General features: G+C 39.4%; 1 protein-coding gene across 1 annotated transcript; it reads left to right on the top strand.

Moving 5' to 3' along the window:
* Positions 1 to 33,050: 33,050 nt before the first annotated feature.
* LOC148776428 (potassium channel, subfamily K, member 16-like) lies at positions 33,051 to 57,771 on the top strand. The gene is made up of 6 exons (XM_088840185.1): positions 33,051 to 33,113; positions 34,818 to 35,015; positions 46,693 to 46,807; positions 48,463 to 48,629; positions 51,284 to 51,452; positions 57,608 to 57,771. Exons 1-6 carry the CDS (start codon positions 33,051 to 33,053, stop codon positions 57,769 to 57,771), a joined length of 876 nt encoding a protein of 291 aa, XP_088696311.1.
* The last annotated feature ends 14,318 nt before the right edge of the window (positions 57,772 to 72,089 follow it).

Raw genomic sequence — 72,089 nt, 5'->3', positions numbered from 1 at the left:
GCTTAAAAGAATGTTAAAGGCAGATTGTATGACGTGCCCAAAGAATTAAAATTCATTGATACAGAGGTAGAATAATGATTTCCAGGGGTTGGAGGGAAAAAGAAATTGAGAGTTATTATTTAATGGATAGAAGTTTGGAAAGAAGAAAAAGTCCTGGAGATGGACGGTGGCGGTAGCATAACAACGAGGATGTACCTAATGCCATTGAACTGTACAGCTAAAAATGGTTAAAATGGTAAAAATTTATGGTATGAATACTTTACCACAATTTTTTAAAAAGAAAGCTAAATGCTATGTAGAAAAATCTATTTGCCTCTAGGTGTATAAGTATCCTTCTGGTCTTTTAATTCATATAAAACGTAATCTTTTCTTTTCATACAGAATACTTGCTTGGTAATTCTTTTACTCCCAAAAGAGAATTTGATGGGAGAGTTAGGAGGTGAGCATCGTTTGGACTTTTCAAATGTCTGAAATGTGCCCAGCAGTGGGGGAACACATTGGACGAGTGGCTGGTTCATACCCAGGAAGGGGCAGAAAGGCTGAGAACAGGAGGTAACAAGGCTCCCACCATGAACTGGGCCAGGAGGGTGCTCCCCCTGGAGTAACTGTGGATCCAGTAAGAGAGAGCTGACCTGGAGTTTCATAAAATAGGGGGCTCCAACAGTAGAAGTCTGTGAGGAATGGCCCATTATTTGTAACTGCTTTGAGATAATGAACTATTCTCTCAAGTACATCTTTTTCATTTTTAAAAGTTCCAGTTTGTGAGGTAGGTTTTTATCTGTCTTTAGTTTCTGTTCCTCTCCTCCACTTATATCTAATATCTGTGTACCAGTGTTAGCACTTTTTGATTCATGCTTATCTTTGAGAAGTACTAATTTCCTATCAGAGAGTAATGTGAGGAAGAAGCAGGAGACATGGGACAGACAGACCAGAGCTTTGCTGGAGGTTTATCTTATGTGCCATCTCGTCGATGTGTTTTCTTTGCCCAGGGGGTATGTCTCTCTCAGCTTTTGGTATTCAAAAGCAAAGATCTCTGGCCACCATTTTTCTGTACTATGATCTGCCAATCACCACCTTCTCTTCTTCTCTTACCCAATTTCACAACCTCTAGTTCCATAGCCTAAAAGTTAGGTTTTAGGCATGTGGAAACAGAATATGAGTACATCTTCCTCTTTAGCTGCAACCAGCTCCCTTGCTAGTCTTCCTTCAAGAACTGGAATATATACCTTTCAGGATTATGACACCAGCTTTTAGAGAAATCTATTTTTAGCTCAAGATTTGCATCGGTATGGGCTAGCACTGAACTTCCTTTCTATAGTCTTTGGCTAACTTCCACCATATTTCATATGTAATGCTTCACAGTTGGCCATGCAGGAGGCTGCAGGAGGCCATGGGAGTATCTCCTTATTTCAGTATCAGTCAAGTTTCATCTCCGTTGTTTTCATTTTTAGACAAAAGTTCCAGAATAACAAAAATGTAGGTTGCTATTTGAAGAAATTTCTGGAACTGTACACTAAATCCAATCCTGAAGATGCCACAGAAGGGAGAGAAAAAATGATTATTATTTTTTTTAATCCTGAAAAGACTGAGACGTCTCTAGAGAGACAAAAGTTGGCTGGGTTTCAGGTTTCCTCTGAAATGAGATCCTAGATGGAAAGAGGCAAGGAGCCACAGATGGAAGGTAGCATGGGTGTGAAGGGGAGCCCTGAATGGATCTTGCTCTCTGTTGCAACTTGAGGCGTGAAAAGAGAAGCCCAGATTAGTAACACAGCCATAATCTTTGAGCCCAGGAAAAGATAGGGCGGAATAAAATAAATGTAGGCAAGTGAGTAGGCTCTGGGCTTTGCCACCTCCCCAACCTCTCTCCCACTGCACATCCCAAAATCTATTAGTTGTAACTGAGCAAGAGAGTTTTCAGAAAAGGAGAACAGCAGAGTACAGGGATGGGCAGGTGGCAGTGAGGGGATTGGTGGAAAATTGGGAAGCCAGATGGCAAAGTGTCATCTTTCTCATTTCATGCTTTCACTTCAACACTGGGTTAAGAATAGACTTTCTCTAACATTGATTCTGTTTAATATAGCGCTTTGCTTGATCAGCAAAATATGGCAATAAAATAAATAACCGGGTAAATGTTGGAAGGGGAAAAACTAACAATCATCATTGGAAATAAGATAATCTATATTTTTTAAAAAGCTGAATCAACTGAGAAATTAAGAACTAATAAGAGACTGTAGTAAGTTTCCTTCACTTAAACTATACCAGCACAACCAACTAGAAAACACATTCTAGAAATCCAGGCATCATTCACAAAAGAATTAAAAAACCTGTAAAATATATATTTATACTTAATAAGCAATTTCATTATTTTATTCTGCCAGTCCCTTTCTATTTTATAGTGGTAATGTAATGTGGTTATAATGGTTAACATTAAAGTGTAGTCCATAATTTCCTGGATATCAAAACTGGATTGTTACTGAACTAGAGGAGAGATGAATATCCCCCAGAAGTGGAAATAATCAAACAAAAAAATTGCATAACTTTTTTGGAGAAATTTTTAAAATACTATTGTAGGATATAAAATAAGGAAATACTAGAAAGCTACACCATGTTCACCAATGGATAACAATGTTATAATTATATTAGTTATCTCAGACTTATTCTATAAACTCAGTTTTGTTTTAATAAAAATCCTAGAGTATTTTTGAGCCTCTCATAAAATCGATTCCAGAATGTATATAGAAAAATAAAAGTCCACAGAAAAAATCCTGTGTGACCTATCTTATAATAGGAACCAGATTGTCACTGTTTTCAGACTTAATCTATGTGAATCCTAAATTCTCATTTTATTCCTTGAGAGTTTACAACCACTTATGGTACCAGTTGGGCTTCCCTGGTGGCTCAGACAATAAAGAATCCGCCTGCAGTGAGAGAGACCTGGGTGCAATTCCTGGGTTGGGCAGATCATCTGATGAAGGACATGGCAACCCATTCCAGTATTCTTGCCTGGAGTATCCCATGGACAGAAGAACCTAGCGGGCTACAGTCCATGGGGTCACAAAGAGTTGGACATGACTAAGTGACTAAGCACAGGACATGGTACCAATTACTACAAAGACCAGCCTTCTTGGTTGCCAGCAACAGAATATTCTCTGTTTTCAGCAGAAAAGGATTTTATTAAATGTATGTATAGTTCATGAATCATTGGCAGGGCTGACAAAACAGACTAAGCTGAGCATTTATGTCTGCCACCAGTACCCGCTTCAGCTTGGCATCCGTTCACATTCTCATTCCCATTCTCAAATTCTGAACTGCATGTTCCTACCTAGTATAACTACCCTCATACAAACAAAACGTACTCAACCTGCCCCCCAAGGATATGCCAATATCTCAACGTTGTTAAAGTAACAAGGTATTTGATAGCCATTAAATTATCAAAAATTAGAAAGAAATCAACAAATTTTGGTGAGATTGCAGAGAGACAAAGGTTCCATTTCTGTAGATGGAAGAGTAAACTGGCCTGGCTGCCCTAGAGAACTCGAGTATGTCCTAGTTAAGTTTAGTCACTCAGTCGTGTCCGACTCTGCGACCCCATGGACTGCAGCACACCAGGCTTCCCTGTCCATCACCAACTCCCGGTGCTTGCTCAAACTCATGTCCATCGACTTGGTGATGCCATCCAACCATCCTATCCTCTGTCTTCCCCTTCTCCTCCTGCCTTAAATCTTTCCCAACATCAGGATCTTTTCCATTGAGTCAGTTCTTCACATCAGGTGGCCAAAGTATTGGAGTTTCAGCTTCAGCATCAGTCCTTCCAATGAATAGTGCTTAGTAAAGTTTGGTATGCATGTATGACCATGAAATCTTACTCCTAGTTTCATACCCTAGGCAAACACTCTTACAGATCCATGAAGGACAGTAAAAGAATATTTATTATAGTGTTGCTTGTTGGGTTGGGGAGTTATAGGTCACTTAAGTGTCTATATTGGGGAATGATAAAAAGAAAGTGACAAATGCACACTCCAGACTCTGCAGTAGTCAGAAACGATGTATTTGATATCCATGTAGCAAGAGGAGTCGATCTTAAAAGCATAGTATTGTCCCAAAGGTAAGAAACAAAACAGTATCTGTACCACAATACCATCACATGAGTTAACACACACACACACAATGTATATTTATAAGTATTTATTCATACATATGGACATATATGAGGTCCATCGACTTGGTGATGCCATCCAACCACGGAGAAGGGGCTGTAGTGTAAAGAATGTGAGTGGGAATAAGAAATCAAGTAGAGAAAAATAACAAAAAAAATGATGAACATTGCATGGATGCATAATGATGTGCCCTGCTTAAACAAATAGGGTTAGTTCAACTCTGAATCTGAGACATTTGTTCGTTTGTTTTGAATAGGGAGATGTTCTGTGATTATGGCGTCCCATTCCCCCCAGTTAATTATAATAATTAAAAATTCAAAAATTGCTCTAAAGGCGCCAATGCATTTCACTTTCAAACATAAAGCTGACTCGTTTATGTCTCTAAGGAAACTTCCACCAAATGCCTCATCTCCAAGCTCCTCATTTTCTTGATTCCATCTAATCTTGGCAAACGAAGGGGAGAGGTTAGAATAATCTTTCAAAACTTTGAGAATGGTTTTAATTGTTCTCCATTTAGACAAAGTTACTGGTTGCTTAATAGCTATTTAGAGCTCTTTCGGGAAAGCAGGCAGCCATTCCAGGCTGTAAAGGTTGTTTTATGGAAATGTTCCTTTTGACAGAAAGAAGACATTGGAGAATTCGTATGCTATTTTAGCTGATTCTGTGATTGCAATCACACAAATCACTACATTCCAGAGAGATCCCATGAACAGAAGGTTTTTCCATTTCAGTCGTTCAAGGTAAAGCATTATCTTTTCATTTTTGATGTACTCCAGAGTGTCAAGAAATGATGAAATGTAAGTCACAATTACAATAGCATTTCTAAGTCTGAGTAAGATAATTCTTTTGTTCTCAGTGACATTAAAATGCCCTTTCAGATAAGAAAAAAATATATTGGACTGGCTTCCGTTTGTTCAACTGTTGTAACCTCCTGCAATCTCACTGCCTATTCACCCCATTGTGAGTTAGTGTCACGGAGCAAAATAATGACTGTCTTCCGTAAGTCTGTAGTGCTATAGAGCTGGAATTGGTTGGTGCAAAGAACTGGAATGAAATTAGAAGGTGAATGGACTGTAGATTTGTCATATAGTTTTTCAGCTGTTCAACTTGGCCTTCTGTTCCTTTCTTTGGTACTTTTATTTATGCATATAAGGAAGCAGATAATATAAATAGCAAATATCTCTTGGACCATTCGATTTTGGCTTTATATTTTCAACTATGCTGATAACTGCTGGTCACATTTCGATTCCGTTTGGGTGGTCTCATTTAAACCTATGTAGAATATCATATGAGGGAGAGACAGAATGAGTACCTCAAGTGAAAGCTACATTCAATAATGCAGTTTTAACTACTCTGAAAACCTCAGCCTGGGAAACCCAGCTTATCCAGGCTTCCTGAGGACTGATCTACACTCTAACATCTGCTAAGTTCTGATATGTGTGACCTCTATTCATTCCTGAGGGAAGATTGTCTTTTAGGGAGCAGAGCAGTGTTTAGTAGTTGCAAATAGAAGTCTGTCTTTTTGGAAATGAAGATTGCAAAATACAGCCCAATGGCTATTAAAAACATCTCTCCATGTGATGAAGAAGATAATCCAAAATGACTTTATTTTCCAGGATCATTTCTTCAGACATGAGTACTGTAGAGATAAAAGAAAAGGGGCAATAAGCTGAAATTCATAAATGCAGTTGAACTATAACTTATGAAATCTTTCTGAACATTCCCTCACTCAAAGCTCCTTTTCTCTTTATCACTTTGCCTGCTTTGTGTCTCGACATGGCCATGAGCAGCTAATATCACCGGCAGATCTGGACAATATTTGCTAAAAACATGTTGGCACACAGATTCCACTGTTACTGACTAAACAGGAGGCTAAAAATAAATGAGAGATGCTACAGATATGAGTAAATCCACAGTTTCATGGTAAATGGCAAAAGACTCTTTCAACTATGGTCTGCTTGTTGCAGGAAGATAAAACCCAATATCAACATTGTTTGGGTGATAATCTTCTGCTGTTTCTCTTCCAGTCAGCAAATAACCTACTCTCTTCAAATCCCTAAATATTTCTGTGTTTACATTTTCCAAATACTTAAGGCCGCTATCCTGAGATAGTGGGAACAACCCAATATGTCATCTTATCTCTCTTGAATAATGAAACCCAGATTGCCACAATCAGCTAAAACTGGGATTCAGAGGTAGCCATTCAAGAATGTGGGATGTTGCTAATGGGAGCAGTACAACTTCATAACCAATGCTTCAAAGTCACAGCCAATGTGTTAATGACCCTGGATATCTGAGACCGTTGTAAATACAAAGGAACATATGTGAGCCCAAAGGTTGAGGAGTCCTTAAACATTGAAGTTACTCTATGTTTAGTTAAATGACTTTTCTTTCCTAAAGTAAAAGAATATTTTAAAAAATTGAAAGGAGTCCTCTCTAAACTCTGTGTGTTTTTCAAAGCCAAGTTGATTTTACTAACATTGACTTTAAGAGAGTAAATCAACTTGGCTTTGAAAAGCCTAAGTGGTCATTTTACTTCCAGTACCAATGTGAATAAGGTAAAAATGTAAGAAATTATAAAAGTTTAAAAAATTTTTATTTGAAAAAATTTTCTGTTGAAGTATAATTTCCCCGTAACACTGTGTTAATTCCAAGTGTATGACATAGCGATTTGATCTTTTTATACATTACAAAAATGAACACCACAAAAAATCTAGTTATCCTCTGTCACCATACAAAGTTATCACAATATAATTGACTGTATTTTCTGCACTGTACATTCATCCCCATTTCTCATTTATTTTGTAGCTGGGAGTTTATACCTATTAATTTCTTTCCTATTTCACTCCTCCCCTTGTAACCCCTTCCTGGCCTGTTTGTTGTTGGTATCTATGAATCTGTTTCTGTTTTGTTATGTTAGTTCATTTGATTTTTTTTTTTTTAGATTCCACGTATAAGCAAGCTGATCACTGAAGAATTGATGCTTTTGAACTGTGGTGCTGGAGAAGACTCTTGAGAGTCCCTTGGACTGCAAGGAGATCCAACTAGTCCATTCTAAAGGAGATCAATCCTGGGTGTTCATTGGAAGGACTGATGCTAAAGCTGAAACTGCAATACTTTGGCCACCTCATGCGACGAGTTGACTCACTGGAAAAGACTCTGATGCTGGGAAAGGTTGGGGGCGGGAGGAGAAGGGGACGACAGAGAATGAGATGGCTGGATGGCATCACCGACTCGATGGACATGAGTTTGAGTGAACTCTAGGAGTTGGTGATGGACAGGGAGGCCTGGCGTGCTGTGATTCATGGGGTCGCGAAGAGTCAGACACGACTGAGCGACTGAACTGAACTGAACTGATAAGCAAAATCATGTGGTATTTGTGTTTCTCTGTCTGATTTATTTCATTTAGCGTAATACCCTCCAGGTCCATCCATGTTGTCACAAATGGCAAGATTTCATTATTTTATGGCTGAGTAATGTTCCATTCTTCTTTATCCATTCATCTATCTGTGGACACTTTGACTGCTTCTATGTCTTGGTTATTGTAAACAATGCTACAATAAACATAGCGGTCCATTAATCTTTTTGAATTTGTAAGAAATCATGAAGTTTAGCGTACATTCAGCAAAATTCTGCCATCTGATTAACATGTGTTACTTTACTTTGCCTTCTTCCTTAGTGCTGAGGGTTGGCTCAATGAATCTGATGCCTGGAACATTCCTGCAGGGCGCAGATATGTTAAGTAGGTGCACTCTCTAGGGGGAATGAATCTTAGGTCAGGTCAAGCTGACAGGGTTGGTTACGTGTGGATTGCAAGGACAGAAGCAATAGGTAGGAGCTGAGGCCATAACTAGAAGATTGAAGGACATACATTAAAACTGAGAAGTGACTTAGAATTAATAGCATTATTATCCAAAAATGCTCATCCCAGAAAGCACGACAGGATGCAGGATGTTAATAAAGTTAGTTGATTTAGGTGCTAGTGTGTTAATTAAGGATGCAGTGAGGCTTGCTTTGATGTGAAGCCTGGAGCGCTATGAGTGTGATTGTTTAAAAGAAAGCATATTAGTATGGAAATGATGCAGCAACTCAAATTTAAGGGTGGGGCAGCAATAGTAGGAGTGAAAGATATTCACACACTGTCATAGCAAATTCCTGGAAGCCTACTTGCTAAAATATTTAATAGAGGTATCTGTCTATACAGACATTTTTGGATAATTTACGTTCTATTAATTACATTTTCTGATATCCCTCCATTAAACATATAGTACTTGAGTAATAAGAAAGTTCAGAAAAATATTTGAAATACTCAAGTGAAAGAAAGAAAGCCAACCATCATAGTTTAAGATTCATAGTCTAAAATTCTAGTGCACGAACAAAACCCATTGTCACATACACATACATGCACACACACACTGCATCTGAAGCCAAAAGGAACATTTAGTTCTGCTGGAGACTGTTACAACTAAGACAGTGTCTAGGGAAAGACGTGATTTTTGTTCTCATACGTGTAGTGAAGGGTCAGCAGTGCCTCAGGCGGCTTTATGCCTTATAGTTCTATAGGGAAGGAATACAGGAAATACAGGAAAAGGAAAGGTCCGTCTAGTCAAAGCTATGGTTTTTCCAGTAGTCATGTATGGATGTGAGAGTTGGACTATAAAGAAAATGGAGTGCCGAAGAATTGATGCTTTTGAACCATAGTGTTGGAGAAGACTCTTGAGAGTCCCTTGGACAGCAATGAGATCCAACTGCTGCTGCTGCTAAGTCACTTCAGTCGTGTCCGACTCTGTGTGACCCCACAGACGGAAACCCACCAGGCTCCCCCTTCCCTGGAATTCTCCAGGCAAGAACACTGGAGTGGGTTGCCATTTCCTTCTCCAATGTGTGAAAGTGAAGTTGCTCAGTCGTGTCCGACCCTTAGCGACCCCACGGACTGCAGCCTACCAGGCTCCTCCATCCATGGGATTTTCTAGGCAAGAGTACTGGAGTGGCTTGCCATTGCCTTCTCCTGAGATCCAACTAGTCCACCCTAAAGGAAATCAGTCCTGAATATTCATTGGAAGGACTGATGCTGAAGCTGAAACTCCAATACTTCGGCCACCTGATGTGAAGAACTGACTCATCTGAAAAGAGCCTGATGCTGGGAAATTTTGAAGGTAGGAGAAGGGGACGACAGAGGATGAGATGGTTGGATGGCATCACCGACTCAATGGACATGAGTTTGGGTAAACTCCACGAGTTGGTGATGGACAGGGAGGCCTGACATGCTGCAGTCCATGGGGTGGCAAAGAGTTGGACTTGACTGAGCAACTGAACTGAACCGCCCTAAAGCTTGCTGAAGACAAGAATCATGTCTGCCTTATTCACTAATGGATTTCCATGGTTCAGCACAGGGCCTGTTTATTCATCAGCAACATGAAGTTAATTATATCTACCTTTCAGTGATTATGAAGATTGAATAAAATAATAATATTTGCTTGCTGGTTGTTGTCTATTGCTACATAACAAACAACCCCAAACCTTGTGGCCTAAAGTAACCACAATTATTTTGCTTACTCATGTACAGTTCAGGCAGGTCATGGTGGGAAGAATTATTCCTGTTCCACACAGCTTCATTCAGGGTGGCTTGAAGGTGGAGCCTGAAATGATCTTGCTTGCTTATTCATAGATCTGGTGGGGATGCTGCTGACAGTTGAGATTTTTGCTGAAGACTAGAATACCTTTATGTGGCCTGTCCATGTGACCTGAGCTTCCTCATGACATCATCTTTGGAGAGAAAGCTGGGTGGAACTCCAATGACCTTGCATTGGAAGTATGCAGTTTTGTTTCCACCATATTCTATTTGTTTATGCAGCTACTCACAAAGTTCAACTCAATGTCAAGGGGAGAAAAAAATACTGCTTGATGAAGAGTGACATGGGACCAAAAGCATTGCAGCCATATGAGCACATGACGGGATACTGAAAATGTGACAATTTTTATTTTAAGAGTAGATGTTGACTAGGCATCATTAACCATTCTATTTCTAGTTATGCCATCTCTTCTCAAATACACCATTATTTGATGAGTGTGGCCTTTTGTAGCAAAAAATAAGTTCTTTCTGTTGTGAAAAGGTCCTTGATTTCTGGAGAGTAATCTGAAATTCAAGTAGAAATTTGAGAGTTTGATCATAATCACAGCCCTTCATTCTGGAAAATTTATTTGAAATGAGAATTAAAATGAACAATGTTATTGATACTTTTCAGTTTATTAATTGGAGGGTAATTGCTTTACAATATTGTGTTGGCTTCTGCCATACAACAATGTGAATCAGCCATAGTTGTACATATATGCCCTTCCTCTTGAACCTCCCCCTGACCTCTCACCCCACCCCATGCCTCTAGATTGTCACAGAGCACTGGATTGAGCTCCCTGCGTCAGACAGCAAATTCCCACTGGCTATTTATTTTGCATATGGTAATGTATATGTTTCAACGCTTCTCTCTCAATTTGTCCTAACCTCTCCTTCCCCTGCTGTGTCCATAGTCTGTTCTCTATGTCTGCATGTCTATTCCTGACCTGCAAATAGGTTCATCAGTACCATTTTTCTGGATTCCATAATATGTGTTAATATACAAAATTTGTTTTTCTCTTTCTGACTTGCTTCACTCTGTGTAACAGGCTCTACGTTCCCCCACCTCATTAGAACAGACTCACATGCATTCCTTTTATGGCTGAGTAATATTCCATTGTATATATGTACCACAGCTTCTTTACCCATTCATTTGTTAATGGACATCTAGGTTGCTTCCATGTCCTAGCTACTGTAAATGGTGCTGCAATGGATGATGGGATATATGTGTCTTTTTGAGTCATGGTTTTCTCAGGGTATATGCCCAGTACTGGGATAGCTGGGTCATATGTATTTTTATTCCTATTTTTTTAAGGAATCTCCATACTGTTCTCCATAGTAAAATGCAAGAAGTTTCCTTTTTTCCACACCCTCTCCAGCATTTTTTGTTTGTAGATATTTTGATGACTGCCATTGAACCCGGTGTGAGCTGACACCTCATTATAGTTTTGTTTGCGTTTCTCTGTTAATGAGCATCTTTTCCTGTGTTTGTTGGTCATCTCTGTGTCTTCTTTGGAGAAATGTCTGTTTAGATCTTCCTCCCAAGCAAAGGCAAAAGTAAGGTGGATATAGGTTGCTGAGCTGTGACCGAGGAGTATTTTGTCAGAGTGTTTGAGTGAACAGTATAATGACTGTAACTACAGAAATTTCCAGAAGCTGATTTTTTTTTAATCTTGTTTTGTATTCATATTGAACTTCTAGACGTCTGAGCAGAGTAAAGAGAAATTCTTCTAGTTCTTGAGATAAAGGAGAGGTCTCTGCCTCCACTGTTTGGACAGCTGGAATCTTCTTTCCTTAATCTCCCAGAAGAGAAGGGGTGACAACTTCCAGTCCCTAAATCTTGCATCTCCTCCCACTCCAAGATTAAGAAACATGTGAGGAGAGCCTTCTATTTGAGTTTTTTAAAAGTTAGGATGACCACAAGGAGCAAAGGTGGTGAATTTGGAGACTAATGAAATAACCTAGGATTTTTTTAAAAATCGGTTGTGTTTCTGAATTGAGAAGAAATTCTTCAGGTGTCTGTTTAATCAGTAGAATAGGCTGTATTTCAAGGCTTGCACGCATTTACTCATTCATTCACTTGCTAAATAGTTATTAAAAACAAACTCTATGCCGAGTACCAAGCTTGATGCTCAAAACAGAAAGATGAACAAAAGAAACAAGGTTCTTGAGGGATGGAAACTGCACCCCAATGGTTGAATCTTCTCTCTCCCTACTGGCCCTTTCTTATCCAAAGTGGAGTACTATGCTCCTATAGTCCCCACGCTTACGATGTAATACCAAAGCTACTTAAATCTTCTTTTGGCTTCTGTTTCTCTCAGTGAAGAATGGGCTTCAGAGTGGATCACATAGAACGAATAGAGCTTTCACTGAGTCTCCAGATAGATGAAGTGATCCCAAAATTTTTTTCCAAAATTCATTATTTTTTTATTGTATCACTAAATGAATGGACCATGGGAATGTCAAAAATGTTTATAAGACAATAAAAATGTCAAAAAGGCACCAAAAATGTACTGACTTCATCAAGGTATTTGACAAATTTTGTCATGACATCCATGTAAATAAGCCCAAAAAGTTGGATAATTAAGTGGCAAAAATGCATCTCAAGAATACTGATAAATTAATCAGTGCTAATCTGGACTTTGCCAACAAAGGTCTGTCTAGTCAAGGCTATGGTTTTTCCCATGGTCATGTATGGATGTGAGAGTTGGACTGTGAAGAAAGCTGATGGCCGAAGAATTGATGCTTTTGAACTGTGGTGCTGGAGAAGACTCTTGAGAGTCCCTTGGACTGCAAGGAGATCCAATCAGTCCATTCTAAAGGAGATCAATCCTGGGTGTTCATTGGAAGGACTGATGCTAAAGCTGAAACTGCAATACTTTGGCCACCTCATGCGACGAGTTGACTCACTGGAAAAGACTCTGATGCTGGGAAAGGTTGGGGGTGGGAGGAGAAGGGGACGACAGAGAATGAGATGGCTGGATGGCATCACCGACTCTGTGGACATGAGTTTGAGTGAACTCTGGGAGTTGGTGATGGACAAGGAGGCCTGGCGTGCTGTGATTCATGGGGTCGCAGAGAGTCGGACACGACTGAGTGACTGAAATGAACTGAACTGAACTGAACTGAATCTGGACCAGCATTTCTCAGACTTGAGTAACACATAGATCCCTTTTAAGGGAAATATATGCTCATAGACCTCCACAACATGGATTTAAAATTTTATTATAATATTATTCAAACATATAAACCTGAATCTAGAAATAAGTTGTTCACACTTGTAGGCCTTATTCAATCATAAATATTTAAAACTCAAGACGAACACACAAATCAAATAAAAACACAGTGTAAGTTAACAGTATTCATTTAACATGACAGATAATGTCATTTGCCAACAGTAAATCATTGATGTTGAATTTAAATTAACACAATGAGCCTTCATGTCAGCCTCCACAACTTTCAGCATTTTGGCTTCACTGTTTCCAATGCAGAAGAGATTTACTTGCATAAATATGCTATACAAGATGAAATTTAAATTTTAAATGAAAATTAAAATCCAAGGATTTGTTTGATAGTTCAGGTTAGCCAGACCTCATAATTTATCAAAATTTTTCCAGCAAGAAATTCTTACATGCCAGTCTTAATTAATTGCTAAAGATTAGCACTAAGGTTAATATTTTTAGGGAATTAAAATCTTCAATAAATGGGAATTTGATCCATTTATTTCTGGAAGTGGAAACAATTTCTTATTATAACATCTCTTGCAAAATTGGTATTCTGGAAGAAAAGTTAAATATTATTTTCAAAACTAAGTATTTAGTCAACAACAAGAATTTATTGAGCAGATTTCTCAAACTACTATGAGCCCTATGAACACAGATCTGTCATTTCATTTCTCTATTTGAACTGCCAGAAACTTCTCTCACTGTGGGATGCCACGGAATTATTTGGCTTTCACAACGGCAGGCATTAATGCAAGCTTGAACACTAAAATGAAGTAGCAGTACTCAGTGTTAGGACAATCACCAGATGATGAAGAATATGTTCATATTATTTTTAAAAAATCATCATTCAGAGTAAATTCACATTTAAAATTCTGGTTTGAAATTCATGGTTCAAAGTGAATGTGTTTTTCTTTTTTAGCAAATTTTAGCTTAATGCTTAGAACTGGTAAACAAATAATAAGCATTTTACTATTGGTGTTGCTGATTATTTGTTTAAACCATTGGCTGGCAATGTAGCTGAAAGAAAAGGGACTGACACCAGAACAGTGATTCTGAGTCTTTTTCATTCCCATGCTGACTAGCCAACTCATCATGGGTATCTCTGTATTTGAAGTTTCCTATCCATTAATGAAGTTGAAACTTTCTAGAATTGTTGGGAAGATCACATGAGTTTTAAATTTTAATTCAACGGATATATATTATGCAAAAGCCCCAAGGTAAGTCATATGGCATAATATGCCAGTGCTCTGAAAATCAAACAGTGTTGAATGCATCTTGGATATTCTTTTAATAGAAATGAGCCAATTTGGAGAAAATAAATTTCTCAACAGAAAAAGAGAAACGACTAAAGAAGAGGGCAACGAATCATTGCCCCGGACTACTTTTTGGTTCTTCTTGTTGTGAGGGCCAAGTTGTGTTCAACTCTTTGCGATCCAAAAGGCTATAGAAAGCCAGGCATCCCTGTCCTTCATTATCTCCCACAGTTTGCTCAAACTCACGTTCATTGAGACAGTGATGCCATCCAACAATCTCATCCTCTGTAGCCTGCTTGTCCTCTTGCCCTCAATCTTTCCCCACATCAGGGTCTTTTCCAATGAGTTAGCCCTTCACATCAGGTGGCCAAATTATTGGAGCTTCAGCCTCAGCATCAGTCCTTCCAATGATTATTCAGGACTGATTTCCTTTAGAATGGACTGGTTTGATCTCCATGCTGTCCATGGACTCTCAAGAGTCTTCTCCAGTAACATATTTTGAAAGCATCAATTCTTCAGTGCTCAGCCATTTTTATGGACCAACTCTCACATTCATACATGACTACTAGAAAAACCGTAGCCTTGACCATACAGACCTTTGTCAGCAAAGTGATCTCTCCGCTTTTAAATACACTGTCTATGTTGGTTATACCTTTTCTTCCAAAGAGCAAAGTCTTTTAATTTCATGCCTGTGGTCACCATCCGCAGTGATTTTGGAGCTCATGAAAATAAAGTCTCTCACTCTTTCCATTGTTTTCCCAAATATTTGCCTTGAAGAGATGGGACTGGATGCTATCTTAGATTTTTGAATGTTGAGTTTTAAGTCAGCTTTTTCACTCTTCTCTTTCACCTTCATCAAGAGACTCTTTAATTCCTCTTTGCTTTCTGCCATTCGAGTGCTATCATATGCATATCTGAGGTTGTTGATATTTCTCTCAGCATCCTTGATTTCAGGTTGTGCTTCATCCAGCCTAGCATTTCGCATGGTTCACTCTGCATGTAAGTTGAATAAACAGGGTGACAATATACAGCCTTGATGTACTTCTTTCCCAATTTTGAGCCAGTCCGTTGTTCCGTGTCCGGTTCTAACTGTTGCTTCTTGTCCTGCAAACAGGTTTCTCATGAGACAGGTAGGTGGTCTGGTATTCCCATCTCTTTAAGAATTTTCCACAGTTTGTTGTGATCCACACAGTCAAAGGATTTATAGCATTGTCAATGAAGCAAAAGTAGATGTTTTTCTGGAAATCTCTTGCTTTCTCTATGATCCAACAGATGTTGGCAATTTGATCTCTGGTTCTTCTGCCTTTTCTAAATCCAGCTTGTATATCAATGGACATGAGTTTGAGCAAACTTCGGGAGATAGTGAATGATAGGGAAGCCTGGCATGATGCAGTCCATGGAGTCACAAAGAGTTGGACACAACTGAGCTACTGAACAACAACAACATCTGGAAGTTCTCAGTTCACATACTGTTGAAGACTAGTTTGAAGGATTTTGAGCATTACCTTGCTAGCATGCGAAATGAGTGCAATTGTATAGTAGTTTGAACTTTCTTTGGCATTGTCTTTCTTTGGGATTCGGGATGAAGACTGACCTTTTCCAGTCCTGTGGCCATTGCTGAGTTTCCAAAATTTGCTGGTGTATGGATTGCAGCACTTTCACAGCATCGTGGTTTTTTTTTTTTTTTTTTTTTTTAGGATTTGAAATAGTTCAAATTCATCAAATTCCATCACCTCCACCAGCTTTGTTCATAGTGATGCTTCCTAAGGTCCACTTGACTTCACATTCTAAGATGTCTGGCCTTAGGTGAGTGACCACACCATCATGGTTATCCAAGTCATTAAGAACTTTTTTGTATAGTTCTTTTGTGTATTCTTTACACCTCTTTCTTATCTCTTCTGCTTCTATTAAGTCCTTGCCATTTCTGTCCCTTTGTTGTGCCCATCATTGTATGATATATTCCCTTGATATCTCCAATTTTCTTGAATAGATCTCTAGTCTTTCCCATTCTATTATTTTCCTCTATTTCTTTTCATTGTTCACTTAAGAAGGCTTTCTTATCTCTCCTTGCTTTTCTCTGAAACTCAGTTTCAGGGAATAACATTTGATTTCTCCTAAGGGATACTGCAAGGAGATCCAACCAGTCCATTCTAAAGGAGATCAATCCTGGATGTTCATTGGAGGGACTGATGCTAAAGCTGAAACTGCAATACTTTGGCCACCTCATGCGACGAGTTGACTCACTGGAAAAGACTCTGATGCTAGGAAAGGTTGGGGGCGGGAGGAGAAGGGGACGACGGAGAATGAGATGGCTGGATGGCATCACCGACTCTGTGGACATGAGTTTGAGTGTACTCCGGGAGTTGGTGATGGACAGGGAGGCCTGGCGTGCTGTGATTCATGGGGTCGCGGAGAGTCGGACACGACTGAGCGACTGAACTGAACTGAAGGGATTCTTGTCCACAGTAGTAGGTATAATGGTCATCTGAATTAAATTTGCCCGTTCTCATCCATTTTAGTTCTTTGATTTCTAAAATATCAATGTTAACTCTTGGCATCTCCTGCTTGACCACATCCATTTTACCTTGATTCTTGAACCTAACATTCCAGGCTCCTGTGCAATAAGGTTCTTTACAGCACTGGACTTCATGTTCATCACCAGACACATCCACAGTTAAACATCATTTCCACTTTGGCCCATCTATTTCTCCATTCTTCCCCAGTAGCATGTTAGATACCTACCGACCTGGGGGGCTCATCTTCTGGTGTCACATCTTTTTGCCTTTTCATACTGTTCATGGGGTTCTTGAGGCAAGAATACTGGAGTGATTTGCCATTCCCTTCTCCATTGGACCATGTTTTGACAGAACTCTCCAGCATGACTTGTCTGTCTTGGGTGGGCCTGCAGGCCATGGCTCATAGCTTCATTTTGTTACACAAGGCTGTGATCCATGTGATCATTTTGGTTAGCTTCCTGTGATTGTGGTTTTTGTTCTGGAAGCTGAGGGATTCTAGTTCTTGCTTCTTCTGTCTGTCTGCCTTCTGATGAATGAGGATAAGAGGCTTGTGCAAGCTTCCTGATGGGAAGGACTGGCTGTGGGGAAAACTGAGTCTTGCTTTAGTGGGCAGAGCCATGCTCAGTAAATCTTTAATTCAATTGTCTGCTGATGAGTAGGGCTGTGCTCCCCACTCCCTCCCCACCCTCCCGTTAGTTGTTTGGCCTGAGGCAACCCAGTTTTAGAGTCTGCAGGCTTTGTGGTAGAGCTACTGGCAACCTCCAAGAGGACTTATGCCAACCCATCCCTCTGCAGGAGACCTTCGAACACTCACAGGCAGGTCTGGCTCAGCCTCTTGTTGGGTCGCTGCTCCTTGCCCCTGGGTTCTGGTGCACACAGCATTTTGGTTTTGCCCTACAAGAGTCTCTGTTTCCCCCAGGCCTGTGGAAGTTCTGTAATCAAATCCCGCTGTCCTTCAAAGTCGGTTTCCCTGGGGATTCCCAGGCCCTTTTGCCAGATCCCCTGGTTGGGAAGCCTGATGGGGGCCTGGAACCTTCACAGGAGTATGAGAACTTCTTCTTTTTATTATTGTTCTCCAGTTTGTGGGTCATCCACCTGCTAGGAATGGGATTTAATTTTAACTGATTTCTGCACCCCTCCTACTGTCTTGTTACAGCATCCCCTTTGTCCCTGGACATGGGATATCATTTTTGGCTGGGTTCCAGTGTCCTCCTGTCAGTGGTTACTTAGCAGCTGGTTGTGACTTTGGTGTTCTCACTGAAGAAGATGAGTGCACGTCCTTCTACTCTGCCATCTTGACCTTGCCCCCTTGGTTACCCTAAGACCACACTGTTGGGATTATTTTCAGATCTTTCTGAAGCTGAAAAATATTCAGAGAATGGATTGTTTGCCTGAAATTCATGGATAGGCTTCAGGGAAAGTAAGTTTCTGGAATGTATCCAATATTTGTGTGTGTGTGTGTGTATGTGTGAGTTCATGTATGGATGTGCTTGTGTTTCCATGTGCTTATATCTGAAGGGGAAGGTTTATATTTCAGCAGATTCACAAATGTGTCTAAGAACTTAAATGTACAAGAACCACTGTTTTGGAATAAGACTCTTTCTTAACTCTTGGTATCACTTGAGAATTAACATTTCAATTTGACCTGAAACTAGGATGTTTTTATGGAATAATTTTTTCTAGGAATAATACTACAATATTAGTCCCAGCCATAATTGTGATACAAAGTCTTAATCAGTTTCATAAGGGTAGTTACATCATTTTTATCTTGATCAAAGATAAATTAGGACTACAGATTCAACAGCAGCACATATTGCAACCATTGAGCTGATGCCACTGGACTGTGTTATTTGATTTGGAATTACAGTATTAACTGGCCCAAAGTAGATGGTGCTCCGTAAACATGAGCCCGATGTTTACATATGAAATCCATTGAAATTGCAGGGCATCTTTTTAGTTAAGTGAATGTGAATCAATATTTATCTAGGAATTAATCTATTTATCAGATTCAACCTGGTCTAGCCTTCAGCTACTTGTGGAGGCATGTATGGTGAGATCACAGATCCTAAGGGTAGTTTGGTTGTGACACATGCTTACACCTGTAAAACTCACACCTTTGTCAAGTTACAGAGCATCATTATTACTCTAAAAATTTCCCTGTTCCCCTTCGCAGGCATTCTCCTCTCTAGAGCCTGATTCAGTTTATCCTAGTTTTTAACTTAGAAAGCCAGTTGTCAGATTGGCATAGGCCATTGTTTTCACACTCTATTTTCTAGAGCCTTAAAGATTCATGAAGGTGGCCTGGAAGCCACTATCAGAAGATTGGAGGGTGGGCTAAAGGAGCTCTCAAAGAGATCTGGACATTTCCCCAACTCCTATTTCAGCTGGAACAGCTTCTCTTTGAATTTTTTCACAAATTGGAATTCTCTGTGAGGACTGGTTTTAAAGGGGGTTCTGCTTTTTCAAAAAAAATGATCTGGTGTAGGCTACTGTGCCAAAAATAACTGTAGTGTTTAAATCAAACCATTATGGAATCTAACTCTTAACATGACAGTTAAGACTTGGTAAGACCCAAGGGAGAAAGCAAAAGTCACCAGCTGTGCGGAACGAAGGCTGACGAATCACGCTGGCCCCAGGGTGAAGCTAGCCCACAGGACTGGGGCGAGCAGCAAGTCAGTGGGTAGCCTTGCCTGAGCACTCTTTCCAAGTTGTGCAGAGGAGTTCCTTGATTCCAGAACGAGGCTCTTCTATTTTAGGCCATGTTCTCTCTAGTAAGGTGACTGTTTTGACTGCTTAAGGTCAGTCTTGTGCCTTAAAATCAACTGGACTCAGAGACTGGTCAGAGTCACTTGTGGTGATAGCTAAAAAGGCACTGTTCTATTTTCTCCCTAAAAGTCCAAAATCATTGCTTTATGAATTTCAACCTAATGTCTCTCTGTGTTTGGAGGTTTGTTTTGATTTAATGGAGTAAACCATCCATTGTGTACACTACAAATGTTCTCATATTTATGATAGATAAATAGGGGAAGCTATCTTTAGAATAAAATTTATTTTTATGAATTATTAGTTCCCAGATGCTTATGTGTGCTTAATACTTATAAAGGACCCATTCGAAAGCATCTTGTTGGTTGGCTGTGTTAATGTTGTTTTTCTTTTAATTTTATTCTAAAAGAAGATAGAATACAAATAGTAGTGCTTTATATTTGTGTCTTGATTTAAATGCAAAAATAACACATTGGTTTGTTATAACAATCCAGAAAAGTATCTTGATTTAAATGTAAAAATAACACATTGGTTTGTTATAACAATCCAGAAAAGTATGTATTATTACCTCCATTTTAAAGATGAGTAAACTGAGGCAGTGATGAGTCAAGTGACCTGCTCACAGAGATAGAGAATACTCATTTTAATCACTAGATCACTGTACAGTGTCATTTATCCAATAGCTTGTTCACCTGTGTTTTAGTACCAGTGTGTTTAGCTGAGAGTGAAGTAACGGTTCTTAACACAATATCTTGATGTCACTCCATTTATTAGCTCACTTTTAATGTTGGTTTTATCTTTTAATGAAATTTAGCATTTTCAATTGTAAATCATTTTAAATTTTAGTTTTCTTAATTGAAAGGTAATTGCTTTACAGAATTTTGTGGTTTTCTGTTACACATCAACCAGAATCAGCCATAGGTACACCCATGTCCCCCTCCCTCCTGGACCTCCCTCCCATCTCCTTCCCCACCCTTCAGCCTGTCACAGTGCCCCTGTGTGAGTTCCCTAAGTCATACAGCAAATTCTCATTGGCTGTCTATTTTACATATGGTATTGTAAATTTCTATGTTACTCTCTCCATACATCTCCTCCCCCCATGTCCATAGGTCTGTTCTCTATGTCTGTTTCTCCATTGCTGCCCTGAAAATAAATTCATCTGTGCCCTCTCTTTATATTCCATTTATGTGTGTCAGTATACAATATTTATAATTTTCTTTCTGACTTACTTCACTCTGTATATAGGCTCTAGTTTCGTCCGCCACATTAGAATGGATTTAAATGCATCCCTTTGTATGGCTGAATAGTATTCCATTGTATATATATACCACAATGTGTTTATCCATTCGTCTTTTGATGGACATCTAGGTTGCCTCCTTGTTCTAGCTATTGTAAATAGTGCTGTGATGAACATTGGGGTACATTTGTCTTTTTCAATTTTGGTTTGCACAGGGCATATGCCTAGAAGTGGGATTGCTGGGTCATGTAGTGGTTTTGTTCCTAGCTTTTGAAAGAATCTCCATGCTGTTCTCCATAGTGGCTGTATCAGTTACATTCCCACCAACAGTGCAAGAGGGTTCCCTTTACTCCACGCCCTCTCAGTATTTACTGTTTGTAGGCTTTTTGATTATGGCCATTCTAACTGGTGTGAGGTGGTATCTCATTGTAGTTTTGATTTGCATTTCTCTAATAATGAGTGATGCTGAGCATCTTTTCGTGTGCTTATTAGCCATCTATATGTTGTCTTTGGAGAAATGTCTCTTCAGGTCCCTTTCCCACTTTTTGATTTGGTTGTTTGCTTTTCTGGTATTGAGTTGTATGAGCTGCTTGTATATTTTGGAAATTAATTCTTTGTCATTTGTTTCCTTTGCCATTATTTTCTCCCATTCTGAAGGGAAATTTTACTTTTTAAAGTCTGTTTCCACTGGGAGAAGAGAGGAAATCTTTTCCAAAAACTTGAGAAAGTGCCGGGAAAATCTAAATGAATAATTTCCCATAAAGTGCATCAGGCATTTCATTTTGGCAAATGATTCTGAATTAGAAATCTACCTTGTACTGGAGATAAAATCTTTGTGAGGCTCTCTGAACCACAAAAAGGATAGTAAGGAGAGACAAAAACATAGGAAAAGGGGTCCCCTGGAATGAGTATACCTAGAAATGCTTGTAAAATGCTCAGTGAACAAGCCAAGCTTTGCTAACAGATGTGCCCAGCCTGCTCATCTGGCTGATGAAGGGCCATAGTATAGGCAAGAATTAAGAATATAATTTTTAAACAAAGGACCACTTAACTGAATGCACCATTACTGAGAATGTACCCTCCCAGTCCAAGAGGAAGGGAGTGTTCAGCCACACATGGGAGAACCAATGCCGAAAGGGAGACACAGTCTAGCAGAGGATAACATTGTGACCTTGGGGTCAAAATGGAGCCATGAATCTGGATGAGTCACTGAGGGGCTCAGGTCCTTCAGATATTGAAGATGAGAACAAGGATGCTAAAATGCAGAGAATCAAGATCGCCGGGAGAAATATCAATAACCTCAGATATGCAGATGAAACCACTCTTATGGTAGAAAGCAAAGAGGAACTAAAGAGCCTCTTGATGAAAAGTGAAAGAAGAGAGTAAAAGAGCTGACTTAAAGCTCAACATTCAAAAACTAAAATCATGGCATCTGGTCCCATCATTTCATGGTGAATAAATGGGGAAACAATGGAAACAGTGACACACTTTATTTTCTTCAGCTCCAAAATAACTGCAGATGGTGACTACAGCCATGAAATTAAAAGACGCTTGCTCCTTGGAAGGAAAGCTATGACCAACCTAGACATTAGGTTGGTCTAATGGTCAAAAAGCAGAGACATCACTTTGCCGACAAAGGTCCATCTAGTCAGTTATGGTTTTCCCAGTGGTCATGTATGGATGTGAGAATTGGACTATAAAGAAAGTGGAGTGCTGCAGAATTGATGCTTGTGAACTGTGGTGTTGGAGAAGACTCTTGAGAGTCCCGTGGACTGCAAGGAGATCCAACCAGTCCATGCCAAAGGAAATCAACCCTGAATATTTATTGGAAGGACTGATGCTGAAGCTGAAGCTCCAGTACTTTGGCCACCTGATGTGAAGAACTGACTCAGTGGAAAAGACCTGATACTAGGAAAGATTGAAGGCAGGAGGAGAAGGGGACAACAGAGGATGAGATGGTTGGATGGCATCACCGACTCGATGGACATGAGTTTGAGCAAGCTCTGGGAGTTTGTGATGGACAGGGGAGCCTGACAGGGAGTGCTGCAGTCCGTGGGTTCGCAAGTCAGACACAACTGAGTCACTGAAATGAACCGAACTGAAAAAGCAGAAGACAAAGGGTGAGACCAGGCTGCTGGACGAAAGGCAATACAAGTTGTTAGGATCCAGGACAGCCACTGGAGGGCAGCAAAGGCATCATTTAATTCTGTAGCATCCCTTAATGAACAACAAATGGTTTTTTCCATTTGTTGAATTTCTTTTTTTCCCTATGGTTTTATTTTTACTTTTTATTGGAATATAATTGCTTTACAATATTGTGATAGTTTCTGCTGTACCACAAAGTGAATCACCTACCTGTATACACATATCCCCTCCTCTTGAGTGTCCCTCCCACTCCCAGCTCCCATCCCACCCCTCCAGGTCATCACAGAGCACTGAGCTGAGCTCCTTGTGCTGTACAGCAGCTTCCCACGGTCTGTTTTACACATGATAGTGTATATAGGTCAGTGCTACTCTCTCAGTGCATCCCACTCTCTCCTTCCCCGTCTGTGGCCACAAGGCTATTCACCACATCTGTGTCTCTATTCCTGACCTGCAAACATGTCGGGAAAGGATTTTGATCTGTTTAAAGATAAGAATTTTCCACAGAATTTGGACTTAAAACTGCTGTAAGTCAGTGAACTGTTTCTTAATAACTCTTATATAATTTAAACCAAAAGAACTTTTGCATTCAATTTAAAGATTCAAATAATAAGTAGGACAAGTGAGTCTGGGGAAAGGATTTTCTGAGTGGGATTAAAAACAGAAGATGCCTTCTTCATTACTTTCTCTTTGTCTGCCATGATGAATAGATAATTCTAAGACTAGTAACTAAGAGTTCAGGACAGATGATGTGGCCTTTCTTTGAAATGGTGGCAAGCAGAACATAGGATGAATGAAAATGTTTCTGAGGAAATTGATAATTGGTTGATGAAACTACATAATTAGGCAATTAAGTAGTTAATTATACTACTTAATTAAAATTATACTTGGGGTCTACAATGAGGCTTCCTTCAGAAAGGACTCTTTGTACTTTACTCATTCTTTGTACTCCCATGAGTTGTCAAAAATTATATGTTGGAAAAAACCTAGATTTTTGTTTAAATCGCATTTCTCTTCAAAAAGGAAAATGGGAATTCATAACTATAAAAGATGATACCATCCTCTAGGTCATCTGAGTGGTCTGCAGAATAGATCTGTTGTTATTTTAGTGCCCTGTGAATGGACTGGATTGCTTCAATTTAAGGACAAAAGGCTCAGCTTTGGAGAAAATGGGTTAATCTACCCTGTGATATTAGGAGGGTTACTGGAAGACTAACTAAAATGGAAAATACTTACTGAGTTCAGTGAATGCATATATTCTTCTCACTATTGTCTCTGGAGGTCTGAATTCCCTGTTTCCTTATTTTTATAAAACTCTGATAAAGTATCAAAACCAAATAAGCATTAACCAGAATTCCCTTCCTAGGAAATAATTCTCCCAAGTAATTAAGATGCAAAAAGTAATTTATGGTCATTGATATTTCAAGGCATGAGTTCTTTAGGTATATTTGAGAAAAATTAAAAATAACCCAATATTTTAATCATAATAATAAGCCTTTATTGAGTATTAACTTTGTGCCAGATCCTATTTTAAGCTTTTATACTTTCTCACAATAAGCCTAGGAGATTGCTGTTATTATTATACCTATTTTATATATAAGGAAACCAAGGCTGCAAGAAGTTAATCAATTTGTTCAATAGAAAGTAGAATTGAGATTTTTTGCTCTAAAATCCATATCTTTAACATTATGTTTTATAGTTTCTTTCTCTATAATGGAATGATTAGATAAATTTTGGTACTTCCCCATGATAGGATATTTTCAAACCTTTAAACATCCTGCTTTTTAAGAATAGTAATGCAAGATTCAAAACAGTATATTAAGTGAGTAAGCCAGATTACCAAATTACACATGCAATATGACCTCAATTGTATAAGATTCAAAAGAAATACACCAAAATGCTAACATATTTCTGGTTAGTAGAATTAAATTTTCTTTAAAAACTTTTTTTCTGTCATTTTCCAGTTCTTTGCATGAACATAATTTGTTTCTATGAAGAAAGTTATTATATAGCAGGTGTACAGTGAAGACTTTACAATATTATTCTGTAAGAAAAATCTGATACAATGAACTTGACAGTTGCTTAGGAATCTGTAGGCAAATTTGCATAAGGAGCCCAAACATTTGGTGGGAGGTGAAGAAGAATCTGACTCCTTCTATCAGTGATTCATGAAACTGTTGGGGAGGACTGTGGTGGCTTTAATTAAGTAGCAGTGAAATGCAGTTGATGTCTGAAAAAGACAGTCACTGTGAGAGTAGAAAAGAGATGAGATTAGCATGGTGACTTCTGCACTTGTGGACCTTCACAGAAGACTAGTATGTCTGTTAGGATGCTTTGGGCTATACATGGCACAATACTTGACTAAAATGGACTTAAGTAATAAGGATACTTATTATCTTCCATCAGAAGTCTCGAGGCAAAGTGGTTCCAGATTTGGTTCAACAATCCAATGCAGTGATGAATGCTGGTATTTTCCTATCTTCCCTTCACAAATATTCTCAGTTTGTTGAGAATATCTCCCCTCATTGTCTCACGAGGGCTGCAGTAGTTCCAGGAATCACATGTAGACTTAATAATATTCACCATATATGAAAAGTTGTTCCCCCATAGACACTTCTTATTCTGGATATATCTCCCATTTGTCTTTATTGGTCAGGTCTGCATAACAGCAGGAGAGTGTGGAAAGGGGGATGGTCTTTGTTAGGCAGTGAATACTGTCTGCACAAGTGCTTCTGGATGATGTAGTAAATAGTAGAACTTGACCTGGTCCTTCGGGTGGCACAAGTATGTATTCAAAGAGCTGTAGCATTGTAAATTGGGAACCCCAGCCAGATTGGCAGGGAGTACCCAGGGTGAATACAGCAATGAGTCAGGGTGAGGTTGGGGAATTGACCTCCTGGATGAGATAAAGTGTTCCTGTCACTTTGGGTAGCACCGGAGAGAAGGCCTAAATAAGATTCAAGTGATTTAATGAAAACTTTTAAGAGAAATGTGGCCATACAGCATGCTGATAAACTGGGATGTGGTGATTGCTTTTTACAAAGTAGAAGAATAAAATTATCCAAGGGGATGTGTTAAGATGATATGATAGGGTAAAATATTTTTTAAATAAGATCATTTAAAAAGTGTGATAGGTAAATAAGGCAATAAAAGCTAAAAGATAAAGGGAAAAATAATGTACCAGCATGTACATGAGTAAGGAGTAAAAGGAAGTAACAGAAGAAAAAAGATCAAATATAGTGATATAATAAATTCAATTAAATGCACATACTTAAAACAAGATGAAAACAAAAGTAGAAGAAACAGCTTCAAAAAGCTTGGGGTTTCTATGACTTTAATTTATAGCTCTTTAGGTTTTGGTAGATATAGAAGGCCAGTAAGTATCTTAAATCTCTTACATAATTCTAAAGTGTTAGAAAGGGTGTCTCTATAGCCTCATGCTGAAGATAGGCATCTCCAAACTTTTCCTTTTAACCTTCTATCAAAGAAAAACTGCCAACTAGCTTTGGCCCAACTCCAGTTGTTCTTCCTTCCTGGCCCCAGTGGAAATGCAAAACTTCTGTCTTAGTCCTGCTCAGGCAGAGCTACAAGTCCATATTTGTTCTTACTTTTAATGAAGACACTGTTTTCAAGAGAAAATGCATAATTGACTGAATCACATGCAAATCACACACACTCCTGGGAAATCTGAACTGTGTAGTCCACAAGGGCAGCTACCCAAATCTCAAGAGGAGCAACCCAAAAATAAATCATGAGTTGGTACAAGTCAAATTACCTAATGATTAGGGATCATTACCTTCTAGGATACAGCAGCTCCCCTCTCCAAACTCTTTAGACTTAATACTGCTCTGTTCACATTGATTTGTTCAGTCTCTCCTTATCAGCCTCCTGCAAGAACTACCATTTCCACCCAGTAAAAACTGATGGCCCTACTGCCTGCACTTCAAACCTGAGTCCTCACCTAGGTAATGATTAGTTATACTCATTCCTGAAAATAGGTATTTTCTGAACTCTTAGCCTTGAAATGTTCTGAAACTTTTAATGTTTTAAATAAGCATTAAGTTGAACTATTATTTTTGTTAAAAACTAGGAAATACAGGTAAGTATCAAGAAAAATAAAAACCATTTAAATGGTATGCCTAAAGATAAATTCTGTTAACATATTGTAATTGGTCCTTTGGGTTTTGTGTTTTTTCATATGGATATACACTTTTATTCATTGTTTTAATATTCAACAGATATCAACGGTATGTAGGCCATGCCCTAGGAACCAGGTGTTTTTCAGGAAATAAAGCACTGGAAACAATAAATCCCTCCTTTCATGGAATTACTTTCTAGTATCTTTTACCAAAAAAAAAAAAAAAATGAGATCATTCCACATCTGCAATTTAAATTTTAAAAGCTTGCTTTTTAAAGTTAATTTAAAATATACTAGCATGTATTTTCATACTCAATATAGACATATATAATAATTTTAAATGACATAGTTTAGCATTTTAATGCACCATAATTTTTTTCAGTTCCATAATTGTAAACAGATAGTTTCCATTTTTTTTTGCTATTACTGTATAAACAATTATTTAGAGGAACTTTGTACAACAGCATATAAATAAATGAGCACATGTATTCAATTATGTCCATAAGGTACACTTCATACTCCAGTGCTTTGAGTCCTAAATCTTAGACCTCTTTCTAAGTCAGTATGTAGATCTACTCTATAAGTATCTCTATATATCCTTATATAGATAGCCCAGTATTTAAAAGCAGCTCCCTATTGGTTGTTTAGGAACAGAAAAGCTATAAACATTCTTGTACATTAATACTCAAGCACATTTATAGAATATTAATTCGTTTAATTAGATTTTAAAATTGAATTGCATGCTTGGTTTAAAAATAAGTAGAGAAGTGTATTAAATGAAAAGTATAAATTCTACCCTATCCTGTTTTCCTACCCCCAGTTCACTCCAAAGGTAAATTTATTTGGAGGTAAATAGCACACATTCTCTGTGCATTTATTTCTGTTATGAATTTCCTCTGCAGATCCTGTATGTTCCACATGATGTTTTTGTTCTACAGCATCCATGCTGTCTCTGCTTCAGTGGGACCCTGATTTTTAGGCATCCCACTCTTCCACCAGTAAAACTGCTCCAACTACTCTAACTCCCTTGTTCCTCACACAGGTTAAAGCGAATTAAAAGTATTCCAGTCATAAGGCCTTTGCATTTGCCATTGCCTCTGCCTGGAAAACTTACCCCTGGATTCCCATAGCTCCCTCCCTTAATCCTTTATGTCTTGGCCCAACTTTTATCTTGTCAATGAGGTATTCCCTAATTGCTCCATTTAAAATTGCAGCCCCATCTCCCTTCTTGGTTCTACTCTCTTCCAGAGCATTCACCATCACCTAACATTCTTTATCTAACTCATTTGTTTGTTTATTATTTGAATTCCCCACTAGAAAGTAAGCTCTATAAGAGCAAGAATTTTTGTATATTTTGTCGACTGTTATATCTACAGTGATATATCAGTTTTTAACATAGAATAAATAAGTGCTAGATTAATGTTTTTTAAAAAATTAATGAATAGCAGGAAAGAGTATGAATAAGTTTGGGGCTAATTAGACGCTGGTTTGAATCTCAGCTTATTGAGGTCACAATAGTTCTGTGATCTTGGACAATTTTTAAAATTTTTCTAGGCCTGAGTTTCTTCATCTGTAGAAAATAAGAATTAAAACTAATTGCTTTGTAGGATGAACTCAGAGTGGTTCTATCATGATTAAGTGTGTAGGACAGTAGCTGGTACATAGGAAGCACCTAACAAAGTTTCCTTTTCTTCTCCCCCCATTTTCCCCTCCCCTTCTTCCATTTCTTCCTCTTCTTGCTGCTATTTTGGAGTAAAAAGCATAACCTTGTTATTTTCCTTTCCTAGTGTTCCAACTTGCTGCTTAGCTTACAAGGCATCTGGGAGCCTCCATGTGCAACAAACTGACACACCTTAGCTTCCCAGGTAGCCTGGTACTGAAATGCAAGTTACACTCCAACTCAACAAACACTGAATTGCTCTGCTCCACCAGGGTCGGTCGTGTGGCACTAGGGCAGTTGTGTGAATATAGGGACACTGTGGCCTCCTTCTACAATGTGGGACAGCTCTAGGGGTGGTTCAAGTGTACAGTCACTCACATTCACAAAAACTTGGGACAGCACCAATGTTTCCTTCAATTTTGGGGGGCCACATTCTTGGTTCATAAGCTCAAAATAGCTTTCTCATTCCTAGTTCATGGTGGCCAAGGAAGAATCCCATTTGGTTCCTTGGGATTAAGGAGAAGAGGAAATGACCCATTCATGCTTCTCACAGACTAATTCCCAGGAATTTCTTCTTGCCAAGTTTCCATTTGTTCGTTGCCACATTTTCCATTCATTCAACAAACATTTTCTAAAAAAAGGAACACTAGAGAGAAGTCACCATAAAATATGCCATGAAGATTCATTCAGCCTAAATACAATGATTAAAACTAGTTGTAAAAGTTATAACTGTTTATTGAGAATTCATTTGGTGTCAGACAATCTACACAGGAACTCAAATCCAAAATGATAACAATGCAAGGAGATGATGAAATCTACATTACAAACAAGAAAACAAATTCACAGAGGTTAGCTATCCAAGGTCACAAATTAGACAGTGTCTGATCCAGGACTCAAACCCAATGCCACAGAACTCTGAAACCTGTGATTTTTGTAGGAGATTTTATTATCTCTGGACATTATAGTCTATAGGGGAAAATATAGTTTGTCAACAATACAAGTTACATGGAAATTATTCAGTTGCATCCAAGAAGAATTTATTGAGAATCCCTTAGAAGAAATGGAGTAGCCATCATGGTCAAAAAAAGAGTCCGAAATGCAGTACTTGGATGCAATCTTAAAAATGACTGAATGATTTCTGTTCGTTTCCAAGGCAAACCATTCAATATTACAGTAATCCAGGCCTATGCCCCAACCAGTAATGCTGAAGAAGCCGAAGTTGAACGGTTCTATGAAGACCTACAAGACCTTTTAGAACTAACACCCAAAAAAGATGTCCTTTTCATTATAGGGGACTGGAATGCAAAAGTAGGAAGTCAAGAAACACCTGGAGTAACATGCACATTTGGCCTTGGAGCACGGAATGAAGCAGAGCAAAGGCTAATAGAGTTTTGTCAAGAGAATGCACTGGTCATAGCAAACACCCTCTTCCAACAACACAAGAGAAGACTCTACACATGGACATCACCAGATGGTCAACACCGAAATCAGATTGATTATATTCTTTGCAGCCAAAGATGGAGAAGCTGTATACAGTTAGCAAAAACAAGACCAGGAGCTGACTGCGGCTCAGATCATGAACTCCTTATTGCCAAATTCAAACTTAAATTGAAGAAAGTAGGGAAAACCACTGGACCATTCAGATATGACCTAAATCAAATCCCTTATGATTATACAGTGGAAGTGAGAAATAGATTTAAGGGACTAGATCTGATAGATAGAGTGCCTGATGAACTCTGGACGGAGGTTCGTGACTTTGTACAGGAGACAGGGACCAAGACCATCCCCATGGAAAAGAAATGCAAAAAAGCAAAATGGCTGTCTGAGGAGGCCTTACAAATAACTGTGAAAAGAAGAGAAGCGAAAAGCAAAGGAGAAAAGGAAAGATATAAGCGAGTTCCAAAGAATAGCAAGGAGAGATAAGAAAGCCTTCCTCAGTGATCAATGCAAAGAAATAGAGGAAAACAACAGAATAGGAAAAACAAGAGATCTCTTCAAGAAAATTAGAGATTCCAAGGGAACATTTCATGTAAAGATGGGCTCGATAAAGGACAGAAATGGTATGGACCTAACAGAAGCAGAAGATATTAAGAAGAGGTGGCAAGAATACATAGAAGAACTGTACAAAAAAGATCTTCACGACCAGGATAGTCACGGTAATGTGATCACTGACCTAGAGCCAGACATCTTGGAATGTGAAGTCAAGTGGGCCTTAGAAAGCATCACGACGAACAAAGCTAGTGGAGGTGATGGAATTCCAGTTGAGCTATTTCAAATCTTGAAAGATGATGCTGTGAAAGTGCTGCACTCAATATGCCAGCAAATTTGGAAAACTCAGCAGTGGCCACAGGACTGGAAAAGGTCAGTCTTCATTCCAATCCCAAAGAAAGGGAATGCCAAAGAATGCTCAAACTACCGCACAATTGCACTCATCTCACACGCTAGTAAAGTCATGCTCAAAATTCTCCAAGCCAGGCTTCAGCAATATGTGAACCGTGAACTCCCAGGTGTTCAAGCAGGTTTTAGAAAAGGCAGAGGCACCAGAGATCAAATTGCTAACATCCGCTGGATCATGGAGAAAGCAAGAGAGTTCCAGAAAAACATCTATTTCTGCTTCATTGACTATGCCAAAGCCTTTGACTGTGTGGATCACAATAAACTGTGGAACATTCTGAAAGAGATGGGAATCCCAGACCACCTGACCTGCCTCTTGAGAGACCTGTATGCAGGTCAGGAAGCAACAGTCAGAACTGGACATGGAACAACAGACTGGTTCCAAATAGGAAAAGGAGTACGTCAAGGTTGTATATTGTCACCTTGCTTATTTAACTTATATGCAGAGTACATAATGAGGAATGCTGGGCTGGAAGAAGCACAAGTTGGAATCAAGATTGCTGGGAGAAATATCAATAACCTCAGATATGCAGATGACGCCACCCTTATGGCAGAAAGTGAAGAGGAACTCAAAAGCCTCTTGATGAAAGTGAAAGAGGAGAGTGAAAAGGCTGTCTTGAAGCTCAACATTCAGAAAACAAAGATCATGGCATCCGGTCCCATCACTTCATGGGAAATAGATCAAAAAACAGTGGAAACAGTGTCAGACTTTATTTTTTTGGGCTCCAAAATCACTGCAGATGGTGATTGCAGCCATGAAATTAAAAGACGCTTACTCCTTGGAAGGAAAGTTATGACCAACCTTGATAGTATATTAAAAAGCAGAGACATTACTTTGCCAACCAAGGTCCGTCTAGTCAAGGCTATGGTTTTTCCCATGGTCATGTATGGCTGTGAGAGTTGGACTGTGAAGAAAGCTGATCGCTGAAGAATTGATGCTTTTGAACTGTGGTGCTGGGGAAGACTCTTGAGAGTCCCTTGGACTGCAAGGAGATCCAACCAGTCCTTTCTAAAGGAGATCAGTCCCGGGTGTTCGTTGGAAGGACTGATGCTAAAGCTGAAACTGCAATACTTTGGCCACCTCATGCGATGAGTTGACTCACTGGAAAAGACTCTGATGCTAGGAAAGATTGGGGGTGGGAGGAGAAGGGGACGACCGAGAATGAGATGGCTGGATGGCATCACCGACTCTGTGGACATGAGTTTGAGTGAACCCCGGGAGTTGCTGATGGACAGGGAGGCCTGGCGTGCTGTGATTCATGGGGTCGCGGAGAGTTGGACACGACTGAGCGACTGAACTGAACTGAACTGACTGAAAACCCTGTTAGGTATCCAAAGGGGGTATAACAACTCAAACAACATAGAGTCTGTTTATATCTCCCTGGGGGATTGTGCTTGAATATCGTACAAATAAATACTGTAACTGAACTAACAGAGATCTGCTATTTAAGATGTGGCTAGAAATGTTCTTTGCTGTCAGTCATGCTTCTGATTAGAGAGAACCAGAGAGGGACTCACAGCTGATGTCAGATATCGAGTCTGGAAGGCTAAGGAGCATTTTGGCAAGTGGAGAGGTGTGGGAAGAGCGTAGATAAGCCATAGAGGTCTCATGTAGTATTAAGCATGAGTCAGAGGGATAAGAGCTGAAGGGGCAAGTAAACTGAAGGGGCAGATGAACTGAAACAGCAAACATAAAGAGGTCCACTGACCACAGGCTGGGAGTCACGTCGTTGCCAGGAAAGGAATCAGCAGGAGACTGATTGAACAGGAAGGTGAAACTGAAGGATATCAGAGCAGAAAGGTAGCAGGTTGGAGGCGTTTGGGTGCAGAATGACTGAGTCATACACACTGAGAAATGTGGTAATAATGTGCAGATAATTGGGTGTAGAACTAGCCACCCCCAAGGTTCCAGATGGAACTTGGGTTGGTGATGAGATCATTTAGACAGGCTCAAAATGTCCCTTTCCAGTCAACTCTCCTACGGTTTTGATTTCCAAAGCCTTTATTTAAGAGGTAGGATTGCTTCAAAATGACTTCCTTGAGTGGAGTCTGGTCTTTGGTGACAGCGATGGTGAAGGGCAGTCTTGGCTTGTTGGTATGACTGCAAAATGTACCCCCAAATGTTAATGTGTTTGTGAGAAATTTAAAATCCTCCAAGTGTAAGGTCTTATCCCAACATATCAAAGAAGACCTTTTTGTAAAATGTGACAAGATCAGATATGTTTTTAATGCCCAGCTAACGAATGGTTGCTGAAAGTATTTTTAATTAAGATATAATTGACATAGAACATTAGGCATACAATATGATGGTTTGATTGCTCCCTATTCAGTGTTTTATTGAAGCCAGGGAAACCTAAGAAAGACCCTATGGAGGTTTAGCTCAGATATTTTTTTTTTAAGTCATGATACTTATTGCTAGTTTAAACATGGAAATAGAAGATAATAAAAGCATATTATTATCCTGCTACAAATTCAAAGTAAAAAAAAATGGTTCCTTAGGTGGGACTGTGCTGTTTTATTGTTATTCTGAATTATTTACATGTAGTATGATTAAATTTATAATTTAACTGTGACTATGACATATTTAATGGTATGGTATTTCATTAAGGTGGATTTTAGATACTTTAACCCTGTTGGCTTTAAAATGTGCTTGTTCTTGTAACTGTTTCTTATATTTCAGAATGTTACATACAAAACCTACAACCATTTTTGCTTTCATTTTTTTATATCCCATTGGGAAAATTCACCCAAGCGATGAGGGTCTGTGCTACAGAGATTTGCCTTGTGCCCTAAAGTGGAAGAGGCTGTGAGAAGACAGGTTCTAGTGCAGAGTGCTGCCACCTTAGTTAGATGCCTTCTTCAAGCATTGTCCCAGAGTCCTGTGAAACACACAGGACTTCACCTTTCTTAGAATCTGACATCATGCAGCTAAGAGTCTCTTGCATCATGCCAGCTGCCATGTTCTTTGTTTCTGCCCCATGCTTATTGGACAAAGGCAGAGAGGAACAGGGAGAAAGAAGAGTTGTTCCTCCTCCACCGTGTACTACTGCTGTGATTACTACTACTGTTGCACCCTGACTGCTTATTTGACTATTGGCCAGGATTTGTTGGGCGTTTTCTGTTTGCTAGGCCTCATTCTAAGTATTTAAATACATAACTCATTTAATCTTTGTAACAACCTTATCAAGTAGCTCTTATTATCTTCATTTTATAGAAGGTAGATGAAGAATCTGAACCACAGCCAGACACTTGACTGACCTAAATTCATACCACTAGTAACTGGAGGGTGTAAACGGTCTGATTAACTCGTTTTTTTATCAGCTGGTTAAAGTGTTAACATTGTACTCTTTTAAAAATATTCACTGAAGGTATTCCAAAGTGTAACTCAGCAATAAAATTTGCGCTAAGAAAGTTGAGTGAACAACTAAATCGTTTGGCTAACTTTGCCCTTGCAACATTTCCCTATCTCCCCAGATAGCACAATTCTCTTTAAAAATAATAATAATAAGTAAGTTTATAGTTAGGAGAAAAGTGGAATTATTTTTCTACTTCTCTGACTATTTAGGAAATTGTATAGTTTGTTGTTTAAAGGTAGGTTAAGAAAAAAAGAGTTCATATTCTGTATCTGGGAATTTTGGGTTGCTGTGCTGTATTGGGTTTCTTTTGAAAGGACATTATAGTCTACATTACAATCTTCTGATTTCTCTTTGGTTCCGCTATATGATGGGACAGGCACCAAAGTCCGGAAGGGCATCATCCTGCTTGTCTATATATCATACATCATGTTTGGGGCATTAATATTTGGAGCCTTGGAGAGAGACTTTGAGGTACAGCAGCGACATTTGGCAGTTAAGGCAAAAGCTGATTTTCTAAAAAATCGTTCCAATATGACTAAGGAAGATGTCAGAAGGTTTGTGCAGGTAAGAGATGAAGAAGTGTGTATTTTCAGAGTCATACTACTGCTACCTATGCAGAGAAGCCTTCAGTGTGAAAATTCTATGAAATAATTTCCTTCACTGGGACTAAATTAGTTTACCAAGCAGGATATTTCAGGTTAGCTGTGGAACAGGCAAAAGAACATAAGGAAATCATGCAGACTTGGAAGAAAAAGGAAGGCAGCAGATGATAACAAGGTAGGAGGAGGTAAAAGTGACAGAAGGGACAAATTACAACCCAGTTACTAGATGAGTGTAAAAGTTGAAACTGTTCTGATTGAAGTGATCTTTTTCATTATTCCATATGAAGTTCAGAAATATGTTCTGCAAAGGAGACAAGAATCTGGCAGGAAAACTGGCTTATTTCCCTTCTACTTTTCCCAAATACTGTCATGCTCTAAGCTCTGGACATATTGCCCTTAAATATCCCCTTGTAATATCTTTTGTAGTTGAGAAAAGTTAATTTTAATGTAGTCGTTGTTATTATTCTTTTCCTTTATGGTTTATGCAACTTTTGCCAGTCATTCCCATCTTTGAGGTCATAGAGATATTTTCTTAAACTTTCTTCTGACATTTTTCAAATTTGCTTTTTTACCAAAAAAAATTATTTCATCTTGGATTGTGTGAGTGTGTGTGTGTGTGTACACATGTGTGTACTTTATGTGTCCCTGTAAAGTAAATTCTAATTTTATATATATTTTCCATATAGACAGCCCATTGTTCCAAAACAGTTTATTGATTGATTTTTATTTCCCCATTAATTTTTAGTGTTATCTCTATCATATTGCAGGTTCTCTTATGTCCATAAATTTTTTTCTGGGTTTTTGATTCTGTTCCATTTTGTCTGAGTGACAGTACCATTGCAATAAGTCCTGAAATGAACTTTCCTATCCTTTTGTATGAATTTCAAGATCAGATTGTCATATTTCATAATATACTCTGCTGAGGTTTTGATTGAATTTTCTTTGAATTTGGGGAGAATTATTATGTGATAATATTGAGCATTTTTAAACACAGAATGACAGATTCCTTAGTATTTGGAATCATATAATACATAGTCTTTTGTGAGTGGCTTCTTCCACTTAGCATGATGTTTTTGACATTCAGCTCTATTGTTTCATTTATCACTAGGTAAATTCTTTTCATTGCTGAATAGTATTCTATGGTATATCTGTACCAAAATTGGCTTATCTGTTCACATTGATGAGCTCTGAGTTGTTTTCAGGTTTATATCTATCATAAGTGAAATTGCTACAAATATTTGCTTTGTGGGGAAACATGATTTTACTTCATTTTGGTAAATGCCTAGAAGTGGAATTGCTGTGAGAACTAGTAAATCTATATAACTGTATAAGAAACTACCCAACAGAGTTCTCCAGAGTGGTTATATCATTTTATAAACCCATCAACTACATTAGAGTTCTAATTAGCTGCTGTACGTCCCTGCTGGAATTGGATGTTGTAAGGTGTTTTTATTTCAGCCAGTCTATTTGTGTTCTTCTGATGACTAATCATGTTGAGCATTTTTATGAGTTTATTGGCTATCTTTGTATTATCTGTTGTGAATTATCTGTTCGAATATTTGCATATTTTTTCATTTGTCTACTTAATGCAGTTATTATTTTTCATGTATTCTGGAGAAAAGTACTTTGTCACTCATATGTGTTGCCAGTACTTTCTCCCTGATGGTGGATTGATTCTCATTTTATTCAGTTTCTCTTGAAGAGAATTTTGTTTCCTATAAATTCTAGTTTATAAATTTTTATGGGTTGTACTTTTTGTGTTCTAAGACATCTTCTGCTAAACCAAAGTCACAAAGATTTCTAGACATTTTCTAGTTTTGCTTTTATATTTATTTATTTGATACATTTCAAGTAAATTTTGATGAAATGAGAAGTAAGCATCAAGATTTGTTGTTGTTATTTTTAATACAGATCTTCAGTTATTTCAGAATCATTTGTTGAAAAGACTGTCTTTTTTTTTTCCCCATGGAATTACCATGGCAACTTTGTCCAAAGCCAACTGACCAGATATGGGTAAGGTGGGGTAAGCACACTCCACTTTTTCTCTCCCACTGAATGTAACTACAAAGCTGGGAAGAATATGTGGATTGGGTATTTGAGGAACCTGAAAAGTAAATACGAGCAGCAATGTAAGGAAGAACTTCATGATTTGAAGTACTGAACAGGTGGCAGTTAAGCACTATTATGCTTCTCTGGTTGGAAAAGGAAATGGCAACCCACTCCAGTACTCTTGCCTGGAGAATCCCTTGGACAGAGGAGCCTGGTGGGCTACAGTCCATGGAGTCTCAGAGTCTGACACAACTGAGTGACTCACACACACACACACACACACACACACACACACACACACTTCTCTGGTATCCCCCAGCCTGACCTTAATGTAGCTGGAAACTTAGGCATAACGCAGTCAGAAGACCCTGGGAGACATCCACTAGTTCTGGCTCCAGAAGCAGGAAAGGGAGCACATCTTGCTCAGAGAGAGTGTGAAACCCTCCCTTTTGTTCCTTTTCTTTGTCCTTTTTACCCCAGTTCACCAGCAATCCTGTGCAGGGAAGACAGCAGCCCTGGAAGCATAGGAACCCACACAATTCTGAGGGAGGAGAAACGCAGCACTGTTCCCTGAAGCTGTAGTTTCAAAGTTAGGGCCAAACCCTTTCATTTTTTTCCCCATCTTTCTCTCTTCTCCTACCACTTGGCCCCAGATGCAGCACAATCAAGGAAGTAGTGGTTGCTTTCCATCTAGAAGACCAAAAAGGGGAGCCCCCCAAGAAAATGAGACCACAGACAGGGAGCAGTTTGGGGAAGTGACCCTATAAATTGCTTACAATCTCCTGAGTTCACCCCTGACCTACCGATGTGTGTATCTGATCCTAACTTTCATACCAAAGACTTTGAGAACTGAGCTAGTGGGTGGACCTGAATCTAAGTCCCATACCGACTTCTGAGTGATGGACTATGGGACAGGTCCCAAATGGTACTGCAGAGGCTAGGAGAGCTGAACAGACACTAGAACCACATTTCACAGAATGTGGGATAGAATTTGCAGTCTGAATCTAAACAGAGAAAGTGAAAGTGTTAGTTGCTCAGTCGTGTCTGACACTTTGCAACCCCATCGACTGTAGCCTACCAGACTACATCGGATTTTCCAGGCAAGAATACTAGAGTGGACTGCCATTTCCTTCTCCAGGGGATCTTCCCAATCCAGGGATCGAACCTGTGTCTCCTGTGACTCCTGCCTTGCAGGCAGATTCTTTACCTGCTGGGCTATCAGTTCAGTTCAGTTCAGTCGCTCAGTCGTGTCCGACTCTCTGCGACCCCATGAATCACAGCATACCAGGCCTCCCTGTCCATCACCAACTCCCAGAGTTCACTTAAACTCATGTCCACAGAGTCGCTGATGCCATCCAGCCATCTCATTCTCTGTCGTCCCCCTCTCCTCCCGCCTCCAACCTTTCCTAGCATCAGTCTTTTTCAGTGAGTCAACTTGTCGCATGAGGTGGCCAAAGTATTGGAGTTTCAGCTTTAGCATCAGTCCTTCCAATGAACATCCAGGATTGATCTCCTCTAGAATGGACTGGTTGGATCTCCTTGCAGTACAAGGAACTCTCAAGAGTCTTCTCCAACACCACAGTTCAAAAGCATCAATTCTTCGATATCAGCTTTCTTCACAGTCCAACTCTCACATCCATACATGACCACAGGAAAAACCATAGCCTTGACTAGATGGACCTTAGTTGGCAAAGTAATGTCTCTGCTTTTTAATATACTATCAAGGTTGGTCATAACTTTCCTTCCAAGGCTATCAGGGAAGCCTAAACAGAGAAATTGCCTCTAAACTGAAAATAAGTCTCCTACTCCAGTGTTCTTGCCTAGAGAATCCCAGGGACGGGGGAGCCTGGTGGGCTTCCATCTATGGGGTCGCACAGAGTCGGACACGACTGAAGCGACTTAGCAGCAGCAGCAGGATTTAAATAAGACTCAGAGTCTCGTAGATTAGTTAGTATTCAAAATGCAGAGGATACAATCCAAAAGTACTCAGCATAGGAAGAACCACAAAAGTCTAGTGATGAATCCTCTCAGATTTTGTCTGAAAAAAATTTGTTTTTCCTTTTTTGTCTCTCTTTTTTTCCTTCTTGTTTTGCCTTTTTAAAAGGACATTCTTATTGGATATATAAATCTAGTCCGTCACTTTATAAACGTTGTTCCATGGGCTCTGGTTTGCATTGCTTATGATAGGAAGCCTGCTGGTATTCTTAGGTTTGTTGCTATTTAGATACTGTGTCTTTTTCTCCCCTCTGGTTACATTTTAGATCACTAGTTTCTAGCAGGGATTATGATGCATATGTTTCATGTGTATATGTGTTTATCCTGCTTATGATTCACTGAGTTTCTTGTAACTCTGTGTATCCCATTTTCATCCTTTGAAATTTTTCAGTCATTGTTCTGCCATTTCTCTGGCTCCTTTTTCCCAATACACACACTTGATATCTGATTTTTTTTTCATTTTTTCCCCCTCTATGTGTTTCAGTCTGGATATTATCTGCTGCTGTATCATTAAGTTTATTAATATTTTCTTCTGTTGATAATCTCATCTATTCCTTTTTGGATATTTTGTTTTTCATTTCTAGCATTTCCACTTTCTTATGTCTTATACATTCCATTTCTCTCCTCATTATATTAATGCTTCCTGACATCTTTGAACATATTTTTAATAGCCCTTTTAAGATCATATTCTGCTAATTTCATCCTTTTGGTGGAATTTTATTTATGAGTTTGTTTCTCTTGACTGATTGGTCTCCTGGTAATGGGTTATATTTTCTTGATTCTTTATATGTCTGTTAATTTTTAAAAATTGGATAATGGACATTATGAATTATTTGATGGTGTTTTGTTTAATTGTGTTCCTTTAAATTCCTCGGGCATTCTCTGACAGGCAATTAAGTAAGTTACTTAAACATTACTTTAATCATCCTAAGATCCATTTTAAACTCCTTCCAGGCTTAAAGTAGCCCTTTTGCTAGGGCTGATTCTACTGCACTTCTCAGTTATGACCTTTCTGGGTTCTCCACTGGATGTCATGAACATATAATGGGGCCTCTGCTTTCTAGCTAGAAACTCAAATAGTTTCTAGCCTGGTGTGAGCTGCAGGAATTGTTCAGCTTACAGGCCATGGTTATTATTTTTCTCCCAATATATTAGTTAGTTGTTGCTCCATAACAGCATTCCACAAATGCAGTAGCTTAAAACATTTATTTTCTCAGTTTCTGTAGGCTGGGAGTCTGAGCACAGTTTAGCTGGGTCCTTTGCAAGATTGCAATCAAGGTGTCACAGGAGTCTGGTCTCATCTGAGGCTCAGTTGAGGGAAAATCAGCTTGCAAACTCATTTGGCTTTAGAGCAGCATTCTGTTCCTTCAGGGTGTCACAGACCAAGGACCTCAGTTTCACACTGGCTATTGGCCAGAGACTACTTTCATGTTTCTGGCACCTGGCCATTTTCATAGGATATAGCATGGCCGCCTTCTCTTCAAAGCCAGCAAGGGAGAAAGAGACTCTAGCAAGATCAGCACTGAGTCTTATATAACCTAATCACATACATTGGAGGCATGTACATCCTGTCACTTTTGATATACTCATAGCCACATATGTGGCTGGAGAAAAGTCACAGGCCCCACCCACACTCAGGAGTCACACAAGTGCATTAACTCCAGACCATGGGGGCCACTTGGAGTGACTCTCTGCGACTAACCCTCACCCTATCCCTAATTTTCAGGGTAATTGTTTTTCACCAGCCTCATAAACTTTTACTCTTTCCATGTGCAGAATGTCATTGAGCCAAAGACTCAAAGATACCTCTATGCAGATTTCTATGATTCTTTCCCTGGGTATCTTTGTCCTCTGTGGAACACTGCCCACAAATTGTAGCCACATCAGCTTTATTGATTATTTTATTATAGCCACCGAAATCAGATTAATTATATTCTTTGCAGCCAAAGATGGAGAAGCTCTATACAATTAGCAAAAACAAGACTGAAGCTGACTGTGGCTCATGACATGTGGCTCAGATCATGAACTCCTTATTGCCAAATTCAGACTTAAATTGAAGAAAGTGGAGAAAACCACTAGACCATTCAGATATAACCTAAATCAAATCCCTTATGCTTATACAGTGGAAGTGAGAAATAGATTTAAGGGACTAGTCTGGTAGACAGACTGCCTGAGAAACTATGGGTGGAGGTTCATTACACTGTACAGGAGACGGGGATCAAGACCATCCCCATGGAAAAGAGATGCCAGAAAGGAAAATGGCTGTCTGAGGAGGCCTTACAAATAGCTATGATAAGAAGAGAAGCGAAAAGCAAAGGAGAAAAGGAAAGATATACCCATTTGAATGCAGAGTTCAAATGCAGAGTTCCAGAGAATAGCAAGGAAAGATAAGAAAGCCTTTCTTAGCGATCAATGCAAATAAATAGAGGAAAACAATAGAATGGGAAAGACTAGAGATCTCTTCAAGAAAATTAGAGATACCAAGGGAACATTCCAAGATGTCTGGCTCTAGGTGAGTGATCACACCATTGTGATTATCTTGGTCGTGAAGATCTTTTTTGTACAGTTCCTCTGTATTCTTGCCACCTTTTCTTAATATCTTCTGCTTCTGTTAAGTCCACACCATTTCTGTCCTATATCGAGCCCATCTTTGCATGAAATGTTCCCTTGAAATCTCTAATTTTCTTGAAGAGATCTCTTGTTTTTCCTATTCTGTTGTTTTCCTCTATTTCTTTGCATTGATCACTGAGGAAGGCTTTCTTATTTCTCCTTGCTAAGACGCTTACTCCTTGGAAGGAAAGTTATGACCAACCTAGATAGTGTATTAAAAAGCAGAGACATTATTTTGCCAACAAAGGTCCGTCTAGTCAAGGCTATGGTTTTTCCAATGGTCATGTATGGATGTGAGAATTGGACTGTGAAGAAAGCTGATCACCGAAGAATTGATGCTTTTGAACTGTGGTGTTGGAGAAGACTCTTGGGAGTCCCTTGTACTGCAAGGAGATCCAACCAGTCCATTCTAAAGGAGATCAATCCTGGGTGTTCATTGGAAGGACTGATGCTAAAGCTGAAACTCCAATACTTTGGCCATCTCATGCGAAGAGTTGACTCACTGGAAAAGACTCTGATGCTGGGAAGGATTGGGGGCGGGAGGAGAAGGGGACGACAGAGAATGAGATGTCTGGATGGCATCACTGACTCGATGGACATGAGTTTGAGTGAACTCTGGGAGTTGGTGATGGACAGGGAGGCCTGGCGTGCTGTAATTCATGGGGTCGCAAAGAATTGGTCACAACTGAGCGACTGAACTGAACTGAAGGGAACATTTCATGCAAAGATGGGCACAATAAAGGACAGAAATGGACCTAACAGAAGCAGAAGATATTAAGAAGAGGTGACAAGAATACACAGAAGAACTGTACAAAAAGATCTTCACAACCAAAATAGTCACAATGGTGTGATCACTCACCTAGAGCCAGACATCCTGGAATGTGAAATCAAGTGGGCCTTAGGAAGCATCACTAGGAACAAAGCTAGTAGAGGTGTTGGAATTCCAGTTGAGCTATGTCAAATCCTAAAAGATGATGCTGTTAAAGTGCTGCACTCAATATGTCAACAAATTTAGAAAACTCAGCAGTGGCCACAGGACTGGAAAAGGTCAATTTTCATTCCAATCCCAAAGAAAGGCAATGCCAAAGGCAATGCCAAAGAATGCTCAAACTACTGCACAATTGCAATCATCTCACAAGCTAGTGAAGTAATGCTCAAGATTCTCCAGGCCAGGCTTCAGCAATCTGTGAACCATGAACTTCCAGATGTTCAAGCTGGATTTAGAAAAGGTGGAGGAACCAGAGATCAAATTGTCAACATTCGCTGGATCATGGAAAAAGCAAGAGAGTTCCAGAAACACATCTATTTCTGCTTCATTGACTATGCCAAAGCCTTTGACTGTGTGGATCACAATAAACTGTGGAACATTCTGAAAGAGATGGGAATACCAGACCGTCACCTGACCTACCTCTTGAGAAACCTGTATGCAGGTCAGGAAGCAACAGTTAGAATTGGACATGGAACAACAGACTGGTTGCAAATAGGAAAAGGAGGCTGTATATTGTCAAGGCTGTATATTGTCACCCTGCTTATTTAACTTATATGCAGAGTACAGCATGAGAAATGCTAGGCTGGAAGAAGCACAAGCTGGAATCAAGATTGCTGGGAGAAATATCAACAACCTCAGATATGCAGATGACACCACCCTATGGCAGAAAGTGAAGAAGAACTAACGAGCCTCTTGATGAAAATGAAAGGACGGTGAAAAAGTTGGCTTAAAGCTCAACATTCAGAGAACTTAGATCATGGCATCTGGTCCCATCACTTCATGGGAAATAGGTGGGGAAACAGTGGCTGACTTTATTTTTTTGCACTCCAAAATCACTGCAGATGGTGATTGCAGCCAGGAAATTAAAAGGCGCTTATTCCTTGGAAGGAAAGTTATGACCAACCTAGACAGCATATTCAAAAGCAGAGACATTACTTTGTTAACAAAGGTCCATCAAATCAAGGCTATGGTTTTTCCAGTAGTCATGTATGGATATGAGAGTTGGGCTATAAAGAAAGCTGAGCGCCAAAGAATTGATGCTGTTTAACTGTGGTGCTGGAAAAGTCGCTTGAGAGTCCCTTGGACTGCAAGGAGGTCCGACCAGTCCATCCTAAAGGACATCAGTCTGGGCTTTCATTGGAAGGACTGAGTTTGAAGCTGAAACTCCAGTACTTTGGCCACCTGATGAGAAGAACTGACTCATTAGAAAAGACCCTGATGCTGGGAGAGATTGAGGGCAGGAAGAGAAGGGGACGACAGAGGATGAGATGGTGGAAGGCATCACCAACTCAATGGATAGGGGTTTGGGTAAACTTGGGAGTTGGTGATGGACAGGGAGGCCTGGTGTGCTGCGATTCACAGGGTCGCAAAGAGTCGGACGCAACGGAGCGACTGAGCTGAACTGAACTGAACAACTTTATTGACTTCCAGTCTCTGTTTTGTCAGCTCAGCAAAATCCCTGTGCTCTCTTTGGGGGTCCTTCATCCTATACAGCAGTCTAGAAACTGCCAGAAATTGCCAGTCTGGGCAATGATAGTACTCACCTCGTTTGTTTTCCTTCTCTCAGTAATTACAGTTCTAGATTTTCTCTTATCCAATGTCTAGAAACAGTTTTTTGTCATATTTTGTCCAGTTTTCTAGTTGTTTGCCGTGGGAGGATAATTTTGGGCTGTGTTCCTCCACCATGACTGGAATCAGCAATCTGTCTCTTGAAGTATTTTACCTTTGGTTACCACCACCTTGTCCTCATTGAACATGTCATCCAAGAGTGTTTCTATTCAATCTCATTGTTAAAACTCCCCTATATATTATTATATTATTGTGTGTTTAGCCTTTGTTTTTATTTGCCCACATTTTATTTATTTCTTTATTCTTTCTTTCTGTCATCTCAAATTATCTCTTGGAGATAATTTTCTTTCTTGCAAAATTTATCTGTGATAAAGTTATCTCATGACAGTCTGCTTCTGAAAACACTCTTGTTTTTTTGCTTGGTTTTAGAATATATTCCAAAAATATGTTCATTTTCTTTCTTGAAAGATATGTTAGAGTATGCACTATTGGATTGACAATTATTTTCTTTTAGAACATGGAAAATGTTATTCCACTATATTGTGGCTTCCTTCAGCTACCTCTAAGAAGTCTTCTATCAATCTAATTGCCTCCCCTTTGTACATAATTTACCTCTTCTGTCTGGTATCCAAGGTCTTCTGTGACTTTAAGATCTTCTCTTCATCTCTTTTATTTTACTCTTTTAATTCAGCAATCTAGATATGACTTTTTTTCATTTATTTTTTTTTATTGAAGGACAATTGCTTCACAGAATTTTGTTGTTTTTCTGTCAAACCTCAACATGAATCAGCCATAGGCAGATGTGACTTTTTGTTTTTATTTTCCTCGGGGTTTGTTTCCTGAATCTTTGTGTTTATTTCTCATATCAATTCTAGGACATACTGGGCTATTAATTCCTTTAAAATGACAAATATGGTTGATCTTTTATTATTTATATCTTCTGTATCTCTTAACCATTCTTTTTGCTATTCTCTACTATTTTAACCTTTTTGGTGTATTTTGATTAATTCACTAAGATATATCTTTCATTTACTTATTTTCTCTTTGACTCCACTTTACCTGACTTTTTAATTTTAATGGTTTTATTTTTTGTTTCTAAAAGTTTTATCTATCCTTTTAAAATGTATATGGCTTATGAACATTTAACAAATTTTATATTCTGTATCCAGTGACTCAATATTTGAAGTCTTTAGGATTTTCATTCTGTTGCAAGATTTTTCTGTGACTATTGTAGTAGCATTCCTCTCTTGCTTTTGACTTTAGTTAGAATGCCTCTGATGTTTCACTATTAAACTTGAAGCTTCTGGTGTTTATTATGGTTTTTCTATATAAAATTAAAACGTTTTGTTCCTATTTATAACTTATAAAATATTTCCCTAAAATTATTTCATTTCATCTGTTTTAGTACTTACTGAAGTGATCAATGTATGAGTTTACATCTTTATTATTTTTGTTATATTTCCTACAAACATTGCATTACTTTAGTCATAATATATTCTTTTCTAACTCTGCTGAATTCGATAAATGTTTTATTTAGAATTGGGGATTCTATATTTTATAGGAACTCTATATAGTAGTTTCCTCCCTTTCTTCCCCTTCCTTTCTTATCCCTGTGCTTTCATGTATGTTTTTGATGTATTTGTGTCAGATTAATTCCAGAATTCTGTAAAGAATCAAGAAATATAGAAGAATATCTTTTAATTTATTCTGCCCATTATACCACTTTCCATTCCCATATTCTTTTCCTCCTGACTCTGTATTTGAAGCTTATTGGGGCAAGGAGGGGGGATATTCAGGGAATAAAGACATCAGTATCTTGAGCAGATTATTACTATTACTGTGTAGATTGTGAAGTTTTTAGCTGAGGTTCTTTCATCAAAAGAATTCTATGTATTTTAGACTTTGCAGAAATTGAAGGCCCTCTCATTAACTTCTTTCTTATTTTCTCATGATATTATACAGTTACTGTATTCTTAACATCATTTTCCTCATATATCTCATGATTTCCATTTGCCTAAATGAGAAGTCTCCCTGCAACTATCTTCAACTCATATTTGCTAGTTGTTTGAAAATTATTGAAAATAATTAGCCACTATGCTAAATCTATATACAACGTCACAAATTTCCTTAAAAAATATTGTTATGGTCATATATCTACCCCATATACAACTTCCAAAGGGGTTGACACCACTAAAACAAATAAGGTTCTCCCTTTTAAGTAATTATCGTAAGCCTTTCTATTTCACTTGATCTTAAGGAAGAATTTCAGTTTGATCCAATTAGAGCGACTGAACTGAACTGAAGATGGGTTTTGGTTTTAATCCAAGTAAATGGAACTAATTTTATTTAGTGTTCTACTTGAAGAAATATAATTTACATAACCCAAACTTTGATTTTGTTTTATCTCTTGTTTTGTTTTAATTTGTAGATGATGACGTCTTTAATATTGTCAGGAATACCTCCCACAGGAAATAGAACTACTGTTTTCTTTTGGACTTTTACAAACTCTTTTATAACTTGTATAATCACCCTATCCACAATAGGTAGGTTTGTGCTTTTTTTTCCAGTTAGAATGCTGAATATTTTATAAATGTTTTGCATAAGGTACTGTCTGCGCATTTATATGATGTCTTAAATTTAGTGAAATAAAGTGATTTGTTTAAGGGGCATTAGCCCATTCAGAACAAGATCTGATAAGACAAGAAAAGCTGGCAATATTCTTGACTCTCTGTGAAAAGGACAATTTTTCTCCTCTATACTTTGGATCCATTAAAATCTTGGCTTTAGACTATTTTCTTTAAACCAGTAAGTATGGAGCATAAGAAAAGTTGTCCGCTTACTCCATTTCATTTCCCCTTATGAAAAGTATTTCAAATATTGAAAATTGTTCCCAAATAAGTCAAAAGAGACTTATCCTCTTCTGCTATTTCCCAAAAAGCTGCATTACCAACTCTTGGGCAAAAGAGGAATGAGTGAAGAAAAAAATTTCTTAGAATAAGAAGTCTTATAGTTGCAGAGCAGAGTGTAAATGTTATCATATAAATGATATATAAAAGAAACAAAAATATAGAATGATGAAGAAGAGGAAAGAGGAGGAAAATAATAAAGGATGTAATACTCTTATCATATAGTATCAGGAATCAAGAATTTATAAACATTTAAACACAGGTTTAAGAATATTGTTTAAAATACAAAGGAAAATATAGGAGAATAGTGGGGCAATATAAATGTCAGACATGGAAAAGATGAAGAAGAAAGTGATTATAGGAGCTGAAATTCCTCTCTCTCATATCAAAAATATAAAATTGATAAATCCACACATGGTTATATAACCATGCTAAGTTGCTTCAGTTGTGTCCAACTCTTTGCAACCCAATGGACTGCAGCATGCCAGGCTTCCCTGAACTTCACTATCTCCCTGAGTTTGTTCAAACTTATGTCCATCAAGTCAGTGATGCCATCCAACCATCTCGTCCTCTGTCATCCCCTTCTCCTCCTGCATTCAATCTTTCCCAGCATCAGGATCTTTCCCAGTGAGTCAGCTCTTCGCATCAGGTGGCCAAAGTATTGGAGCTTCAGCTTCAGCATCAGTCCTTCCAATGAATATTTAGGGTTGATTTCCTCTAGGAACTATAGCATGCATTTTTAAAATTAGTCTATTCAAAGTACATGCTCTTAACTTGTGTAATTGCAGGAGTAGAATGTAGAAAATCTGAAAAATTTGGTTTTTAAACAATTAACATCTCACTGGTCTAAACACAATAACTAAGTTTTAGTCATAGAAAATTCTTGATATACATGTCAGTATATAGTTTTAGACTGCTTTGTCAGACTAATATGTCATTAGCATTTTCTATGTCATATATATTTCAGTATAATTCTTAATGATATTGCAGTATTTTATTATATACCATATCATGCATGACCAGTCTCTTTAATTGTTTATGCTGTTTACAATTTTTCAAAATTTGAAATAATGATTCTGTAAAAGAACTTTTTAACTCACATTTTTTAAATCATTTTCTTAGGATAAGATCAGTATTTTTATTTTTTATTTTTGGTAAGAACTGTATGCACTAGGGCTCTTAGAATACTAACAACTGAAAATTGGCTCTCAAAGACCAATGTCAAATGTCAAATTGTACCAAGTTGCTGTACTGAGGGGTGTTGCATTTATTTTTTTTCCCCTTCTTAACAGGTTATGGAACAATTTTTCCTAAAACTTCTGGTGGACAGATGTTCTGTGTTGTCTTTGCTACAATTGGAATCCCTCTAACTATCATGTTATTTAAATATATTTTTATATTAGTTTATCTGCCATTTGAAAAATTTGGAATATACCTTCAACATAAGGGATTAAATGAGGTAAATTTTCTTTCTCCTTCCACACAATAACACACACACATTTGGTAGAAAAGTTCTGTGTTTTTTTTTTAATTTGTGAATTCACAACTTTAGGTTGACTAGACATATCACATTTTATACTTACTGAATTCACATTGAATTACATGAGCAGAAAAAGCAAGTCATCTGTGTTCTAAAACAGACGTGAGAAAAGCCATTGTTCAAGGGACCATCTATTTCCTTTTAGATATTTTGCCTCTAATCATTTAATTTAGAAGTTGAGCAGTGGTGAATTGTGTATAAACAATTCTCATAGGTATTTGTTCTCCTGTCAGTTGGCCAACTCATTTATTTTGTAGAACAGGAGAACATTTCTTAAAGGCTGTGTGCCTTGACCAAGATTACCCAGAGAATTAGTAGCAGTGCTGATACTAGCCCCTGGAGACGTTTGAACCAAGGTTTTGTCCACATATCATGTTGAGTCATGGGTAGTGACTCAATTGAGTAATTAGCACAGGTTTTACCCTTCTTTAAAAATTAGAAATGTAGTTCTTTATTAAAATTATTGAGAATTTATTACAAAAGTGAGTTGTAGACATTCTTCAATAATCTATTTTTCTTTTCTTTTCTGTGAGGGAACATAAAGAAGGGGTCATCTTCAGGGAGCCCCTGGGAAAAAGTGGGCCAGGTGAGAGAGAATTCCACTAGTGGCTGATGCGATCAACTGGTCCTTACTCTGGGGCAGAGCCCTTCACAGTAGGGTGCCACATTCTTGTTATTTCTTTGTATTCTTTTTGGAGGTCTCTGGTTACAGTAGGATCTGTTCTTCTGTTCTAATTAGAGTTCAGTCCTGTGGTTCTCAACCTCAGTTGCACATTAGAATCACTTGGATCCTGGTGCCCAGACCCCACTCCAGACCTATTTGATCTGAATCTTTGAGGATGGGGCCCTCAATGGTTTTTAAAACTCCCTAAGTGATTTCAGTATGCAACTAGATTGAGAACACTGAATTTAGACCAGTGTTTCTCAACTGGAGTGATTTTGCCTTCAAAAAGGACATTTGGCAATGTCTAAGGAAATGGCAACCCACTCCAGTGTTCTTGCCTGGAGAATCCCAGGGACAGGAGAGCCTGGTGGGCTTCCGTCTATGGGGTCACACAGAGTCGGACACGACTGAAGTGACTTAGCAGCAGCAGCAGCAGACGCATATTGGGTTGTACAAACCTCAGGAAGAGAGTGCTACTGGCATCCAGCGTGTAGAGGCCAGTAATGCTTCTAAACATCCTACAATGCATAAGACAGGCATTCACAACAAAGAATTATTGGGTTCAAAATGTCAGTATCAAAGTTGAGAAATTGATCTAGACCATCAGTTCTCAAAGTATGGTTCAAGGAATAGCAGCATCAATGTTACCTGGGAATCATTGAGAATACAAATTCTCAGCCCCCATCCCTGAGTGCTGAATTGGGAATTCTGCGGATGGTGGCCCATCAGTCTATTTTAACAAGCCCTGCAAGAGATTAAGATGAATGCTACAGTTGGAGAAACACTGACTTAAGCCTAACTAATACTTCACCAAGATTTAAATATTTAAAAGTTCTACTCTTGAAAAGAATCAGTTAAAAGAGTGTAAAGATGAGCTACAGACTGGGAGAAAATATGTGCTAATTATATATCCTATAAAAAGAGTTGCATCCAGAATACTTATAACTCTTAAAACTCAAAAATAAGATAACTTAATATTTTTAATGGGCAAAATATTTAAGCACACCCTTTACCAGTAAAGATATATGCAGAAGATTAAAATGTACTAAGTATTACTTATTAGAAGATTGCAAGGTAATACCACAATGAGAAACCAATATATGTCTAATATAATGACTCAAAATAAAAAGAATGACCACACCAAGTATTGGTAAGAATATGGAGGAGCTGGAACTCTCATACACTGTCAGTAGGACTCTTAAATGGTATGATCATCTGGAAAAACAATTTTTAGCAATTCCCTAAAAAACTAAACATACATCAAATTTATGATTGTTATTTCACTGTTAGTGAAATAGTAAATAGTTTGGTATTTACTCAAACAAAAGCATATGTCTACAAAGAATTGTACATGGGGGACTTTCCTGATGGTCAGGTGGTTAAGAGTATGCCTTCCAATGTAGAGCTTGTGGGTTTGTTCCCTGGTGGGGGAACTAGGATCTAACATGCTATGGGCCACAACTATCTCATTTACCTTATTTTGCAAGCAGGTCAGAAGGCTTGGAGCTGTGTCCAGATGGGGAATCTGAGCTAAACTGGGGTTATGTGGGCATTGCCCAGAGCAAGAAGGAACTGTAGCCTGGTATCTAGGCAAGAGTAATCTTAGAAGACTTTGGAAGTAAAGTGTCACAGGAAAATTAATCTTAAATCAAGGTCTAGATGTAGATAATAGGAAAGTGAGAAAACAAGATGGCAGGACAATTGATGACAGGCAGTAGAGCAGTAGAGCCTGGACATAATCCCAGGGACAGGATTATTCAAAAGAATGATCTTTTTATTGGGTTCCAAATCTTTGAGAAATGAAGGGATAGATAAAAACTGAACTACTGGAGCACACAATAGTTTTTTTAATGTTGCTTGTTTATGATATAACTGCTAACATTGTATCTTTTTTCCTAATATATTTTAGAAAAATGTTTATCTCTGGAAGAACTTATTTTTTGCTGCAACTGGATCACTTTTTTTTCTTGTATTACCACCATTTCTTTTCATGTCATTAGAGAATTGGAGTTATATTGAAGGAATTTATTATTCATTCAACACCATAAGCGCTATTGGTTTTGGAGACTATACAGTAGGTGAGTCCTAATAATCCTGAAATAAGATTTGCTATCAGAGCAACAGATTGAAGCAGGATGTAAAATAAAGAATCAACTGGAAGTATTAGAAGATTTCTTTGAGAGATAAGATAAAGCTCAAGCCCTTTTAAATGAAAACAACTCCCTTCACCTCCCTGTCTCCTCACCCCACAATTATCACTGACTATAGGAATAAGATATAGAGCAATTCCTCTTAAACTAAATATCTCTGCTTGATCACATGTGGAAAACAAAAGGCATATGCTTTTTGTGTTTCTAAACACTAGACTTAAATGATAAAATATCCTATACTTTGTAGGTAACTTTTCCAAATGTATTTTAAATTTCTCCCTAAAATAAGATGAAAAATGAAGAGGGATAGAATCATATAGACACTAAGTATTTTCTAATACCTGTGAATCAAGAATAAAACAACTCCTATGTTATTGAGGGTACAGAATTCTAAATTGGTAGTTGTTTTCTTACAGTACTTTAAAGATGCTATTCCATTGTCTCTGGCTTCCATTATTTCTAATGATAAGTCAGCTGTAAGTTTTATTGTGGTCTTTTGAGGTAAGGAACCTTCTCCCTACACTCCCCGCAAACCCTGCTCCACTTGTTTTTAAACTTTTTCAGAAATTTAACTATTATCTACTTCAGTGTGGTTTGCTTTGTATTGATTTTGCTTGGGGATCACAGAAATTATTAAAGTGAATTGAAATCCTTCAAGTGTCTTGAAAAAAATCTCAGCTACTATCTGTTCAAATATGAATTATTCCTTATTTTCTCTTCCACTTCTGGAACTCCAATTACATGGATGTAAGACCTCCTTACTTGATTTCAAATGTTCTAATGACTTTCTGTATTTCCTTTTTTTTTAACTTCACTGAGTATATTTCTTATGAACCCGTCTTCTAGTTTACTAATTCTAATTTCTGCTGTATGTAATGTGTTTTCAAATCCATTTAATGAGTTTTTAACTTTAATATTCTTTACCAGTTGAGCCACAAGGGAAGCCCAAGAATCCTCAAGTGGGTAGCCTTTCCCTTCTCCAGTGGATCTTCCCAACCCAGGGATCAAACTGGGGTCTCCTGCATTGCAGATGGATTCTTTACCAACTGAGCTATCATAGAATCCCCTATCAGGGAATTGCCTGCAATGTGGGAAACCTAGGTTCTATCCTTAGGTTGGGACAATCTCCTGGAGAAGAGAAAGGCTACCCACTCCAGTATTCTGGCCTAGAGAATTCCACAGACTGTATAGTCCATAGAGTCACAGAGTCAGACACGACTGAGTGACTTTCACTCTCACTAACTTTAATATTATATTTTAAGCTCTAAAATGTCCATTTAATCACCCCTTTTTGGTACATTCCAATTGTCTGCTGAAATCCTTCATGTTTTCACTTATTTTTCCATATCATATTTTGAAAAGCATAATATTCTTAGTTATTTTAAAGTTCTTATTCACTTATTTCCATATTGGGAACATCTGTGGGTCTCTTTTATAATTCTTCCCTTTGATTTTTAGTCATGTGGTTCTGTCTCTTGGCATGCCTGATAATTTGGGGTTGCATGCTGGATGTTGTGTATTTTAAAAGTTATAGATACTCCAGTGAATGTCATCTTCCTCCAGAGATGTTTTACTCTTTCCTCTGCTAGGCTTATAGAGATATAGTAGTGTGGAGAGGGTAACTGAATATGTAATCTGGTCAGGGAATGATATGATTTGAGACTAAACTACAGATTTGGTAAAGCCTTAGTTTCCTTTTGGTTTCTTCCTATACCTAAATTATACTTCTTTACAAACTTCAAATGATGAAAGCCTGGTATATTCACAAGACCACACTCTTAGTTTGCTCTTGAAGTCATTTCTTTGTTTTCTTGCACTTGAATCTACTGGAAATTCTCCTTTTTAAAAAGTTTTCAGCTTTCCTTTTTTAGTCTTCAACTTCATGTGCTTTCAGAACTTGGCAATTTATTGAAGGGGGGAAGAAGCTACAGGTTTTAAATCCTTCAGATCTCTAATTGTGTCAATCCAACCCAGAAGGGCCACGGGAAGCTCTGTCATTTCCTCTACTCCTCAGAATACCCTTCTGCCTAGCCCAGATGCACAGCCTTTTGTCTATGCCCAGACTCTGTGAAAAGAACCACAGCAGCAAACTCAAGGGAGAAAGCAGCTAAAGACTTCATGTCTGTCTCTCCCACCTGGAATCTTAGTCCTTCTACTCTTGATTGCTTTAGCAGCTCTCTTGTGCCTTTAAACATGATTTTGCTCTGTTTTGCTTTCAATTTATCTGATTTTTCTGGTTGTTCTTGGCTGGAAGATTCTTCAGTCACAAGCCACTCCATCCTACCCAGAAATAACAGTGTCCTTATTATTTTTATTTTTAATCTAAATAGGACTAAAATTAAATAATTAATATTCAATATTTAGATAGTTAATTTCATATTAATAAATATATTTTTAAAATACATACCTAAAAGTTTAAGAACCATATTTAAATACCACTCCAAAGAGTCTCTGTTACATTTTTATGGATTCTCAAAGAGATACTACTTCCTTGGCACTCTCATAGAAATTTGCTTCCACTTTTACAGTAGAAAATTTCATCTTTTATTATGAAACTTACTACTCATCTTTTTTAAAAATCACATTCTGTTATTAGTAAAAGGAATGATAATTAAAATTGAAAATATTTTTAAAGAAAGAAGCTTCCATTGCTCATTGAAGACATTTTCAAAAGCATGACATTTCAAGTTATGAAGAGCATCTCATGACTTAGGGAAAGCTTGATAATATTAAACCACATAAAATGATACAAAATTATGTATACTAATGATGTCAAGTAAGCAAAAAAAATTTTTTTTGGCTGTGCCAAGTGACATGCAGTATCTTAGTTCCCTGACCAGTGATCGAACTCGTGCCCCCTGCATTGGTAGTGTAATCTTAATCACTGGACTACCAGGGAAGTCCCTGAAATTTTTTAAAAAGCATAGAATTCAGATAACATGGTATCAGAAACTGCTAAGATTATAGTATAATTTTTTCCTGTTTATTTACACCTAGTCATGCTTTCTAAAAATTTTTTGCATGTCTGGTGAGACTATTTCTGAGTTAAATATTCCCCAAAGTTATAGCCTGTTGGAGTCCCAGCTTAATATTAGGAGTGTTTCATACTGGAGATTGTTTTACATTACTTTCACCACACCACAGAAGGCTACCAAAACCAATGTCATAGTGTTTTAGAATAGGAAAATACCTTAAAGGAAAAAAGTGGCCTAGATACTCTTGGTCTAGTAGTTTCCCAAACGTTTGTGTTTTCTGATGACTTTAACATTTAATCAAATGTATTTATTTGATACTAAAGCATTTAATCAAATGTATTTATTTGTTTTCTGCAAGGAAAGTTTGTCCAAATATCCTTGACTGCCAGTACCATAAATGGGATTTTATAAATAAGTGCTCTTTTGAAACTGAGATTTACTTTTTTCATAGTGTAATACATGGATCATAGGTATTCGCTTTGATGAGATTTGATTAATGTTTGTCTCAGTGCAAGAACTCAAAAGCAGAATATGTCCATGTCGTGACCAACCTACAGAGGCAGGATAGACTGCAACCAAAATTGGTTTGGATGTTGAAATGGTCTCTCTCTCTCTCACTCACACACAGACACACACACAGCAAGAGTGCATGTGTGTAGTAGTGGTGTCGTATATGTAGAGCAGGGTGGCATTCAAGCAGGCTTGACCATTTCTTAAAAGAGCCAGAGGAGTGACTGGCTATGGGAAAGTTATGAGAGCTCCCATTATTGAACCAGAACTTGTGTGGTTGAATTTCCCACAGTCACCGAGGGAGGGAAGGTGTGAGTTTCCTTGTAGGTTTTCTGGAATGAGAGACGAGGGAAAGGAGGGATGAGGCTTGGTTAGGAAACTGTCAGCAGTCAAATACCAAAAATAAAGTTAGACTTGTTTACATGCCACCACTTCAAATGTACGCTTGTGATCCCTTACAATCAATTTCCTGTAGTGAGTTCAGGAGATCTCAGAGCTGATTAAGGAAAAGGATATGACCATATGGTTGCAGAAAAATGAATGAGTTTTATTTGAGTCACACTTTGACATGTTTGCATGTGGGATAATTACCTCACAGCATGAGAACTGAACTGATGAGACCAGTAACAGAGGTTACAGCATGGGGGACGCTCCCCAGGAGAGGAGGGTTAGAGAACTTTTGGAGGCAGAGGAGAATCAGAGGGGCTTTGGGGTCTAGGTGGGATCTCTCAGCAACCTGATAGGGAGTCTCAGGGTCAGAGAGCTCCGAAGAGCAGCAATGGTTTGGAGTCCTTGACAGCTCTAGGGTTTATCTTATCCAGGGCTCCAAGATGTTAGGCACAGTTTCATAGAATGTGCAAAACAAGCAGGCTCTAAATGGTTAAAAATCTGCTCATTTGAGCTATTTTTGAAACAACTGGATATAAAATAATTTGAGTTTTCCAAGTTACTAGTATAGGCTGGCAGTGTGGGGATGGGGTGAAGCTATTGACTCTGGGTCTGGGCTTTGTTGCTGCTTTAGTTAGATTGAACCCATCACTGACTTGGAATATTTTGAGGACTAAGTGAAGTTATACCCTTCAGCAAGGCTTAGGAGCTGAGTACCACCAGTGAGACTGTAGATAATCATGGGAGATCTCCCTCGAGTCTACAGCCTGGTTATGTCTATTTGGGTTCCTGGGTGTTCTATCAGTCCCTAGCTTCTCCCCTTTGCCAGCTGCTGCCTTCACTCAGTGAAGGCCCAGTGTGCCTCAATTCCCCTGCCCACTTTATTGGACAACCTATCTTACACTTGGGACACCCATGATAATCATCACTCTACAAGTAATAAGCCATAAACATGGCTTCCTCTCTCCTGAGAAGAACTTGTCACTTTGAAAAATTTAGTTTGTTGGAAGTCTTTTTCATGTCCTTAGCTCTCTCTTTTTTGGTAATAAAACTATTATTTTGTAGTGCATCTAGTTGTTTTTATTTTCTGTGTTAGTATGGATATGAGCATCTCTGGTGTTTTTCTACATGCTAATACAGACGTTCCATACATACTTTGATTTTTAGTTAGTAAAATACCCACTCAGTTTATGTCAGTAGACTAGAATCTCATCTTAGATATGTTGCTTTTATTGGCTGTGTGTGTGTGTGTGTGCATGTACTCATGTATTTTGGTAGGCAGTTTTGGAAGAAGCTGCATCAGAGACAGTTAACCAAATGTCATCTTAAACCCAAAGTGAGTGTAGCCCTCCAATTACACTTATTCAGTTTATTCTCTGATTGCTATGCTTCAAAAATGTTTGCTGGTTAATTTATATTAGATAAATATCAAATCATTTAATGTCTGATAATGTTAAATATTTTTTGTTATTTCATGCTCTAATAAGCACAGTTGGATTGCATTCTTGTGATAAATCACAATGTGTTTATTGTGTTGTCTCTGCTTACTTCTTTTTTATTGCAATGTTTGTGCTCTTTCAGTTGTACCTCTTCATACAAGTAGATTGCAATCATGAAAAATAAATGACAAGACCTGAAGGGAGTGTAAAAATTATAGTATTACAATATTAGGATGATTTTAATCATTAGTGATTTTCTTTTCCTTCTTAAAAGAGTTCTCTCAAGATTTCTAATGACAAAGGCAATTAATTCATAGAATTTTAAACTCAGAAATACAGATACCTGGTACAAGGAAACATTTTGTTATATTTGTTAACAAAATCTGAATCCCATTTTAAATTATTTTGTGTAATATATTTATCTTTTCCTTCTCTTATTTTAAAAGTTTCCTACCTGTAACAATGATAAATTACCTCACTGTAAAATATTACACTTACTATGGTATTTTAAAAGGATAATGTTCAAAGGGAAAGAGAATTTTTCAGCCTCCAGCTGTGTTCTAAAAATGAATAGCATCTCAATATTTGTAATTTAAATTATACTCTTTCCTTGAAAGAAGTGACAATTTTAGATATGCTTTATTTTAATTTCCAATTTGTTCTCAGGATCAGATTCTAAAAGAAGGCATTTTCCTAGGTATTAATGAAAGAAAATGTTATGGGGAAAAATCATCATCTGATTATTTGCATGTCATTTGCTTCCTGTCTTTAGTTTCAAATCCTACAAAAGACAATCAGGACATCACTTATTCAATCCTGTTATTAATTTGGAATCTGTATGGTCTTGCCTGGATTGCTCTTCTATTTAATTTGATAGCCAGCTTTTTTCAAGAAATGGGATCAAGGCTAAATAAAGACACATCTGAAACAAGTTGAAGAAGAAAAGTAGTCGTCAAGCTCTGGATAGCAATTCTCTTGGTATACTGCTTTCCACCAACTGAACTGCAGAGAATTTCCACAGAGCCCTTTCAAAAGTATCAGAATAGAAAGGAGGAAAATAAAACAGGTGTTTCTGCATAAATCTCTTGTGTGAGTTGCATTTCTACACTGAAATTTATTGATTTTAATTTTGTGTTGTCATTAAAAAATGATTTTAAAATATAATGCACATCTCAACTTTATTTATCCTTCCCTATACCAGTTTATCCCATGTTTGAATTCAAGTTGTCATTTGTATATAGTAGTGGCTTATTCTGAAAGTTGTGTTTCCCTTCTTTTCCTACCATGTATTTAAATAAAAAGAAGTGGGCATGTACAAAATGTGCATGTGTATAGAGCTATTTTCATTGGGTTCTGATTCTTGTATACATTATTTCTAATTATCAACCCAGAGTTTCTTAGTATTTTATGCATCTTTTAGCCCCATCAAACAAAAAGTACATTAACCCAAAAGAATGGCTTGAGAGATTTATTTTGTTCAAAGGTAAGATCTGTATATTATAGCAATATCTTTTTATCGAACACAAAAGAAATTTAGACTGACATCATAAAATATTGCTTATTATGACCCTTTATAAAAAACAAAGTATGAATTATCTCTATATAGACATAGATATGAATATAGATATCAGTGTAGACATAGATGGCAGGTACTGAGTGAAAAGGGAAAGATGCATGAGTTGGCTGAGAGTAAGTTTCAGGTGTGCATGCATGCATGCATGCTAAGTCACCTCAGTCGTGTCCAACTCTTTGTGACCCCTATGGACTGTAGACCCCTGTCCTTGGGATTCTCCAGGCAAGAATACTGGAGTAGGTTGCCATTCTCTTCTCCAGGGATCTTCCTGACCCAGGGATCGAACTTACATCTCCTGTGTCTCCTGCATTGCAAGCGGATTATTTACTGCTGAACCACTGTGAAAGTCTAAGTTTTAGGTGTACAATATAGTAATTTACAATTTTAAAGTTTATATTCCATTTATAGCTACTATAAAATAGTGGCCATATTCCTTGTGTTGTACAGTATATGCTTGTAGCATACTTATTTTATACACAATAGTTTGTACTTCCTAATCCCTTAGCCATATCTGGCCCCTTCCATCTTCCCTCTCCCCTCTAGTTACCACTAGTTTGTTCCCTATACTGGTAACCACTAGTCACCATTAGTTTGTTCTCTATATCTGTGAATTCCTTTTTTATTAATACATTCACTAGTTTGTTGTCATTTTTAGATTCCATTATGTGTCTCTGTCTGACTTACCTCACTTAGCATAATACCCTCCAAGACCATACATATTGCTAATGGAAAAATTTCATTCATTTTTATGACTTGGTAGTATATATATATAGAGAGAGAGCACATCTTCTTTACCCATTAGTCTTGTTATGGGCACTTAGGTTCTTCCATACTTGGCAACTGTAAACAATGCTGCTGGGGTACCTGTATCTTTTTGAATCAATGTTTTTGGCTTTTGGGGGATATATGCTCAGGAGTGGAGTTGCTGGGTCATAGGATAATACTATTTTCAGTTTTCTGAGAAACCTGCATACTGTTTTCAATAGTGGCTGCTCCAATTTACATTCTGTCATTTTACGAGGGTTTCCTCTTCTCCCACATTTGTTATTTGTGGTTTTGTTTTTTTTTTAATGATAGCCATTCTGACAGGTGTGAGGTGAAACCTTGTGGTTTTAGTTTGCATTTCTCTGATGCTTAATGACGTTGAGCATCTTAGGTACCTATCATGTCTTCCTTGGAAAAATGTCTAAGTCTTATGCTCATTTTTAATTTGGATTGGTTTTTAATGAGCATTAGGTTTTGAGTTCAGAACACACATTGCATTGACAGGACAACTTTGGAAAATACTTGTTTCCAGCTAGAATCTTCAGGTCCATGTGCAGTCAAACATTCAACAGATCAGCTGCTCTGGACAAGGATATGTGAGATACAAGCTCATCCCATAGAAGTGAGTCCATTGATTTATTTCTTTAACTGGGAAATTGGTTCCTTTGGCAGAGGTGGTGACGTGTGATACTTTTATGGAGTATAAAGTACTAAATGTTGACAGTGGCGTAACAGAGAAAGGACAGCAAATCAAGTCAAAATTCAGGGTGTTTATGTCTGTGCAAATAAGTTGCTCCTCACTCTGTAATGGAATGTATTAACCTACCACTAGGTAGCTGACATGGTCCCTCCAGGTAAGGTATAAATTATTTAAAACTGCTACCCTACCAGTTGGCACCCCAGGAGAGGAGTTGGTCTTATACAAATTTCCATGGAATGCTCTAATTGTTCAGGGGTGTACACCCCCTGAGAATTTGGGGAGGGAGGAATCTCATACAGATAACAAAAGTGGTCTTTCAGGGAAAGGGACTTTCGCTCCCTTAGAGTTGATCCTGACACTGCTACAAAATTACTAGATTCTCTATTTACATAATGAAGGGTGACATCCATGAAGCTGAATGGAAGGCAGTGATTGGGGTGACACAGCAGTTAATATTAGGTTTCTCATTGTGGGGTACATTGTTATAGAGGCTAATCAAAAAGATACAGACCTGCCTGACACACTATTGAACTTGATGCATGGGAACAAAGAGGACTTCTTTAAGACTCTGAATCAAAAGTAAAATAAAATAAGTGTAGTGAGACTGTAGCTGTTCAGAGACAGCTTGCTCTGCAGGGAACACAGAAGCTCTTGGGAAAATGAGTTTCTGGCTATGGATCATATTTTCCAGGGCATCCATCCCTGACTTTGTGGGTCAAAGATATAAAAAATCTAATGTAAAGATGAGTATTGGACCTATAAAAATTCTTAAAAGATAGAAGAGCCAGAGTAAGTTTAAGGATAGAAGACATTTGGAAATCATCCGAAAAGGAAGAGAAAGCCACCCAAAAGACTTTGGACCGAAGTCCTGGGAAGAAGGAAATTCAATCATATTTAGAGATTAGAGCTATTCATCTTAGTCCTATGGCCCAGAGCCTACAAGTCCTCTGAGTCAAAAACAGAATGACTGAAAACCGCATTTCAGAATTGCTTGAAGAAACTCCTCAAGGCTGTTCTGTGCTTCCTGCAAGGCTGGTTCTCATACAGGTCTCAGAAGCCCCTTTACTGGGATCTGGGTTCCTTTCACCCAGAAGAGTGAAGTCAGTCCACCTCTGCCACCCCAAAGGAATGACTCGTGATGAAAGAGGCAGTGTTGTGCTTAGTTGCTCAGTCTTGTCCAACTCTTTGTGACACTGTGGACTGCAGCCCGCAAAACACCTCTGTCCATGCGATTCTCCAGGCAAGAATACTGAAGGGTTACCATGCCCTCCTCCAGCAGATCTTCCCAACCTAGGGATCAAACCCAGGTCTCCCACATTGCAGGCAGCGTCTTTACCATCTGAGCTACCAGGGAAGCCCAAGAATACTGGAGTGGGTAGCCTATCCCTTCTCCAGGGGAACTTCCCAACCCAAGAATTGAATCAGGGTCTCCTATTGCAGGTGGATTCTTTACCAGCTGAGCTACCAGTGGGCATCCCAAACACTCCAGAGTCCAACAGGATTTTATTTGGGTTTCTTGGTCCACGTTGTGCCTAACGTACTATTTAGGGCTTGGTGCCGAATCACAACCATTGTCACTGGCCTTGCTTAAAAACCATGACCTTTGTAATCATGATACTGTGGTCTGAATATTTGTGGCCTCCGCCAAATTCATATGTTGAAGTTCCCAACCTCCAAAGGTGAGGGTATTAGTAAGGGAGGCCTTGAGGAGGTGATTACTTTGGGATTAGTGCTCTTATAAAAGAGAACCCCAGTCCCTTCTGGGATTCTCGGAACCCACTGGGAACCCTGGGGGAAATCAAATGGAATGTAGGGGATAATCTCTAACCTCTTTTTTTTAATTAGTCTAGTTTCATGTCCCTACAGGGTGCTGCATGCAGAGGCCTTGCACCTAGCACTTCAGACCAGAGTTCCTAGTGCAAAATGGCTGCACCAACAGCTTAGCTCTACGGGCTGTGTGCAGAGATGTGCTGCTCTGGGCACTTCAAGCTGGAGCCTGAGCAGCACCGCTGTGCAGACCCCAAGAGAAATCCGCCCCCTCTCCCTCCCCACTGCCAGATCCCTGTCAAGGAGCCCTGCCCTCTAGAGCTGAGCCGCTGAACCTGTGCTCTGAATGTGGGCTTCCCTGTCTAGAGCTGAGCAATCTGGCACCTTTCCATTCTTTGATCCAAGAAGTTTTCCTTTACTTCTGAAACCAAATCTGGTCTTATTCTGTTGGCTTGAGTAATGCTAGCCAGGAGAAGTCTTGTTGGGGATCAACTCAAAAGGGTCAGGAATACTTCAGCCTTATGAGGACACAGCAAGAAGGTGCCAGCTACAAATCAGGAAGAAGGCCCTCACCTGACCGTGCTGCCACCCTGGCTCAGCCTTCCAGCCTCCAAAACTGTGAGAAATAAATCTCTGGTGTTTTGTTTATAAACCCGCCTCCCCTCATCTGTGGTATTTTGTTGGACAGCCAAGTGCACATGCATCAGATCTGACCAGAATGCCAATGGGAGGCCTTGTTGCTCAAGCAGATTCCCAGGATCAGGGGGTGAAAGGACAGAGAGGAGCCCTGCAGCCCTCTGCTTTTTGTTTTGGAAGGTTTTTACCGATAAGATATAGAGGGAGAGAGGACAACAAACTTCTGTCTTCTGGTTTCAGAAACGTTTATAAAGGCTTATTGTTCTCCTGCCTACTTGGTCATAACAAGAATGCGATTATGGTACAGCAAGCAAATTTGTCTGGTAGTGAGCCAGGGAACTGATGCCCAGGTAGCATGGATACTAAGGTGAGAGGGAATAAAGGATCTCCTCTACCACCAGAGCTTCCCTCTCCTGTCCCTCTCCCGCATCTTTGGAAGGGGTTGCAACTTTCCACAGCCTCCCCAGGGGCTGGGCTGCTGTGTTTTCCAGACAGCTCCTTCAATGGCTGCCAGAATGCCTGGCACCTAGACACGCTTGTTTGTTCCTACTCAAAAAATCAGTCTCTTGCCTAGCCAATAAGAATTGTGGAAATAAATAAAGACCACACAGGGATGCTCCCCTAGTGGCTCAGACGGTAAAGAATCTCTCTGCAATGTGGGAGACCCAGGTTTGATCCCTGGGTTGGGAAGATCCCCTAGTGAAGGGAACAGCAATCCACTCCAGTATTCTTGCCTGAAGAATTCCATGGACAGAGGAGTCCATGGGGTCGCAAAGACTGAGCGGCTAACACAACACGACGACAGAACAAACAAGAGTGGTTTATCTAGAGTTTACTAGAGCAAGGGGCTCATCCAACATTACTTGTGTTTGTCAGAGTCTCAAAGGCAGGCAAGTGAAATGGAGAAGATTTAGACTGAAAAAAAGAGGTGAAGACTTCAGGGGTGCTCTGATTGAAGACTGTAGGCATGAGAGGTGGAGGCAGGCTAATTAGAAGCAAGGCATCTCCTGTGATTGCTTTGGGGAGAACATGTTTGGCTGAGTTGAAAGTAGGGTGGAACGTTAGAGTAGTTAGCTGTCATTGGCTAAAGCCTGACCACTCTGGGCTGGTTGCTACAGAGGTTGTGGGTCAGAGTTCTATTGCCCTAAGTGATTTGGTCACTGTCTGTATATTTAGCTTCTCAGAATGGAGAGCAGTGGTGGTAGAGTCCCCAGACCTACCTATTCACAGATCTATGACTGACGAGTAATGCCCAGCCTAGCATTTCTCCTTGGGGAGTTCGGTTCAGAAGCAAAAGAAAGTTTTATTCTGTAGAGCACGTGCTGGCCCTGGTGGTGGGAGGGGCGGCTTCGTGGGGTCTCATCAGCAGAAGGGGGCAGAGTTCCTACAGGTGAGCAGCTGTGCTGTCCAGGCTCCAGCTCGCAGTGTGGTGTACAGAGCTTCAGCTCTCGCCCAGGAGCGGAGCCAGTTCACAGCAAGAGCTCTGGTCTGAAGGGCCAGGTACGAGGCCTGTGCACATACAGCACCCCATGAGCAAGTGAAACTAGAGGTACACCAAGGAAAAGAGAAAAAAAGTTCGATTTCTTTTTATTTTCCAGACTCTCTACTTTTTGAGAATTGTTAATGGGCTTTGCTGGTGAGAAGTCCCTCCTCTGCCTCTTGTCCTGCTCCTCATTCTTGAGGGCTCTGTGGGGCACAGGTCTGACTTCCTACACCCCGAGTGGAGGAGCAGAGCTTCTCCCCAGCTGCCTTTAGATGTGTGTGATGGTCACCAGGCCTTTGCCCAAGCTGTTTTATCCCTGAGTGACCATTGGTTAACTTTTTGAGGACGAAGGACGCCAGACAAGTTTAGATGCTTGGCCCATGTATTAGCAAGAAGATAATGGTCACGTTGTCAAATTTCTCCTAAAAATGAAAGCATCTTTTGCCTGACAGCACCAGTGTGCCCTGCTGTCGAGGATCACTGCCCTGGCCTCAGTAGCCCTGGTCACATTTTTGTTGTTTTCAGAAGAGAAGCTTCAGGTCAGAGAGAAATTCACACCAGTAGTCTGTGAGGGGGGGGGTCGGGTGGGAGGGGTTGCCCCAGGCTGTCTTTCTGGAGGTTGGGGCTTGGGGGTCTCTTCACTCAAGTATGTTGCACCCATGGAGTGACCCCTGCAATTCCAGGGTAGAACGGGTTATTGGGGTCACCAAGTATGGTTCATCCTCTTAGGAGTGAGCTGATCTCGTGGGCTGCTGGTTTTCCAGGTTTTCAGGTTCACCCAGTCTCCTGGCTGGAATGGGTGCACAGCCAGGTCAGAGGGTTTGGGCCATACCTGGTTACCATATTCCATGAGGGCTTTCGTGGTTGCTCCTAACTAAAGGGCATATTTGAGTTGTTCCGTTTCAAGGGGATTAAAGTGTCCTTTTTCTCAGGCTTAGGGAATGGGTCTACCATAAGGAGTTCAAGTGCACTTCACTTATCCCTTGGGGCTAACCGCATGCAGACCAGGGCAATGGGAAGCAACTGAATTCAATTTTATTGAGTTTCCTGACATTGCTTGGTGATGGCCCATTTCAAGGTCTCACTGGATCTGTCTACTTTCCCCAGTGACTGGGGTCTCCAGGCTGAGCACCAAGTCCATTTTATGCTCAGAGCACTCATTATCCCCTTTTTACTTGAGACACCAATGCTGGACCATTTCTGCTTGTAGGGATCCTGGGAACCCCAGACTGGGAAATATGTCTTAGTAAAACCTTAGCCACTTCAGCGCCACTCTGGTTCTAGCAGGGAATGCTTCTGTCCACTCAAATTTGTCTACAGCACCAAGAGATAACTGAAATTGCCTGGTATCCTTGGCATGTGAAATCAATCTGCCAGTCTTCCCCAGTGTATGTCCCTCTGGTCTGAATGAGAATTCTCTGAGGGCCTACGGGGATCTGGTGTTGGGGTTGTTCATTGTGTAGATGGGGCATGTCTCAACTATCTGACTGTACTTTTCATGCCAGGAGTTACCATGACCTCAACTAACCAGTTACACAGGGCTTCCCTCCCATAGTGAGCTCCTTGATGAGCCTCCCTGATAGCTTGACAAACTGCAGTTTGGGGAGATCATTATTCCCCACATTCATCAACTAGCCACATCTGGCCTCCTCAGTCTCTGCAGAAGCCCCCTCTTTGGGCTTTGTCTAATCCTTCCTTTGTGTGGACTGGGAAATAATTGGATGGATCTCGCTTTTGAGGTGTGAGTAGTAGTAGCCAAGTTCCTAGTTCTAGGGCCACCTTTTTGGTAGTTTTGTACACCTTGTTTCCCTTTCTGCATTTGCAAGCGGGTTCTTTACCACTAGCGCCACCTGGGAAGCCTGTTGCTTCCCTTACTTCCCCACCCCCCTTTTGGTGACCCCTGTAATGAATCACTGCCGTTACAAAAACAGGATTTTGGAGCTGTACTGCTTCTAAGAGCATCAGTATTCTTAAACCATGTTTCTGTTTATTCTCTATAGTAAACTTATCTCTTTTCTTTCAAATAGCCCCATGTGTGTGTAGAATGGCATACGCCTGCTGGAAGTCTTGTGTAAACATTTAAGATCTTCCCTGTCCTGATTTTTAAGGCTCGGGTGAAGGCCATCAGCTTTGCCCTTTGGGCAAAAGTCCCTGGGGGTAGACTTCTTGTTTCTATGACATAGGTCTGTGAGGTTACTGTGTATCCTGCCAGTCTCTCCCCCTCTCTGATAAAACTGCTCCAGTCTGTGAACCATTTCTCTCTGACATTTGGGAGAAGCTCACTTTCCAGATCAGGACTACTGGACTAGATTGCATATGATTTCTGTATAGTCACATGCCAGGGGCTCCATTTCTGTGGGTAGCAGAGTGGAAGGATTTAGTGTGTGACAGGCTTTATAGTAACCACTGGGTTTTCTAAAAGCATAGCCTGAACTTGAATCAACCTTCAAGGAGATAACCTTTCTGTTCCCTTAGAACTAAAGCCTGACCCTGGTGTGAAGTCCATTTAGTGACTGGCTGGCCAAACATTTATTTTTCAGCTTCCTTTAAGGTTGTAGTAGCTGCTACTTCCCATGGGCAAAGAGCCCATCCCTTAGTACATGCATCTGTGCCAAGTCACTTCAGTTGTGTCCGACTCTTTGCGATCCCAGGGACTATAGCCTGACAGGCTCCTCTGTCCATGGGATTCTCCAGGCAAGAATACTGAATTCCTCCTCCAGGGGATCTTTCTGACCCAGGGGTCGAACCCAGGTCTTCTGCATTGCAGGTGGATTCTTTACTGTCTGAGCTGTGTCCAACTTTCTTATAATAGTACTTTCAGATTCATGCACTTGATGCGTATTTTTAATTACTAGTTTTATGATACAGTGTATTCTGAATTCAAAGAAGCTGATCTTTCTATTCTACTTCTAAAATTGAAGAATGGTTATTGTATATTTGCAATACTATTTAATGCCTAAGAGTACAGGAGCCTGTATCCATCCTCTTTGAGAGTAACTGCCTCCATCAGTTGAGTTCATACTGACATCTGGAGACCAAGTTTGGTACTACATGAGTAGTACCAAATTTACAGATTTCATCAGAGCACTTAGTATCTCAGCTGCTGCTGCTAAGTCACTTCAGTCGTGTCCGACTCTGTGCGACCCCATAGACAGCAGCCGACTAGGCTCCGCCGTCCCTGGGATTCTCCAGGCAAGAACACTGGAGTGGGTTGCCATTTCCTTCTCCAATGTGTGAAAGTGAAAAGTGAAAGTGAAGTCACTCAGTCATGTCTGACTCATAGCGACCCCATGGACTGCAGCCCACCAGGCTCCTCTGTCCATGCGATTTTCTAGGCAAGAGTACTGGAGTGGCTAGTCCTCTTTAAAATAAGCTTAAATAAATAAACAATTTGGAGATGTATTTACAGTCACAAAATGATAATGCATACACATATTAAAATTTTTTAAATAACTAAAACATCTGAAATATTTAAAATATCAAAAACTAATGAAAAAAATTTGCTTTGAATGTTTTTTGGTGTCTTCTATATGGAGCTCTGTTTTTGGAAAATGAATAACAGTAACTGTGGCTAACATTTCTTGAGTACCAGTTGATGTTAGGGAATGTCCTTTACTTGCAACAAGTCATTATTTCATCTTCAGACAACCCTGTGAAATAGGACTATTACTATCCCCATTTTACAGTTGAGATACAGATTCAGGGAGGTTGGTAATTTCTCAAGGTCACTTAACGAGTCGTGGCAGAGCTGAACTTGACCCCACAACTATGCCTCTCCAGAACTCAGGTGGCCCTGTTGCAGAGGTTCTGCAGCTGGGATCAGGTTATGAATCAAAAGAAATTCCTGTGAAAAATAAAGCTCTCTAGGTCATTCCCACAAAGAGTTGAATTATACAACTTCCTCAGTAATAAACACTGAAAGTTCAGTTCAGTCGCTCAGTTGTGTCCAACCCTTTGCCACTCCATGGACTGCAGCATGCCAGACTTCCTGTCCATCACCAACTCCCGGAGCTTGCTCAAACTCATGTGCATCAACTAGGTAATGCCATCTAACCATCTCATCCTCTGTCATCCCCTTCTCCTGCCTTCAATCATTCCCAATATCAGGGTCTTTTCCAATGAGTCAGTTCTTCACATCAGGTGGCCAAAGGATTGGCATTTCAGCTTCAGCATCAGTCCTTCCAATGAATATTCAGGACTGATTTCCTTTAGGATTGACTGGTTTGATAAACCTACAAGACGGCAGATTAGAAGGACGTGCGCTCATCTCCTGGGAGAACTCCAAATTTACAACTCGCTGCTGAACAACCATCAGAGGAGAATGTTGGATCCCATCAAAAAAAGACACCCCATGTACAAGGGCAAAGGAGAAGCCCCAACAAGATGGTAGGAGGGGTGCAATCACATTTAGAATCAAACCCCATACCTGCCAGAGAAGCTCAAAAGGCTCAAACAAAACCTTGTGTGCACCAGGAGACCCCACAGAGACTGAGCCAGACCTGCGTTTGAGTGTTAGAGTGTTTCCTGCAGAGGTATGGATCAGCAGTGGCCTGCTGCAGGAGCAGGGGCTTTGGATGCAGACCTGGTTGTTGCATAAGTCCTCTTGAAGGAGGTCGCCATTAACCCCACTGTCGAGTCTCCAGAACTTACATAGGACTGGGGAAACAGACTCTTGGAGGGCACAAACAAAACCCTGTGCACACCAGAACACAGGAGAAAGGAACAGTGACCCCACAAGAAACTGATCCAGACTTCCCTGTGAGTGTACAGGAGTACCTGGTGGAAGCACGGGTCGGTGATGCTCTGCTGCAGGGTCAGGGGTACTGAGTATGGAAGTGTGTGCATGGGACCTTTTCAAGGAGGTCGCCATTTTCTTCATTACCTCCACCATAGTTTGGTTTCAGGTGAAACAACAGGGAGGGAACACAGTCCCACCCATCAACAGAAAATTGGATTAAAGATTTACCCAGCATGGGCCCACCCATCAGAAAAAGACCCAGTATCCCCAGTCTTTCCCATCAGGAAGCTTCCATAAATCTCTTATCCTTATCCCTCAGAGGGCAGAAAGACTGAAAACCACAATCACAGAAAACTAATCAAACTGATCACATGGACCACAGCCTTGTCTAACTCAATGAAACTATGAGCCATGCGATGTAGGGCCACCCAAGAAGGACGGGTCATGGTGGAAAGTTCTGACAAAATCTGTTCCACTGGAGAAAGGAATGACAAACCACTTCCGCATTCTTGCCTTGAGAATGCCATGACCAGTATGAAAAGGCAAAAAGATACAAACTGAAAGATGAACTCCCCAGGGCAGGAAGTGCCCATATGCTACTGGAGAAAAGTGGAGAAATAACTCCAGAAAGAATGAAGACAAAGAGCCAAAGCGAAAACAATGCTCAGTTGTGGATGTGACTGGTGATGGGAGTAAGTCCAATGCTGTAAAAAGCAATATTATATAGGAACCTGGAATATTAGGTCCATGAATCAAGGTAAATTGGAAGTGGTCAAATAGCAAGAATGAACATCAACATTTTAGGAATCAGTGAACTAAAATGGACTGGAATGGGTGAATTTAACTCTGATGACCATTATATCTACTACTGTGGGCAAGAATCCCTTAGAAGAAATGGAGTAGCCATCATAGTCAACAAAAGAGTCCAAAAAGCAGTACTTGGGTGCAATCTCAAAAACAACAGAATTTTCTCTGCTCGTTTCCAAGGCAAGCCATTCAATATCACAGTTATCAAAGTCTATGCCCCAAACAGTAAAGCTGAAGAAGCTGAAGTTGAACTGTTCTATGAAGACCTACAAGACCTTCTAGAACTAACACCCAAAAAAGATGTCGTTTCCATCATAGGGGACTGGAATGCAAAAATAGGAAGTCAAGAGCTACCTGGAGTAACAGGCAAATTTGGCCTTGGAGTACAAAATGAAGCAGGTCAAAGGTTAACAGAGTTCTGCCAAGAGAACACACTGGTCGCAGCACACAACCTCTTCCAACAACACAAGAGAAGACTGTACACATGGACATCACCAGATGGTCAATAATGAAATCAGATTGATTATATTCTTCGCAGTCAAAGATGGAGAAGCTCTATGCAGTCAGCACAAGCAAGATCAGGAGCTAACCGTGGCTCAGATCATGAACTCCTTATTGCCAAATTCAGACTTAAATTGAAGAAAGTAGGGAAAACCACTAGACCATTCATGTATGATCTAAATCAAATCCCTTATGATTATACAGAAGAAGTGACAAATAGATTCAAGGGATTATATCTGATAGACAGAGTCCCTGAAAAACTATGGATGGAGGCTCGTGACATTGTATAGGAGGCAATGATCAAGGCCATCCCCAAGAAAAAGAAATGGAAAAAGGCAAAATGGTTGTCTGAGGAGGTGTTACAAATATCTGAGAAAAAAGAGAAGTGAAAGGCAAAGGAGAAAAGCAAAGATATACCCATTTGAATGCAGAGTTCCAAAGAATAGCAAGGAGAGGTAAGCAAGACTTCCTCAATGATCAATGCAAAGAAATAGAGGAAAGCAGACGCCAGAGACGCCCGGCTCCGGCGGCACAGACGCGAGAGACGCCCGGCTCCGGCGGTGCAGACACGAGAGACGCCCGGCTCTGGCGCAACCGACCACGTGCAGAGTCGTGGCTGAGAGTAGCTACCCCGCGCCCAGGGTTAGGGCGGTGGCCGAAAGGAGCTGTGCCACGTCCAGGAGGCGGTGGCTGCTTGGGCACCGGAGGGCCGAGAGGAGCTGATCCACATTTGGAGCAGGAGGGGCGGCCTTGAGGAGATACCCCTCGTCCAAGGTAAGGTACAGCGGCTGCACCTTGCTGGAGCAGCTGGGAAGAGATACTCCATGACCAAGTGGAATATAAGAATCCAGTGTTCTGGGAAGGAAGGAACAAGATGGAGGGATAAGACGGCAAGACCACTTTCTCCCCCACAAATTCATCAAAAGAACATTTGAACGCGGAGTAAAGTCCACAAAACAACTTCTGAATACTGGCAGAGGACATCAGGCTCCCAGAAAAGCAGCCCATTGTCTTCTAAAGGAGAGAGAAGAAATCCAGCTCCACCCACCAGAACACCAACACATGCTTCCCTAACCAGGGAACCCGGACAAGTCACCCGTCACACAGCGAACTCATCCAACCCCACACACAGCGAAGAAACTACATAATAAAGAGAACTCCACAAACTGCAAGAAGAGGGAAAGGCCACCCCAAGCAAAGCAATATAAGCAAGATGAAGAGGCAGAGAAATTCCCAGCAAGTAAAGGAACAAGATAATTGCCCACCAACACAAACAAAAGAACAAGATATAGGGAATTTACCTGAAAAAGAATTTCAAATTTTGATGGTGAAAATGATTCAAAATCTTGAAAGCAAAATGGAGTTACAGATAAATAACCTGGAGAAAAGGATTGAGAAGATGGAAGAAAGATTTAATAAGGACTTAGAAGAAATAAAAAAGAGTCAATATACAATGAATAATGCAATAGATGAGATCAGAAACACTCTGGAGGGAACAAACAGTAGAATAACAGAGGCAGAAGACAGGATAAGCGAACTAGAAGATAGAATTGTAGAAATAAGTGAAACAGAGAGGAAAAAAGAAAAACGAATTAAAAGAAATGAGGACAATATTAGAGACCTCTGGGACAATGTTAAACGCTCCAACATTCGAATCATAGGAGTCCCAGAAGAAGAAGACAAAAAGAAAGACCATGAGAGAATACTTGAGGAGATAATAGTTGAAAACTTCCCTAAAATAGGGAAAGAAATAATCACCCAAGTCCAAGAAACCCGAAGAGTCCCCAACAGGATAAACCCAAGGTGAAATACTCCAAGACATATATTAATCAAATTAACAAAGATCAAACACAAAGAACAAATATTAAAAGCAGCAAGGGAAAAGCAGCAAATAACACATAAGGGGATTCCCATAAGGATAACAGCTGATCTTTCAACAGAAACTCTTCAGGCCAGAAGGGAGTGGCAAGACATACTTAAAGTGATGAAAGAAAAAACCCTACAGCCCAGATTACTATACCCAGCTAGGATCTCATTCAAATATGAAGGAGAAATCAAAAGCTTTACAGACAAGCAAAAGCTGAGGGAATTCAGCATCACCAAACCAGCTCTCCAACAAATGCTAAAGGATCTTCTATAGACAGGAAACACAGAAAGAGTGTATAAACTTGAACCCAAAGCAATAAAGAAAATGGCTACGGGATCATACATATCAATAATTACCTTAAACGTAAATGGGTTGAAATTTTCAAAAAGGCTAGGAAACAATTCTCATAGCCATCAA

This window comes from Moschus berezovskii, chromosome 9 (genome assembly GCF_049115385.1).
Source record: "Moschus berezovskii isolate FMDL1 chromosome 9, NW_MosBer_1.0, whole genome shotgun sequence".
NCBI classification, from domain to species: Eukaryota; Metazoa; Chordata; class Mammalia; order Artiodactyla; family Moschidae; genus Moschus; species Moschus berezovskii.
This window is presented reverse-complemented; position numbering and strand designations above follow the sequence as displayed.

Excerpts from the sequence above, each read along its gene's own strand:
- LOC148776428 (XM_088840185.1), top strand. The coding sequence starts at position 33,051 with ATGTCCCTTTCCAGTCAACTCTCCTACGGTTTTGATTTCCAAAGCCTT. Across the intron at positions 46,808-48,462 it reads AATCACCCTATCCACAATAG|GTTATGGAACAATTTTTCCT; the intron begins GTAGGTTTGTGC and ends CCTTCTTAACAG. Across the intron at positions 48,630-51,283 it reads AACATAAGGGATTAAATGAG|AAAAATGTTTATCTCTGGAA; the intron begins GTAAATTTTCTT and ends AATATATTTTAG.